The sequence below is a fragment of the Mobula birostris genome, chromosome 6, assembly GCF_030028105.1.
Source record: "Mobula birostris isolate sMobBir1 chromosome 6, sMobBir1.hap1, whole genome shotgun sequence".
NCBI lineage: Eukaryota > Metazoa > Chordata > Chondrichthyes > Myliobatiformes > Myliobatidae > Mobula > Mobula birostris.
The window spans coordinates 142,430,900-142,502,988 of NC_092375.1; the positions used below are offsets into that span (position 1 = coordinate 142,430,900).

The window sequence follows — 72,089 nt, forward strand, 5'->3', positions numbered from 1 at the left end:
TCAGCACAGTCGAGAGATACCTCGTCGTGCTCAGTCACAAATATACTATTATTATTTCCTCTATGTCCTGTAATCACTTTCTTAATAATTGAATTTTTTTGCTTCATATCCATTTTGCTGTTTGTGAAGACAAATACAAAATGTTTGTTTACTTTCTCTTTCATTTTCTATTGTCCCAGACTGATTTGGCTTGTTTCAGTCTTTATGTGACAAACAATAGCTAATCTGTTTTTTCCAGACATTTCCCTCACCCCAGCTGCCCGCTGTTATAACACAGATAGCGCCTCCGCATCCCAGCAAATCATTCACTGCAACATCCACCATCTTTAATGGGATCCTACCACCAAACACATCTTTAACTCTTCCCACTCTCCATTTTCTGTGTGGTTTGTTCTCCATGATGTTCTTATCCACACGTCCCTCCTCATTGAGCTCCCTCCTAGCACTTTTCCTTCCTAGCGTGAGAAGTGATACACTTGCATCTGCAAGTCTTCCCTCATCACGATTCAGGGACCCAAACAATCCTTCCAGTTGAGGAAACACTTCACCTGCAAGTCTGTCGGGGTCATCTACTGTATCCAGTGCTCCTGGTGTGGCCTCCTCTGTATTGGTGAGAGGTGGAATAGACTGGGGGAAAGCTTCATTGAGCACCTTCATTGTGTCCACTACAACAGGCAGGACGTCCTGGTGGACAACTATTTTAATTCTACTCCCCATTCCCATTTTGATATGTCAGTCCATGGCCTCAGCTACTGCTGTGATGAGGCCATTCTCAGGTTGGAGGAGCAACACCTCCTATTCCATCTGGATAGCCTCCAACCTGATGGCATGAATATAGATTTATCTAACTTCCAGTAATTTCTCCCTCCTCTCTATTTCTCTCTATTTTCATTCCCCATTCTGATTCCCCTCTCACCTCTTCTCTTCTCCTCACCTGCCCATCACCTCCCTATGATTCCACCCCCCTTCCAATTTTCCAAGGTCCACTGTCCTTGGTAAATTAGAACCTCGCCCATCTTTTCCAGCCCAAAGCTCATGTCCTTTCCTTTATCCTTAAGTATCTTTCTTATTTCCCTTCTTGAATTCTTGCTGAGCTCTTTACATTCCTATTTAATTCCCATTTCCTAAAATATACATACTTCCTTTTCACCAACAACTTACTGTAAAAATCATGCCCCACACATCTTCTCTAAACATTCTCTCTTGTAACTCCATGCATGTCCTCTGCAGCTTAACATTTCTACCTTGGGACAAAGAATCTCCATCCACTTAGAATTAAAAAATGTCTAATATTCATATTGATATTCTTGTGGTTGTGATAAAATCACACAGGTAATGTCCAGGATATTAAACGGCAAGTGTTCTTTGGGAATGAGCCACTGCTTTGAAGTAGTGAGTGAGAGAGTGATGTCTTGCAGGGCAGGAGCCATTTGAAAGCACTAGTCTCATTGGGAGTGAGTTTTATTTGAGCCAATAAGGTGAAGGGAGGTGTCAGTGGAGTGGCCATTATTGGAGTGGGGCTGCAGGTTCCAGGTAAGTTTCCAGTAAGTTTTTTTTTACTGTTAGTACATAGTGGAAGAAAGTGGTCACCGAGGCTCTGGCAGAGTATGGCACATGATGATGACAGAGCTAGTGCACTGAGCATGGGTCCAGAGTTAGTGATATATACCTTCTGTGAAATGTAGGAACTTTCGGAGACCGCCAATCTTCTTGATAACTACATCTGTATGAAGTGCAACAAGCTGCAACACCTTGGAGACAATTTTTTTTTTAACAAAATATATTTTATTCACAATAAAATTATTTACAATAAACCATTCAATAACTCTGACTACTTTACAGATATTACCATTACATTCTGTACAGTTCAACAATTTCAGCCACTCACGTGGCACTCTGATGGTTCATATTGTACAATCATCATTGAGGGGTATATGCCCCACCACCCAACCCCTCCCATTCCCTCGGGAGAAGAACCCTAAACCGTGATCCTTCCCCACCAGACCCTTGCAGTGGCTGCACCAAGTTTCAGTGCGTCCCTCAGCACGTACTCCTGCAGCTGAGAATGTGACAGTTGGCAGCACTCTGCCACGGACATCTTGATGTGCTGATAGACCATCAAGTTTCGGGCCGACCAAAGAGCGTCTTTCACCGAATTGATGATCATTAGCAGCACCGCATGTTTGTCTCCGTGTGTGTTCCCGGGAACAGCCCGTAAAGCAGAGAGTCCTCTGTTATGCAGCTGCTGGGGATGAAGCGTGACACTAGCCCACCCATCCTCCTCCATACCTTCTCTGCAAACCCACTGTGTGCAAAGAGGTGGGTCACTGATTCCGTCCCACTGCAGTCCTCCCGTGGAGGTGGACAGGTGGCATGACTAATTAGGAAAAACGTCACAGCAGTGTTCAGTCAGGACAGGCTGGAGAGCTCGTCTAGTGAGGTTTTATGGGTATAACTGAGCAATAAGATGGTATGAGCAAGTTAATGGAATTATATTATAGACCCCCCAACAGTCCATGGGATTTAGCGGAGCAAATTCGTAGAGAGATCGCAGACTATTGCAAGAACCACAAGGTTGTAATAGCAGGCGGTTTTAACTTTCCACAAATTGACTGAGACTCCCACAATGTAAAAGGACTGGATGGGAAAGAGTTTGTCAAATGTGTTCGGGAAAGTTTCCTTCATCAGTACATTGAAGTCCCAACTAGAGAGAGAGGGATACTAGATCTCCGATCAGGGGATGAGACAGGGCAGGTGACAGAAGTTTGTGTAGGGGAACACTTTGCATCTAGCGATCATTATGCATTAGCTTCAAGGCAATTATAGAAATGATAGGTTTGGTCCTTGGGTTGAGCTTCTAAATTGGAGACAGGCAAATTTTGATGATATCGTAAATAATCTGGCAAGTGTGGATTGGGATAGGTTGTTTTCCTGCAAAGGTGTAATTGGCAAATGGGAAGCCTTCAAAAGAGAAATTTTGAGAGAACAGTTTGTACAGTGTGTTCCTGTCAGAATAAAAGGCAAGGTCACTAGGTTTATGGAAACATAGTTTCCAAGAGATATTGAAGTCCTGTCTAAGTAAAGGTAAAAAGTGCATAGCAAGTATGGGCAGGACGGAACAAATGAGGAACTAGAAGAGTATAAGAAATGCAAGAGGATACTAAAGCACTAAAGAAGGAAATCAAGAAGGCTAAGAGAACACATGCGGTTGTTCTAGCAGACAAGGTGAAGGAAAATCCTAAGGGCTCTACAGATATATTAAAAGCAACAAGACAACAAGGGGAAGGGGAGGGGAAGATGGTGGCATGACGCAGCGCGCGCTGCTGCTCCTAAATGATATTGGCATTTGTTAAGTAGGTACCGTGCACAATCCTGATTTGATAGAGACGGACATGAGAAGCACGGAGGAACATCTGGAGAAACTTCTGAAATCCCCACTTCGCTGCCGCTGCTACTGCGCGATCGAGAATCTCCAGAGAGGAAGGCACCAAATCCTTGGCTTTGCATATTGCCTGTTGCCGGGGCCAGGGTTGAAGCGCTCGGCAGAGATGGTGCTCGGTGTCGGAGGCTGGTTGGATGCTTGAAGTTTTCGGACAGACTCAAGAATCGGCTGTGGTCGGGTGCTTCCAGGATGCTGCATCGGCAAGTTTGCGGCGCTGGAGGTGCATGGCAGGGAGAGGTTTTCTTCCTTCTACCGTCTGCGTGAGATGATGGGACTTTCGAGAAACCTTGAGACGTTTTTTACCGTGCCCATTGTCTGTTCTTTATCAAATTACGATATTGCTTTACACTGTTGTAACTATATGTTATAATTATGTGGTTTTTCAGTCTTAATTTGTCTTGTGTTTCTGTGATATCATTCTGGAGGAACATTGTATCATTTCTTAATGCATGCATTACTAAATGACAATAAAAGTGGACTGTGTGTCCTCATAATCTAATCTAATAGCAAAGGAGAAATTTGGTCCTCTGGAAGTTCAGAGTGGTGATCCGCAGGGAGCCAAAAATATGGGGGAGATCTTAAGTGGATTTTTTGCATTTGTTTTTATTTGGTAGATGGACAAAGAATCTATAGATGAGAGGAAATGCAGCATGGAGTCCATGGACCCGATACAGGATACAGAGGAGGAGGTGTTTGCCATCTTGCATCAAATTTGGGTGCATAAATCCCTAGGGCTTGACAAGGTGTTCCCTTGGATCCTGAGGGAAGCTAGTGCAGAAATTGCAGGCATCCTAGCAGAGATATTTAAGTCTTCCTTAGCCATGGTTGATGAGCTACAGGATAGCCAGACTTGTTCCGTTGTTTAAGAAAGGCTCAAAAAAAAAGCCAGAAAATTACGTATAGGTGAGTGAGGCTGACATCAGTAGTGGAAAACTTATTGGAAAATATTCTTAGGGACTGGATGTACAAGTATTTTTAGACACAGGGACTGATTATGGATAGTCAGCATGGCTGATTATAGATAGTCAAGTGAAAGCAGGGCCTCACGATCTTTAGGCCTGTGACTAATGCTGTGCCACAGCGATTGGTGTTAGTCCATTATCTTTTATCTACATCAATCATCTGGATGATAATGTGGCAAATCTCCAGGAGAAGAGTGTTGATGGCATGAGTTCTTTGCAGCTATTCAAGTAGAGACCACCCAAACCCTATTTAGATCAATTAAATCAACTGCGAGACATGATTATTCTGACAATTTGCCTGTGAATATTAGTTGAATTAAGTTCCCCAGATGGTGCCCTTGCCCACACAATAACTACTAATAGCCACATAGGACAGTTTCAATTTCAGGGATTGAATGGATGAAGATTAGGATGTGAGGTATACTGCAATGGGCCAGCAGGGAAGGAGGCCACAAGCAAATTATCATGAATAACAAAGCTGTATTTTAAGGACTAGTTGAAATTGAGAAGACAAATGTATACAAGAAAAGGATGTGATCAAATGCCTGAAAATTTTATTGCTGTTTCTGCTAGTGTCTTGCAGATAGTGAATTAGGATTGATAGCGTAGATATAGGACCACACAGGGACATGGTAACTGAATGATTGGGGAGGGGATCTGATCCGATTTTGCTGCCCTAATTAATTAAATTCTTCTTATAGTTTGGCCTTCCTGGGATAGGTATCTGTCCAGGGACAAAGAGGTGGTTATGTTAGGGATTATTCTGGAGTTATGAAATTATAGATAACATAAATATGGATTAATTGAAATGAGAGCCTGTCATCAGGAGATAAAATCTGTTCATACTTTAACTTCCGATGATACAATGTGGTTACCCAAACCTTTCATTGGGTGTGGAATAATTGGTGCTCATTACATACCCCCACCAAACCATTGCACTGGCAATGTAAATTGGCTCTCCATTTGTGGGAAAGGGTGGACCAGTTAGAGTCATAGAAAAGTACAGCACAGAAACAGGCCCTACAGCCCATCTTGCCTGTGAGACAAGTGCCATCAACCAGCACCCAATCCATAGCCCTACATATTCCCAGCTATCCATGTAAATGTCCAAACTTCTCTAAAATGTTGAAAGTGAACTTGCATGCACCACTTGCACTGGCCACTCGTTCCACACTTTCACGACCCACTGAGTGAAAAAGTTTCTCTTCATGTTCCCTTAAACTTTTTACCTTTCACTCTTAACCCATGACCTCTACTTGTAGACTCATCCAACCTCAGTGGAAAGAAAGCCTGCTTGCATTTATCCTATTTATACCCCTCGTTATTATGTATACATCTATCACATCTCACCTCAATCTTCTATGTTACAAGGAAAAAAGTCCTAACCTATGTTGTAGCATGGATGAAATCACTGGAGAGACAGAGTCACTGGTAGATACAAAGCAGCTTCTTTATTCGACACAACAAGGTACAGCAGGTATCATATGGAGACGCTTTCAGTGGAAAGGTCTGCTAGCCCAATGTGGGCTCGATATTTATTTGCTAACACAAAGGACAATTCGTATTTACAAGTATAGACAATGTTTCCTTTTGAAGCTACGTACAAAACATCACACCTCCTGACCTTCATCCATTCCTCCTGACACCAACATGTCTGGGTTGGTACTCACAGCCTTTAGGAGTGCAAGTTAAATCCACAATACATATATTTGGTATTTTACGTGCTAACATAGTGGACAATTCGTATTTACAAAGTATAGATAAGGCTGTCTTTGAAACTACCTGTAAACTTCACACTTCCATCCACAGTGTCTGGGCTAGTATTCCGGTATTCACAGCTTTTAGGAACAGCATTGTTGTGAAGTCAATCCACAGTACTTTGTCAAACAGAAGACTGGTGGCCAAAGTCATTTAAGTGTAACTGAATCATCTACCCAAAAACTCACTCTAACAACTTATTCAATCTTTCCAGATAACTCAGTTCCTCTAGTTCAGGCAACATTCTCTAACTTCTGTTAATGCCCCCCCTCCCCTTCACACCCCATCCCACATATATTTATTTAATATATTTCCCCCCCTTTTTTATTTCTCTCTCTCTTTTTTCTCCCTCTGTCCCTCTCACTGTATCTCCTTGCCTGCTCTCCATCCTCTGGGCTCCCCTCCCCCCTTCTCTCTCTCCCCAAGCTTCCCGTCCCACGATCCTCTCCCTTCTCCAGTCTGGTATCCCTTTTGTCAATCAACTTTCCAGCTCTTAGATCCACCCCTCCCTCTCCTGTCTTCTCCTATCATTTCAGATCTCCCCCTCCCCCTCTCACTTTCAAATCTCTTACTATCTCTTCTTTCAGTTAGTCCCGACGAAGGGTCCTGGCCTGAAACGTCGACTGTACCTCTTCCTAGAGATGCTGCCTGGCCTGCTGCATTCACCAGCATTTTTTGTGTGTGTTGCTTGAATTTCCAGCATTTGCAGATTTCCTGGTGTCAATGTATTGATAATGTTTTCTTTGAAACTACATACAACCTTCACACCTCCCAATTCACTTGCACACCACAGGCATCACAATGAATTTTAAATAGCATTGTCTGGTCTTTGATTCATGGCTTTTAGGAACCTATTGTTCATTAAAATTAAATCTACAATTTATATTCAGATTTGAAGATTAGTGGCTGAGAAGTCATTTGCTAAATGTAAATGTGCTGAACCCACAAATCACTCAAATGTATTGTAGCTGTCTAGAGTTTGTGATCAGAAGCTTTTGGAATAAACACCAGTACTGAATGCTCAATGGGGTTCTGTTAGAATGTGTAACCATTTTAACTATGTAATTCTGCAAATTTACCAGACAATATTTGAAACGGTGAAGTAGGTGATTAGAGTCATTTAAGTTGTAATTAATCACTTATTCTTATCATTGCATTTAAAAGGTATAAAGCATTGTGTCAGGAGAGTTATATTTCTTGGACTTCCTTGTTTGAAGGTTTGCTGCATTGATTACCCAGTTACAGCTTTGCTGTGCCTCAGATTAGTTAGACCATAAGGCCACGAGACAGAGGAGCAGAATTAGGCCATTCAGACCATTGAGTCTGCTTAGCTATTCCATCATGACTGATACCAGGTAACACTCAACCCCGTACACCAGCCTTCTCGCCATATTCTTTGATGTCCTGACTGATCAGGAAATGATTAACTTCTGCCTTAAATATAGCCACGGACCTGGCCTCCACCGCAGTCACGCTTCAAGAAAGGAGTCAATAATTCTGCAGTGATGAACTTAGAGCACTCTGTATTACTCAGGACACTGTAACGTGTTCTGAGACCAAGAGCTGATGCATGACTAGGCTTATGAACTGGAGCTGCTATTTGGGGCAGCATCTGTTTAGTACCCCAAAGCCAAAGTAACAAGTCCCCAAAATGGTTCAGCACCCCATTAATGAGACATCTGCCTGAAACCAACATTTCCCTCTGTGTCTATTTTACAACATCATTGACCTTTCAGCCCCGTGCTTGCTCCACCATTCAGTAAGATTATGGCTGACCTTTTACCTCATTGTCTCTTTCCTGCATTAACGCTGATTAACCCTGCATTCGTGTTGACATTAATAGGTATCTTCATTTAATCTTTTCACAATTTAATGCCTTTGCTGGGAAGCGAGTGGCTTAATATCTGATTATTGCAGCTAGCATCGCTTTGCCCAACCATTCATGACCTGACAAAAGGTGAGAAACTTGTTCCACCTTGTGACACAAAGAAGATGATCAGTGGATTAAACACCCATTAGATATCGTACTTGAGCCTTATTGCAATTGATGGCAATGGCAGAATTCATGATTTGATGAGAAGCGGTGTTTACTTATTTTTGGAGCACCAATCTTCAGAAATGAATTGAGCTTCAAGACTTATTTCTTCCCATTAATAAAAGGTCATAAGACATTCAGAAGGTTCTGATAATTAGATTTTTATTCAAACAAGAATTAAGACAACTATTAGCATTAAGATAGCTAAAAATCTTACCATTTAAGGAAATAGATAAATATCTGAATTGACTGTCACCTTTATTTGCTGAACCCAGGGATCAGATATTTAATCTCTCAACAAACAATGGATTATACCTCTATTTTTGGCATTTCAAACATTCTTGCATTAATCATCAACACCAAATTATATTCTATGCAAGCAAACTGGAAAATATTTTGATTTCAAGCAGCTATAGGGTAGTTTCCATCCAGAAAGATGCAGATGCATGATATGAACTGTTCCTGATTGGACTTCATCCAATTTTACACATCCCTACATCTTACTGTGCATCATTCAGAGAAGACACTTCAATGGCCGATGGACAGAAACAATAAATTCTTTATTAAAAGGAAATGACAAGGCTGCAGAGGAGTGAGAGATGACTATCCCAGCAGAAATGCGAGTGAATATCCCAGCAGAAAAATGCACTCTAAAGTTCTAACTGTGGGAATTTTATATAAAGAGCAGAAAAACTAATAACCTAGAGTGATGTGTTCCTAGTTCTTCTGAGCCTGTTCCATGACCGTAATACAAAACATCCTACAGTTGATGGCAACGTGGATGGAAATGAATGTTATACTGTACCATTAATGAGAGGAAGATGTCAGTAATGTTTACATGAATCTCTCATGAATGGAAGGGAAGAGGAAGGGAATGTCGACTCAGACCATGAGAGGCCTGCGTCAGGCGTTTTCATGCCTTACAAAGAGCAGATTGGAAATCTGTGTGAGGCGCCTTATGTGGTTAAGTTCCTTGCTCAAGGACAGAAACACGCTGTCACAGCTGAGGCTCGAACTAGCGACCTTCAGATCACTAGATGAATGCCTTAACCACTTGGCCACGTGCCCAACACATGAAGGAGTCTGATCCAATTTCACAAATTACATGCTTTCATTAAGGAATGCTCACCACCAGGCAGCTATGCCCTGAAGACAGACATAGCTAAACCCAATAATATGATTCTACTTCTTATTCAAGGACATTAGGAATAGAAAATAGCTCAAACTAATTAGTTTGTACATCAATGAACAGCAAGAACTTTGTAAATTCCATTGAAAGCTATTGCATAAAATACTAATGATTTAATAGCACACTACTTGTAATTAAAAATATGTGTAAAGTTACGTTTTTATGACCAATAATTTTATTCATATGGACTAATTCTATCTGTCTTCATATCTTCATCCATTGGTTTTACCATAAAATCTGAAATTCAAATTGAAAAGTTTATTTATTTCAAGCTTTCATCAGAGGTATAAACCTTCCCATTATTTAGGGCATCTTCAAGAGTTGGTGCATCAAGAAGACAGCATCCATCACAAGGAGTCGTCATCTAATGGGACATGCTCTTCCCACCCCCCACTCCCCCATTACTACTCTTGGGGAGGAGTTACAGGAACCTAAAAACTCTCACTCATTGATTCAGAAACAGCCTCTTCCCCTCTGCCATCGGATCTCTGAATGATACATGAACCCATAAACCCTACTACATTATTTCTTATATTTATTTTGTAATTTATTGTAACTTTTATGCCTTTATACTGCACTGCTGACATGGAACAGCAAATTTCACTTCATTGAAGTTATTAGTAATGAAAGTGGTTCTGAATGATTCTCATAGCTTCAACTGAACATTAATGTATCATTTTTCAAAATTCTTTTTGGTAATCATTTTCCTTAAGTAACAATAAATGAAATTGTCTTCCCCTTGGACATATGTGTGTAGAAATTGACTGCTTTTGTGTGTTTGTCATGTAATATTAGTTGTGTGAACATGAAATAAATTATTTAATTTGAAATGCTTTTACTGCAAAAAAATCAAGAACAAATACTCAGAAATTTCAATTCCGTTCATGGGCAGTTGGATGAGTAAAGGATATTAAAGCAAATGATGATTATGTATTTCATTTCCATATAAGCATATTTACAAGATCTCAATAGGAAAAATGGATTAGTGAATGAAAATCAAGAAAACTACGGAGGCTGGAAATTTGAAAATAAAAAAAAGAAAAATGTTGGAAATACTCAGCAGATCAGGCCATATTTGTGAAAAAGAAGTTTTCAATAATGCTTCAGGTCAAAGAACTTTCATTAGAACTGGAATTAGGATTTGTGCTCATTTGAAGGATAAATATCAGGAAAACTCAACTGGGTGAGATGGCCTATTTTATTCAATAAAGTAATTACACAAATAAAACAAAATGAGAATTTCCTTTTCAGAAGTTGACAAATAACTGAGTTGATACTTACCAAGCCTTCATTTTACTCTCCATTTTCCTCTGCCTTGTAGGATGTACTTGTAGCATAAGTACTCCTATATGGACTGATCAGTTGTCTTCTATCTTGCCATCTTCTGTAGCGAGGTCTCCATCTCCTCCTATTGCCTCTTCTCAAACTTTGTCTCCTCCTGCAGATCCAATATCTTCTCCAGCCAAACTTTGAGGATAAAATGTTTTATTTATACAGTTACTCAAAAGAAAATAATGCCCTTTTTCTGCTGATGTTTATGATAGCATCTTTGAATCTGCCTCTGCTCAAAATAACCACATCTTATATGCAAACAGACCTGTCCATTTTAAGCACCTGATTGTCAGAATGTATTGATCAGATTGGACCTCCATTAGTTAGCTTATGGAAGTTTTCATGATGTGGCTCTGTGACTGCATGTGAATTAATATATTTTAAGCACTTAACAGGAGAACATAAGCATTATGTTCTCAGTAATGTGTGGCCTGATTTTCATAAACTCCTTGATTCAGGCTATTCTATAATATTGGGACAGTTATACCATTACCCCAAATCACAGGACATTCTGGGACACGTTCTTCTTCCGACGTGACATCTAGTGCAGGTTTCTGTTAGAGACCTGGCCATCTGCTCATTGTTGCAGCCGAGTATATATTAGGGTAGTGACACTCGTAGAACAGCTTTGGTGTGGCCCCCATTCTCAGACTCACCAGCTGTTATAGCTGTCAGCAAGATTGGATTGATACAAATGTGTTTCATAGTCTCTAACATTAGAGAACAGCCTGTACCTACTCAAATAACTGTAAAGTTAAAACCTGTTTTTATATTTTCATGCAAATTGTGATCTAACTTAAATGAACTAAAAACTAAAACCTAGCAACCAATTCTTCTCAACAATTGCAAAGAGCTTGTTATAGTTGCACTAATTTTATCATAATGCATAAGTTTAAAAAATAATAAAAACACAATGTGGCTTCTGTGCAGGTATGTTGAGAATTTCCTGAATTTTCTTAACTTTATTTTGGATTTGTAGTTTTAGTTTTTTTTACTTGGTATATCCTCAGCTGATAGATTTCCTGGTCTGAGAGATGGGAAGCCATCGCTGTTGGATTCCATGATTAATACACTTCAGCTATTTAAGCCCACAGTGGCATTGGACAGCTACTGAGAAATGGGACCTAGTCCTGGTGCATGTGCTGGTGCTGGGGTGGCAGATTTGCCTACTGTAAGCCACAATACCATATTCAGGTCACTGTCACTGATCATGGCTCATAGGTATTTCTGTCCAGGTTTGCTTTAAGTTGGTCCAAAGCTCCCAGCATCAGTAAAACTCATAGGCTGAAATCTGTTTTGATGTCAGTACCATGCTAGAATTCTCAAAGGAATTCATTCCAAAGGTTATTTAAAATAATGCTGGTTAAATCTGATACCAACAAAATTTGATGATAGGAAAGCTTTGTGCGCCACAGTTTTCCCCTTAGACTGTGGGGCAGGGATGGGATGAGATGCTGATGAGTGCTGCAGAGCAGTGAGTCTAACTAACCTACAATAATGTGGTAAAAGCAAGTTAATAATTGTGAACAGATGTATCAATGAATTTAAGGAGCTTGAATGATGGATACATAGCAGGTCACCTTGTTCTCATTAAATGTACAGTATATCCTTTGCCATGTGAGAAAATATGGAACACTTCTCACACTCCTGGGCTGTGTTGTAGCTGGGTGAGCTCAACTCTTGGTTCTGAGTATGAGTCAGATATGTTATTACTCAAACGCACCCACTGGGAGTAGGATGTGAAATTAGAAATGATTGAGAGGGTGAAGCAGCACTGGAGGAAGAAATAATACATGTGAAGAGAAGGAGAGACAATACAACAAATCCAAGAGAGCTATCTGTTTATATACGCCATAAAAGTACAATTGTATCAACCCCAGCCTCCTCTACACTGAGCTACAGATTATCAAACATTGTATGTATAAAATAGATCTTCTCAAATCCCCTTTGAAATTCCTTCCTCTATCTTAAACATATGCTCTCTTGATTTCCATAAGTAATCTAATATCAACGAAAGTGCATCAGCTCAAAGATCTAAGTCCACCAACATTTGTAGAAGCAAAGTAGGTTGTGAAAGTTGCTGTGAAAAGTACACAGAGACCTGAGCTTCAAACATAGATGCATAGAGCACATTGGTGGAGAATTTATGAAGAGCCTTTATTAAAGATCAACCTGGCTATAACATCTATTCCAAGTCACTACATTTAAGATTTTTGTGAAGGCCTTATGTAGGGTGCCAAAAATGTTCAAAAGGAATGGTTGAAGATGATGGGATTATTCTCCTTTGAGCAGAAAAGGAAAAGAGTGGAGATGATAGAGGTGTTTAAGATAATGAGTCATCTAGAAGGCAGAGTGAAATTTTCCATTGAAGATAGACAAAAAAAAATTAAGATGAACAATGAAAATGCCAAGGATATCATGACTGTAAAGTCTGTTACTTCTAAAATGCACAAGAGGTTCAGTCGTTAATGGATTTCATAAAGAAAAGAAAATTGAAGGCCTAATGGAAAATGATGAAGGGCTGAGATAACATATTGTCCTTACAAAATCCAGTGCTATTTTTTGAAGGGATCCCTGTGCTCTGACCGTGCAGTTAATGTTAGAGTCATAGAGAAGTACAGCACGAGTAAAGGCCCTTTGTCTCATACATGATCATGCCGACAAGCTGTGTGTTCAAACAAACCCCACTTTTCCAGAACTTGGACCAGAACAGGTCATGCATATACCTGCCCACACCCTTCTTAAAAGCATCTGTTATACATGTCTCGACCACTTTCTCTGGCAGCTAGTTCCATATATCTACCGCAAGCTGTGTAAAAATGTTTCTCCTCGGATTATGATGAAATGTTTTAGCTATCCCCTTAAACTATGTCTTTTAGTTTTCTTTTCCCAATCTTGGAGACAAAACAAACTGTTCACCCTTTCTATCCCCCATGTGACTTCACTTATATCTATGAACCCACCCCTCAGTCTCCTCCACTCCAAAGATGAAAGGCTCTCCCTATATCTCAGTGCCTCAATTTACGTCCAAGTCCATGTAAATCTTTTTTTGCATTCTTTCCATTTTAATCACATCCTTCTATAACAGCATGATCAAAACTGAACACAATACTCCAAGAATGATCCAAAAAAATCTCTGTTTTGTACAATAGTCTTGTACAATAGCAACGTAACCTCATAACTTCTATATTCAGCACTCTGATGAATGCTACCATGCCAAAAGCATTTTTCACCTGTGCTTTCACTGTAAGGGAACCATGCATCTGTACCGCATGGTTCCTCTGTTCTACAACAGTACCCATTTAATGTTAAACTCTTGCTGATTTATCTTTACAAAATGTAACATATTTCACTTACCTAGAATAAATTGTATCTACCATTCCTCATCCTACTCAACCAATCAAGATCCCAGAGCAATCCTTAATACTCTTCTTCTCTGCCTATGACACCACCTATTTTAGTGTCATCTGCAAACTTACAAACTATTTCTTAAGTGTTCTTCATATAGCCTCATCCATATCATTAATTTAGTTGACAAATTACAATGGGCTCAGCTCTGACTGCTGGGGCATACCATGAGTCACAGACCTCCAGTCTGAAAATCATTCATCTACCTGTTTCCTACCATCCATACAATCTTGTATGTAGTTTTCTAGCTCTCCTTGGATGCCATGCTATCTCACCTCCTGGAGCAGCTCACCATGTGAAACCTGATCAAAAGCCCTAGGAAAATCCATATACACCACATCTATCACCACCCTTCAATAACCTTCCTCATCACTTGATTAAAACCATTAAATCAAGTGCTTAAAATATACTCTCCTACACACAAAACTATCCTGGCTACACCTAATCAAGTCCTGCCTTTCCAAATGTAAATATTTCTTATCCCTCAGAATGCTTTCCTGCAATCTACCTATGATGAGGTTTTGTCCATCCCTTCTTAAATAATTTGCTATCCTTCTGTCTTCTGGAACCTTGTGTAAGTTCTCTCACATTTTCTTCTCCCATATTGTTGTGAATGCACCTTGTCTGGATTCAGAAATTTGTCTGCCTTCTTGCATTTTAACACATTCAACACTTCTTCTACTGTAATCTGGACATTCCAGGATTCATTTAAGCTTCCAAGACGTGAACTTTTGCAATCAGCAGCAGAGGGTTGTCAGTGGAGTATATCTCCAAACTTAAGATCTGGGACTCGACACATACCTTTGCAACTGGATTCCTGGCCTCCTGACCAACAGACCACAATCTGTAAGGATCGGCATTGAAACTTATGCCACAACTACTGTGAACACACTTGTGCCCCACAAAGCTGTATCATCAATCCCTACCCTACTCCTGCAACACACATGACATGTCCAGATTCTACTCTAACTCCATCTATACATTTTCAGATGATCCCACTGGTGTGGGCCATATTACAAATGAGATGAGTTGGAGTACGGGAGAGCTTAGTGACCAAGTGTCATGACCAGAACCCTTCTGTCAAAGACAGCAATACAAAATATCTGGACATTGACCCCAGGAAAGGTGTGGTGCACAAGTTCCTGCCCACACCAATGCTATTGGGTTGAGAGGGTGAGAACTTCAAGTTCCTATGGGTGAACATCATCATTAGTCTGACTTGGTCCAGCCACATAAATGCCACAGCCTAGAAAACTCACCAGTGTCATTATCTTCTCAGAAGGCTAAAGGAATTTGGCATGAGCCCTTTGACCCTCTCTAATTTACATCAAAGAACTGTAGACAACAGAAAAACATATGCCTGGCTGTTATTTATCAAAGACACCTCAATTTTCAATACCATCATACCCTCAAAATTAATAATCACGTTTCTAAACCTGGGACTCTGTATATCCCTCTGCAATTAGATCCTTAGCTTCATCATCATGAGACTCTATCATTACTAATTGGTGATAATATCGCCTCCTTGCTAACAATCAACACAAGTGCAACTCAAGGAATTGTACTTAGCGACGTGCTCTACTCTCTCTACATTCATGACTATGTGGTTGAGCACATCTCACCGCCATTTACACATTCGCAGATGATACAACTGTTAGTAAATCTGAAATGGCAACAAGAAAATATGCAGGAATGAGACAGATTGGTTGGTTGAGTGATGTTGCAATAATATTCTTGCACTGTGTCAGCAAGACGAAGTAACTGATTGTGGACTATATTTCTCACTGCTTCAATACAACAGCAGCAAAATTAAAGACCACATCCACCCCAACAATTTTCCCTTCTCCCCTCTCCCATGCTCAGAAAACACAAAATCCTGAAAGCATCAAAGGCCTGTCCCAATGCAGGCAAATAGGATTGGTGTAAGTGGGCATAAAGGTCAGCGTGGACTTGTTGAGTCAAGAGCCCATTTCCCTGCTGTACAGCTCCCTGACTCTGCATTATGTTGCCTACCTGACAGGTCATTTATACAGACACATAAGCAGGCAGGGAATGGAGGGATATTGACCAGGTGTAGGCAGATGGGATTAGTTTGGTTTGCCATCACGGTCAGCACATTGTGTGGAGGAGAGCCTGTTCCCGTGCTGTGCTGAAATAACTTTTAAGTCCTATGACTCTATAAAACAGTGTTCAAATCAGTTCCTCTATTTTTACATTGGAAGTTAAAAATGTTAAATATTTATGCTACTGTTTTTGCACGCATTCTCACAATAAATTCAATGAAAATCCATGAATTACCCTTCTTGAACATCTTTCTGATGATTCACTACTTTCAGAGGATGATGACGATGATGATCGATTTCTTGTTGTTGTTGTTGTTGTCATCTTCGTTGTTGATGTCATATTCACTGCTGAGGTTTGTCTAGTTGCTGGTGTGGTAGCTGATGTATTTGTTGAGGTACTGGATGGGTTTAGTGTAGAGCCTGTTGTTGTTGGTGTGGCAGTTGATGTATCAAGTGGGTCTGCTGCTGTGGTATTTGTGCAATTAATAATGACACTACGAACTCTGTCCTCTTCGATTAGGACTCGGCCTGTACAATTAGCAGTCTCCTGTAAACAAAATGTAATTCCATAAAACTTTCAAAGCAGCAGATTTGTAATTACCCTCAGAATATTGACCTATTGCTCATAGGCATCAGTTTTAAGTGGGTTATTCCTATAGGCATTGTTTTATCATCAAAGTAAGGTCCCTTAATGGAGAATGCCTATGTGTGACTTTGTTGAACTTGGGGAGGCTAATGGATGGGCGGCCTCGACAGATCAATGTCAGTGTCCAGTAGCATGGAGTGAAAGATGACTGAAAACCCTTCACTGCTGCAGTCTTTCTCCACTCACACTGCTATTGTGATATGACATCATCTTCCACCAGATCCACCGTTAACATTGTGGATGAATTGCTCTTTGTCTAGAAACTCTTCCTTGACTTCATCATCATGGGTGACCCTACCACGAGCTAAACTCCAGGCAGCATCTCTCTTGGGATTTCGGGAACCCACTTGTCTCTCCACCATGACAAGGTGACGGTTCTCGAAGAGGTCAGGGTGAGTAGCATATGACACACTCTAGAGACACTTGTATTTGTTTACCCGTTGAAAGTTTCTCTAAAAAAAAGCAATACTCTTAGCTTTGCAGTGGGCTCAAAATATTCATGCGCAATCACATATTTAGAACAGTGAGCATGAGCTATAAAAAGTTTTGTAACTTTTCGGAGGGCTTGAGATATCATGGATTATTAGGCTCTTGGCAAAGGCCTATAATAAGAAATGAGGTTTAAGCAGAGTGACCATTGTGGGAGTGTCCGTTGTATGAGTGGATGGTGTTAGAGTAGACAGCTTGCGGCTTTGGCTCAAGGTGCTCCGGTGAGAAGAAGCAAAGGCTATGGTAAATTTCTGGTAAGTTTCTTTCCTTGTTTCTTTCTTTGTCTATTGGTGTCTACCCAGAATAGAAAGAATGGATCCAAGGTTATTTGTGTGTTCCTCATGTCAACTGTGGGCGTTTTGAGTGACCACCAATCTCCCTGATAACTACATTCGTGTGAAGAGTATCCAGCTGCAGTATTAGGGAACTGGAGCTACAGTTAGGTGCCTTATAGATCATACAGAACAATCAGGAGGTGATATATAAAGGTTACAAGGAGGTGGTCACCCATAAGCTGCAGGAGGCAGGTATCTGGCAGACTGTCAGCAAAGGGAAAGGGAATGGGCAGCCAGTGCAGAGTACCCCTATGGTACTACCAGAGTAAACCCTCAGTGACTTAGGTCTATGGCATTGAGATTGGCTTTGAGGCTCTGAAGGGAAGTGGGGAGACGAGGAGTGCAGTGTCCCAAGGAAAGGGATGGCTGCTGGATGTTCAGGAATTTAGATGTTTCGAAAGGACAATGGAAGCAGTAAAAGAGGTGAGGGAGTGTCATTTCTATTGAGGGATAGGATCACAGCTGCAAAAAGGGAGAACGTTCTGGAGGGATTTTCAACTGAGTCAGTGTGGGTGGAAGTCAGAAACAGGAAGGAAGCAATCATTCTATAGAGAGTATTCTATAGACTCTCTCACACAGAGGAACAGATCGGGAGACAGATTTTGAAAGGTTGCGAAAACAAGACAGTGAGAGTGACATGAAGGAGCTGAAGAATGGACTTAGGAGAGCTAGAAGCTGGCATGGCAAGGACGGAGAGTAGAAATAAGGAAACCCTCAAGGTATTACACACGTATGTGAAGTACAGGAGGATGTAGGATCGATTAGGAATAAAAGAAGAAACATTTATCTGAAGTTGGAGGAGGTAGGGGAGGTCCTTAATGAATGCTTTGCTTCAGTATTCAGCAGTGAGAGGGATATTAATGTGTTTGAGGACTGTATAAAACAGGCTGATATGCTAGAACGTGTCATTGTTAAGAAGGAAGATATGCTGGAACATTTGAAAAATATTATGATAGATGAATCCCACAGGTTGGGTGGAATACATGACAGGTTACGATGGGAAGTGAGGGAAGAAATTGCTGCACCATTAACAATGATCTGTTCACCCTCACTGTTCACAGGAATGGTACCAGATGATTGGAGGGTGACAAATTTTATTCCTTTGTTCCAGAATGGGAGCAGGGATAATCCTGGGAATTATAGTCCAATAAATCTTACTATATTGGTGGGCAAATTACTGGAGAAGATTCTTAGATACAGGATTTATAAACATTTGGAGAAGCATAGTCACATTAGGGATAGTCAGCATGGCTTTGTGAAGGGTAGGTCATACTCACGAGCCTGACTAAATTCTTTGAGGATGTGACAAAGCACAATGATGAAGGTAGAACAGTGGGTTTGGTGTATACGGATTTTAGTAAGACATTTGTTAAGTTTCCCATGATAGCCTCATTCAAAAAGTCGTAGGCATGGGATCCAGGGAAACCTGGCTATATGGATGCAGAACTAACTTGCTCATAGAAGACAGAGCATATTTTGCCTGGAGATTGTTGTCCATTGTTGTTCTGAACTGTTCTAGACCCCTGCTCTTTGTGACTTGGACAAAAAAGTTGAAGGGTGGGTTAGTAAATTTGCAATTTACATGAAAGCTGATGGAGTTGTGGATAACGTAAAAGTTTGTCACATGTTACAGAAGGATATTGACAGAATACAGAGCTGAGCTGACAAGTGAAAGATGGGGATCCACCTGGAAAAGTGTGAAGTGATTCACTTTAGAAGGCTGAATTTAAAGGCAGAATACATGGTTAATGGCAGGAATCTTTGCAGTGTGGAGGAACAGAAGGATCTTGAGGTCTATGTTCATAGATCCCTCAAAATTGCCACACAATTTGATAGGGTGGTTAAGAAAGTGCGTGGTGTTTTGGCAGAGGATTGAGTTCAAGAACCGTGAAATCGTATTGCAACTTCATAAACCTTGGTTGGACTACACTTAGAATATTGTGTTCAGTTTTGGTCACCTCATTATTGGAAGGATGTGGAAGCTTTAGAGAGGTTGCTGTGGAGATTTACCAGGATGCTGCTCGGATTAGAGAGCATGTTTTATGAGGATAGGTTGAGCGAGCGAGGGCTTTTTTCTCAGGAGTGAAAGGGGATGAGAGCTGACTTAATAGAGGTATACAAGTTGATAAGAGGCATTGATTGAGCGGACAGCCAGAGACATTTTCCAATGGTGGAAATGGCCAGTACAAGGGGATCATAATTTTAAGGTGATTGGGGGAAATTATAGAGTGGGGTGGATATCAGAGGTAAGTATTTTACACAGAGAATGGTGGGTTCATGGTAAGCCCTGCCTTGGGTGGTGATAGAGACAGATACCATAGGGGCATTTAAGAAACTCTTAAGTAACAGCAAAATGGAATGGCGTGTAAGAGGGAAGGGTTAGATTAATCTTAAAGTAAATTAAAAGGTCGGCACAACATCCTGGGACAAGTGGCTTGTATTGTTCTGTAATGTTTTATGTTCTATGTTCCATTAATCTCCTTTTTGTGAGCTCATTGACTTTCTTGGTCAAAGGAATTGAGAATCAATGGTGGCATTGGAGTCATACATCTGCTAACTGTGAACAAGATTTTTTAAACGATAATTTAGTACTTTCATGGTTACATTACTAGTGTTAGCTTTTAAGTGCCAGATTTAGTTCAATAGTTGAACTTAAGAGAAGAGGGCGGGATCAGATCAGTTGCTGAGGGTGATAGTCGGACAGGGGATAGAGAATCAAGATCAGGAAGCCTCTAGCTAGAGTGATCTCAGAGTTGACTGCAGCTCTATGGCAGATCCCACTGGGAATCTGAGAGAAGGTGTGACATGAGGAAGTGACACTTTGAGAAAGGTAAATTATTTACAAATTAGTGATGGATACAACAGAGCACCTCCAAACCAGTAACTGACGCATTTACAGATCCAGGCTAAAATGGGCAGCAGATGAACTACTGATCCCAGGTGGGTGGTGCAGGGTTGGAACCATTTGTTGCCACCGGCTGCTCCGCATTCATCGCAGGCCCTTAGCAATAGCCCCCAATATATCAAAAATCAAAATGATCAAAAATATATATCTGGAAAACACTATCATTTTGAAGGTGGCTTTGTGTTTCTGCTCTTCAATCACTGAGGTCAATCCAATTCCAAGGCTGCAGATAATTAAAATATTCTGTTGCATAACTCTGGTATATATTTATTCTCATATTCCTTAATAAGAAAAGGAATCCCATGAGGTTAACAAACCAGTTGTTATGGGGCAAGAATGGGTGACTAACGGTCTGGTCACCAAACGTTGTATGAGAACTAGGGGCATGAGATTGCATTGGGATTCATCATTGGGAGATACTGACACACACCATCTGGAATTTGAAAATCAGAAAGCTACAGATGCTGAAAATTTAATGAAGGTAGTAGATACTGGGAGAATATGTACCTGTTTCCAGATGGAAGAAGCTATCTTCTGACTCTTTTGAGTCAGTATAGGTGGAAGTCAGGAACAGGAAGGGAGCAGTTACTCTATTGGGAGTATTCTATAGGCCCCCTGGTAGCAGCAGAGATATAGAGGAGAAGATTGGGAGGCAGATTTTGGAAAGGTGCAAAAATGACAGGGTTGTTATCATGGGTGACTTTAACTTCCGTAATATTGATTAGCATCTGATTAGTTCCAAGGGTTTGGACAGGGCAGAGTTTGTTAAGTGTGTCCAGGACGGATTCTTGTCACAGTATGTTGACAGGCCGACTCGAGGGAATGCCATACTAGATCTAGTATTAGGTAACGAACCGGGTCAGGTCACAGATCTCTCAGTGGGTGAGCATCTGGGAGACAGTGACCACTGCTCTCTGGCCTTCAGAGAGGCCAGGAAATTATTTAATTGGGGAAGGGCAAATTATGAGGCTATAAGGCTAGAACTTGCGGGTGTGAATTGGGATGATGTTTTTGTAGGGAAATGTACTATGGACATGTGGTCAATGCTAAGAGATCTCTTGCAGGATGTTAGGGATAAATTTGTCCCAGTAAGGAAGATAAGGAATGGTAGAGTGAAGGAACCATGGGTGACAAGTAAGGTGGAAAATCTAGTCAGGTGGAAGAAGGCAGCATACATGAAGTTTAGGAAGCAAGGATCAGATGGGTCTATTGAGGAACATAGGGTAGCAAGAAAGGAGCTTAAGAAGGGGCTGAGAAGAGCAAGAAGGGTGCATGAGAACGCCTTGGTGAGTAGGGTAAAGGAAAACCCCAAGGCATGCTTCAATTATGTGAAGAAAAAAAGGATGACAGGAGTGAAGGTAGGACCGATTAGAGATAAAGGTGGGAAGATGTGCCTGGAGGCTGTGGAAATGAGCAAGGTCCTCAATGAATACTTCTCTTCGGTATTCACCAATGAGAGGGAACTTGATGATGGTGAGGGCAATATGAGTGAGGTTGATGTTCTGGAGCATGTTGATATTAAGGGAGAGGTGGTGTTGGAGTTGTTAAAATGCATTAGGATGGATAAGTCCCCGGGGACTGATGTAATATTCCCCAGGCTGCTCTACGAGGCGAGGGAAGAGATTGCTGAGCCTCTGGCTATGATCTTTATGTCCTCGTTGTCTACGGGAATGGTACCGGAGGATTGGAGGGAGGCGAATGTTGTCCCCTTGTTGAAAAAAGGTAGTAGGGATAGTCCGGGTAATTATAGACCAGTGAGCCTTACGTCTGTGGTGGGAAAGCTGTTGGAAAAGATTCTTAGAGATAGGATCTATAGGCATTTAGAGAATCATGGTCTGATCAGGGATAGTCAGCATGGCTTTGTGAAAGGCAGATCGTGTCAAACAAGCCTGATAGAGTTCTTTGAGGAGGTGACCAGGCATATAAATGAGGGTAGTGCAGTGGATGTGATCTATATGGATTTTAGTAAGGCATTTGACAAGGTTCCACATGGTAGGATTATTCAGAAAGTCAGAAGGCATGGGATCCAGGGAAGTTTGGCCCAGTGGATTCAGAGTTGGCTTGCTTGCAGAAGGCAGAGGGTCGTGGTGGAAGGAGTACATTTGGATTGGAGGGTTGTGACTAGTGGTGTCCCACAAAGATCGGTTCTGGGACCTCTACTTTTCGTGATTTTTATTAACGATTTAGATGTGGGTGTAGAAGGGTGGGTTGGCAAGTTTGCAGACGACACAAAGGTTGGTGGTGTTGTAGATAGTGTAGAGGATTGTCGAAGATTGCAGAGAGACATTGATAGGTTGCAGAAGTGGGCTGAAAAGTGGCAGATGGAGTTCAATCTGGAGAAGTGTGAGCTGGTACACTTTGGAAGGCCAAACTCCATGGCAGAGTACAAAATAAATGGCAGGATACTTGGTAGTGTGGAGGAGCAGAGGGATCTGAGGGTGCATATCCACAGATCCCTGAAAGTTGCCTCACAGGTAGATAAGGTAGTTAAGAAAGCTTATGGAGTGTTAGCTTTCATAAGTCGAAGTATAGAGTTTAAGAGTTACGAGGTAATGATGCAGCTCTATAAAACTCTGATTAGGCCACACTTGGAGTATTGTGTCCAGTTCTGGTCGCCTCACTATAGGAAGGATGCAGAAGCATTGGAAAGGGTACAGAGGAGATTTACCAGGATGCTGCCTGGTTTAGAGAGTATACAGTATGATCAGAGATTAAGGGAGCTAGGGCTTTACTCTTTGCAGAGAAGGAGGATGAGAGGAGACATGATAGAGGTATACAAGATATTAAGAGGAATAGATAGAGTGGATAGCCAGCGCCTCTTCCCCAGGGCACCACTGCTCAATACAAGAGGACATGGCTTTAAGGTAAGGGGTAGGAAGTTCAAGGGGGATATTAGAGGAAGGTTTTTTACTCAGAGAGTGGTTGGTGCGTGGAATACCCTGCCTGAGTCAGTGGTGGAGGCAGATTAGTGAAATCTAAGGGACTACTAGACAGGTATATGGAGGAGTTTAAGGTGGGGGGTTATATGGGAAGCAGGGTTTGAGGGTCGGCACAACAATGTGGGCCGTAGGGCATGCACTGTGCTGCACTATTCTATGTTCTAAAAAATAAAGAATATTTATACAAATCAATAGTTAGCACAGGTGCTGAACAGTGTGTTGGTACATTCATCCAATCCAATTTCCACATGACTGTGAATCTCAGTTCACACTGCCAAGCAATTTCCCTCCCCACTCACTGTTTACACAACATTATAACCCTGCAAAGTTGCCCCTATAATGCAAGGTAACAGACAGTCGCTTTAATAGTTTCTGCTGTATGGGAGTCCACAGGAGATGTTAACCAGGTGAGGACTAATCTTCACACGTTCCCTGTGAGATCACAGCACTATGGAACCACGGGACCAATAGCCCCAGATGACAACAGAAAAGAGATTGGCAAACTTTGTAATACTTACAGCATCTGAGATGGGTTTCAGAGGACACTGTTCCAGGTCCAAAGTAGTATTCTTAGCACATTCAGTTTCCTGGACACTAATAGCTATGTCCAGCAGGGAAAAGCCATTTGTTAGAGGAATGGTCTAAAAAGAAGAACAATTTTATACTCAATGAATAGTATTTAAAAGTACTTGCACATTGTTTTCCATCCAACTGTGTCATTTGAGATCCCTGTGCATTACCACAATGAAGTGAAATGACTTGATATGTCTAAGGATGGAATCCAGTGTAAGGTACAGCAGTGGCCAGTATCAGGAGGATCTACAATATAATTCCTTTCAATAACTCTTGTCCTAGTGATGTTAGACTCACAAGTTTATAGTCAGTAGGCATTTCCAGCTGTCCTTCTTGATAAGAGGTACCACATTTACCATTATTTCCTTGCTTCAAGTTCAAAATTCATTTTATTTGTTGATACTTATGAAAAAAAACTCCTTTAGGCTCTTACCTGTGTCTTACTGCCTCAAAGATCCTACTTTTTCCATGCTTATCCTTTTGTTCTTAATATACTTACACAACTCCTTCAGATTTACATTAATCCAGTCCACCAATGATATTTTGTGCCACTCTTTCCCTTGTTAATTTCTTTAATATTATTGACAGTCCTGTACCACCTGTACCTGCCATATGCAAGCTCTACCCTCTTATTCAACCTTTGCTATCCTTCAACATTCAGGGTTCCTTCTACTCCTTACCCTTGGCTTTAGTACATACCGGGAGATGTTACCCTAAGTGCTCTCTCTTTCTCCTTTGAGTGCTTCCTCTAGATCAGCAGTAGATCAATGGAAAATCTATTTCACATTTACAAAGATGTTAGAACAGGGAAGTCCTATTATTGTGTTAATAACCTAAATTTCATGGTAAGAATTTCTCAAAAACATGAGAAAATATATGACAACATAAAATCACTTACTTGGACACAATTTACAGTCAAGTATTGTGAAAGTTATAGATATTAAAATATCAACAATAATAAACCTTTGTCCTAATATAAGCAGCCTTTACAAAAGTGTCATTTAATGTTTCTTAACATCAAAATAAAGATAACAGGAGCAAAAGGGTTACATGATTTGTTGAATTTTATCCATCATTACAAGAAAACATGGTTGATCCTTTATCCCATCCACTTTTCTGCACAATTGCCTTTTTCTTTAAGTCCCTATCAACTCCTGCATTCAGTGGAGAGCCAGATGGAGATATCCACTAGATAGGAAAGTCCCTTTTCTTTACAGCCCTCGTTCAAAGACCAAGAGCCTTGTAATTTATTGTCATTCAGATGAGATGTACACTTGCAGTTTTGCATTTTGTTCTGCTTCTGATATTCAGCTGCTCCTATAACTTCTGCACAGATAATCTGTTTTCAAATATTATTCAGCAACCTCAATTTTTTATTCTAATAATTCTTCTTAATATATGATAAGCTTCAATAACACTGACTCTTATTCTTTTAAGCTGCAATAAGTATTTTGTTGTATTCAATTTCATCTGATTTACAAGAATGCTGACTGCACTTGAGGGCTGGAGTTATAAGCAGAGATTGGGCAGGCTTGGCCTTTATGCCTTGGAGCATGCAACACTTTGGAATGACCTTACTGAAATGTACAAAATAATGAGTGGCAAAGTTAGAGTGAGTACAACTGGAGAGGTCCTATACAAATACACCAAGGTATTTTTACTCCACTCACCCACCCAGGTCAGCATTTCATTTGCTTTTCTAATTGTTTGCTTCACCTGCAGGTTATCTGACACTGTTGTTTGTTAAAAAAATAAGTCTAAATTGCTCTGAACTTTGACATTGTTTATTTTAAATTTAAAAAATATTAAATTTCTCTATGTTTATTTCTAAAATGAATAAACTCACTTTGTCACTTTTAGTACTTTCCAGGTAAATCATGACATCTGTCCACATATCTTTGCAGTTCCCACTCCCTCCCCACCACAATCTTTTTGCTTTACATTGTTTTGCCAATTTGAAATTATTTACCCACAGGCATTAATACAGGATAAGCGTACATATAACCCCATAAGCAACATTTTGGTATGCTGTATTAACAGCCAGCCAAGCTGAAAATGGTCCTTTCCTTCCTATGCTCTATATTCTGTAAGCTGAACAATCTTCCGTTCTCTTAATATTCACCCAGCAGTTGGTGAAAACCGACCAGCGGATTATCGGCACCCAATTGCCCGCCAATGAGAACATCTACCATTAACGCTGCCTGCCTGTAAAAAGCATTATCAAGGATGCATCTCATCCTAACCATGGACTTTTTATTCTTCTCCCACCCGGTAGGCACTACAGGAACCTTCGTTCTCGCACCAGCAGGCTCAGGAAGAGTTTCTTCCCTGAGGCTATGACCCTGCTGACCCTCACATCACAGCACTAAGCAGTACTGCACCCATATTGGACTGTCTCAGTACTCTTATATTTGTATGCTGTAGCACTTACTTTTTATTCACAGTTATTTGTAAATAACTCTATTCTTTTGCACTTCTGGTCAGATGCTAATTGTATTTCATTGGCTTTATCTGTACTTGGCACAATGATAATAAAGTTGAATCTAATCTAATCTAATATGCTATGTCCAACCTTAATAGCCCTTATTTTTGACTGGTGAGATCTAATTTCCCAAAAGATGATCACTACAAGTTCATAAGAATGAACTCTTGTTGATGTTATTTAATACTAGGCAAGTGATAAAAATGAATCAGTAAAATTTAATAGCACTTACCTGTACAACCTCACACAATTGGACAGCAAAGATGTTACTGATTGCATATTCTTCATTCACCGCTGTGATTGTAGCATTTAGTGCCAGGTCTGCCTCTGGAGAGGCTGTCTCTCCACATGTTTGTGCTGTGACAAAATAAAAACAGATTTAAAGAACAAAATATGTTTGATAGCTAAATGTTTCTGCCTCAACCTCCCCTCCTTACTATATTTCTTTAAAATCTACCTCTTTAGTCAAGTGTTTTTATCAACTGCTCTAATCACAATTTTATGCAGCCCTGTAAGTAACATTAGAATATTTTAGAATGTAAAATTATGCTTGCTGAGTTTTTGTTAGATTAATATTACACAGATTATCAGAACAACAAACCATAGTCCAATGCACACAAAACTCTGGAGGAATTTCACAGGTCAGGCATCATCTACAGAGGAAAATGAATGATTAATATTTCAGGCCGAGTCAAGTCTGGGTGAAGATCTTGGCTTGAAACATCCACTGTTCACTTTCCTCCATAAATGCTGCCTGACCTTCTAAGTTCTTGCAGCATTTTGAGCGTGTTGACACAGATTTCTAGCATCTGCAGTATCCAGTTATTCAACAGCAGTTTTCAATACTTACCAGAGCAGTAGAAAATCTGGACTGCAGCGAAAATAAAGATGACACTTTTCATCATGTTTGCATATGGTGTTGTAAGGTGCACCAATCTCATTCCTCTCTGCTTGCTGGTTCCACATTTATACACCGTGACCCTTCAAATGTATTGCATAAATTATGCTACAATGATGCAAGTCAATACCAGAGCAATTACTCATCTCTTTCATTTCCTGGAAACTCTTACTAATAAACAAAATTTTTAAAGAGCAATCTATTTTGCACAGGCTATGGTGTCAAATTTCTGTTTGGCAGTCAATGCAATCCAGGGTGCTAACTGCAACAGTCTGAAGATGTGAGAACTTTGAAGTACAAGAACTCCGGGATGCGGAAGCCATGTGGTTCAGTAACGTTTACCCATGAAGGGAACTGGCCAAGGTTGACTGGAAAGGGACACTAGCAGGAAGGATAGCAGACCAGAAATGGCTGGAGTTTCTGTGAAAAATGAGGGAAATGCAACACAGATATATTCCAAATAAGAAGAAATTTTTGGATGGAAGGAGGACACGAAAGTGGCTGATAAGTGAGATCAGAACCAAAGTAAAAGCAAAAGAGAGGGCATGTAATGAAGCCAAAGCTAGTGGCAACATAGAAAATTGGAAAGCTTTTAAAAACTTGCAGAAGGAAACCAAGAAGGTCATTAGGAAGGAAAAGGAAGGAAGGATAATGAAAGGAAGCTGGCGACTAATATCAAAGAAGATACTAAGAGCTTTTTTAAGTATATAAAGGGTAAAAGAGAGTTGAGGGTAGATATAAGACCAATAGAGAATGACACTGAAGATATTGCAATGAGAGAGTCAGAGATGGCAGAGGAACTGAATGCGTATTTTGCATCAGTCTTCACATTGGAAGACATCTGCAGTATACCAGACATTCAAGAGTGTCAGGGAAGTGAAGTATGTGCAGTGAAAATTACAACTGAGAAGGTATACTGGAAGCTTAATGGTCTGAGGGTGGATAAATCTCCTGGACCAGATGGAATGCACCCTTCGGTTCTGAAGTAAGTAGCTAGAGAGATTGCGGAGGCACTAACAATGATTTTTCAGGAATCGATAGATTCTGGCATTGTACCAGATGAGTGGAAAATTGCAAGTGTTACACCGCTATTTAAGAAGGGTGAGAGGCAGCAGAAAGGAAACTATAGACTAGGGGTAGGCAACCTATGGCCCGTGAGCAAATATTGGGATACTATGCTTATCCAGCCCGCGAGTGACTTTTCCTTATTCTGAGTGTTTCACACTACCACACTGATGGACATGCATGGCGTCTTGTTACACTGGCCCCAGGTTCCGTTTTGTTCCAAACCAAACACTGGTATATACGAATGACAGGAAGGCAGACTACCTTATTAATATGTATTAGATCAGTAGTCCCCAGCCACCAGGCCACTGACTGGTACCGGGCCGCAAAGCATGTGCTACTGGGCCGCAAGGAAACAATATGATTTAGCGGTATGATGAGTAAAAAATAATCGTCGCTTGGGAGCTTCTTTAGAAGAGGTGGTAGGGGACATAAAAGGTCTAACGCTGATGATAACACAGAGACAGCTGAGGCCGAGACTACAAAAAAAAAAAAGAAAGCTTCCTTCAACAGAAAATACGACAAGTCGTACATAAAATATGTCTTTACTGCGACTGGTGACTGGCACGCTCCAAGCCCCCTGTGTGTGATATCTGGAGACAAGCTGTCTAGTGAGGCAATGAAGCCCTCAACACTGCTTCGGCACCTTGAGTCCAAGCACCCTGCACTTAAAGACAAACCCTTTGAATTTTTTGAGCAGAAAAAAATGTGAGCAAGCGGGACAGAAGCACGTGCTGAGAACCACCACCTCCATAAATGCTGCTGCTCTGAGAGCATCGCACTTAGTGGCTAGCCATATTACTAAGGCTAAGAAACGTCTGTTTGAGCAGCTTTGCGCGAAAATGGATGCAGAGCACAATGCTTCAAGTCAGGTGGCTATCAAGGGGGAGAGCCCTGGCCAGGATTTTTGACTTAAGAGAGCAACTACAGAGATTTCTTTCAGGAAAAAAGTCATCACTGGCAGCACACTTCAGTGACAAGGAGTGGATAGCAAAACTTGCTTATCTGTGTGACATCTTCAACCTGCTCAATGAACTCAATTTGTCACTTCAGGGGAGAATGACAACTGTCTTCAAGTTGGCAGATCAAGTGTCTGCTTTCAGTGTCAAACTGGAACTGTGGGGACGGCGAGTGGACAGGGGCATATTTGACATGTTCCCTACATTAGCTGGGATTTTGGGAGAGACTGAGGCTGCGCCATCTTTCTCACACCTGGTGCGCGATCACCTATCTTCGCTGTCGACCGAATTCGAGCGTTACTTCCCAACCACAAATGACCCAAGACGTGCAAAGGAATGGGTCCGTGACCCATTTGTGAGTGTCCCTGGTGAATTATTCATGTCAGCGCAGGAAGATCAACTCCTCGAGCTTGCAAATGACGGTGGGTTGCCGACCCCTGCTATAGACCTATCAGCCTGATATCAGTGGTGGAAAGTTATTCAAATCAATAGTTAGGGATGAGGTTACAGAGTACCTGGAGGCACATGACAAGATAGGTCAAAGCCAGCATGATTTCCTGAAAGGAAAATCCTGCCTGACTAACCTACTGCAAGTTTTTGAGGAAATTACAAGCACGTTAGACAAAGGAGATGCAGTGGATGTGGTGTACTTGGATTTCAGAAGGCCTTTGACAAGGTGCTGCACAGGAGGCTGTTTAGCAAGATAAGACATATAGAATTACAGTTAAGTTACTAGCATGGGTGGAGCATTGAGAAAGCAGAAAGTGGGAATAAAGAGGTCCTATTTTGGCTGGCTGCTGGCTACCAGTGGAGTTCCACAGGAGTCGGTGTTAGGACTGCTGCTTTTTACGATATATGTCAATGATTTGGACTATGGAATTAATGGATCTGTGGCTAAATTTGCCGATGATACAAAGATAGGCAGAGGAGCGGGTAGTGTTGAGGAAACAGAGAGCCTGCAGAGAGACTTAGATAGTTTAAGGGAATGGGCAAAAAAGTGGCAAATGAAATACAATGTTGGAAAGTGTGTGGTCATGCATTTTGGCAGAACAAATACATGGGTAGACTATTATTTAGATGGAGAGAGAATTCAAAATATAGAGATGCAAAGGGAGTTGGGAGTCTTTGTGCTGGATACCCTAAAGGTTAACCTCCAGGTCGAGTCGGTGGTGAAGAAGACAAATGCAATTTTGGCATTCATTTCTAGAGGTATAGAATATAACAGCAGGGATGTGATGTTGTGGCTCTATAAGGTAGTTGTGAGACCACACTTTGTGTATTGTGTGCAGATCTGGGCTCCTTATTTTGGAAAGGATATACTGACATTGGAAAGGGTTCAGAGAATGTTCACAAGAATGAAAGGGTTACCGTAAGAGGAACGTCTGGCAGCTCTTGGGTTGTGTTCCCTGGAGCTCAGGAGAATGAAGGGGGATCTCATAGAAACATTCTAAATGTTAAAAGGCCTGAACAGATTAGATATGGCAAAGTTGTTTCCCATGGTAGGAGAGTCTAGGACAAGAGGGCATGACTTCAGGATTGAAGGACATCCATTTAGAACAGAGATGTGGAGAAATTACTTTCATCAGAGGGTGGTAAATCTGTGGAATTTGTTGCCACAAGTGGTTGTGGAGGCTAAGTCATTGGGTGTATTTACGGCAGGGATAGATAGGTTCTTGATTAGCCGGGGCATCAAAGAGCATGGTGAGAAGGCAGGGGAGTTGGGATGACTGGAAGAATTGGATCAGCTATGATTGAATGGCGGGGCAGACCCGATGGGCTGAATGGCCTACTTCTGCTCCTATATCTTATGTTCTTATGTCATCTGGGCATCAGTGACCTCCATTCTCCATTTCTCAAGATAAGATAAGGATGAGTGATCTTATTGAATCTCTTTATTTTGGCTCTTCCAGGTGTTTTACTCACCGAGAATGGTGGTATCAGCACTCTGTGTATGTCAGAACTTTAATTCCCATCCCCAGTATCGAGAACAACAATGATTTGAGAACCTGCTTCTCCATTGTACACTACAATTGTCCTCTTCCCTCCTCCCCCCCCACAAGTAGTTTTGCTGAATTATTTAGCAGCAGAAGCAACAACAGTTCATTTCAGTGTCTCAAGACTATGTTCTCAACGTACTATTGCACACAGCATTAATAGAAAATGTCACTGTTTTCCCAGTGCCCTCTCTCTTCTTCTCCTTGCACCCGTACCTTAGCTTATGAGCTCAATGCTGGTGGCAGTTACTTGTCACATGTTGGGAAAATTGTGCAATGTGCAGTGAACCATCAAATCCTGTGAGCCTTTCAACTACGTTCTGCAGAGTGGTTCAGGTAGCAGAAGCATTGTCCCAGCACAGTAGTGTTCTGCTCTTGCAGCAGCTTTCGTGTCAACTGTGCATGCATGCATGGTTTGTACATGGAGATGTCAGGATGTCAGTGGCATATTCCAATTAGCACCAACGGTCATGATTTGACTTGCCGTAGAGTTAACGAGCAGCTCACATAATCTGTGCCTGTCATCCTTATGAGGACAAGTATCCTTGTTGATTCTGGTGTATGACTTCAAAGTAAAGTGTAACTTCCTTGCTCTAAGTAAAGATCCTCAGTATCTTCCCTTTATGGACTGGTAACAGTGAGATGTTGCGATTACATACAGATGCTGCTTGACCTGAGTACCTATGCATTTTCTCTTTAAATTTCAACTTTACAGCATTGGCAAGTTTTTATTGTCGCATTATTTTCCCATTGTGCTTACATTATGTTCTATTTTAATTTTAATAATGGGTAATGCACTGGATCTTATGTTCCTTAACTGAAATTGTGTGTAAATGTGTGGAAGTCAATCCTTGGCGAGGTGAAAGATAATGAACACTTTTCAGCTGATAACTTGATAAGCAGAAACTGACACTTTCTGGTTTTATTTTTGACTTAATGTGAATGAAGAGAATGGAGCCTCTGCTTAAGTCAAATTTGTCAATTGGTGGGGGAGTGAAGTAAATTTTGTGAATGGTTTCTAAATAATTAATGAGGGACATCTGGGGAATAAAAGACAGGATTATTGCAACTAGTTTGTTACTTAAGATCATAAGACCACAAGACATAGGAGCAGAATTAGGCTAGCCCATTGAATCTGCTTTCCCATCTCATCATGGCTGATCCATTTCCCTCTTAACCCCATTCTCCTGCTTTCTCCCCACTGTTCATGCCCTGACTAATCAAGAACCTATCAATATCTACCTTAAATGTATCTAGTGACCTGGCCTCCACAGTCAATGGTGCAACAAATTTCACAGATTTACCACCCTCTGGCTAAAGAAACTCCTCTTCATCTCTGTTCTAAGTGGACATAGTTTTTGGGTAGATTAGGAGAATTGGCAAAACCTGGCAGATGCAATGCAGTTTGCCCTCAGAATAGATGGACGCCCCTTCAGAGCAGAGATGAGGAGGGATATCTTTAGCCAGCGGGTAGAATTCATTGCTGGAAAAGGCTGGGGAAGCCAAGCTGGGTAGCGAATTCAGAAGGAATTAAAGTGCTGACTAGTTTCTAAACTGGGAGCTAGTTCAGAAAATGGAGGTGCAAAAGGATAACTTGTAGATTGAGTAGGTAGGAAGGAAGGCAAATGCAATACTAAGTGCAAGAGATTCTGCAGACACTGGTAATTCAGACCAACACACAAAATGCTGATGGAACTCAGTAGGTCAGGTAGCAGCTATGAAAATGAATAAACAATCGATATTTCAAGCCAAGACCCTTCTTTCGGACTGGAAAGGAAAGAGGACGATGCCAGAATAAGAAAGTGGGTGGGGGGGGGAGGGGAAGGAGAACTAGCTGGAAGATGAGCTAGATGGGCAGGAAAGGTAAAGGGCTGGAGAAGAAGGAGTCTGATAGGAGATCAGAGAGAACCATGGGAGAAGGGGGGCACCAGAGGGAGGTAATGTCATGGTTCTGTTTGGTTGTTCCCCTTTAACGCTCCTTTCTCCTTGATTATGCCCTAATTTCAGCCATTAGATTTCCAATTGCTGATAGTTTACTTAATTACGGTACACCTGGTTTTCATCAGAGACTGTGAAATAAGTACGATGGTGTCACTATCACAGATTGCCAGTATGTTGGTCTATTCTCATGGGATATTTCATTCTCTCGTCTGCTTAGAACTGTTAGTTCTAAGTTTAGTTTCAAATCCTGCTCTAGTTTCAAGGTAGTCCCTGTAAATCCCATCTCCTTGTCAAGATCCCTCCGGTTTGCTGTTTGACGTTCACGTCTATGCCAGCATCCCCAACTCAGTAGATGTGCCGGTGTCCTGCACTTGGGTTCTCCTCAGTCGCCCCGTGCAACGGGTAATGGGCAGTAGAGTAGAAGAGGTAAGAGTCCAGACTGGGGAACAGAAAAGGAGAGAAGTGGGAGGGAAAAAATTACCTGAAGGAAAAATTAAAGTTTACACCATTAGCTTGGAGGCTCACCAGACAGAATATGAGATGTTGCTCCTCCTCCCTGAGAGTGGCCTCATTGTGGCAAAGGATGAGGCCATGGACTGACATGCCAAAATGGGAATTGATATAGAAATTAAGATGGATGGCTAGTGGGAAATTCTATTCTTGGTGATGGAACAGTCCCTCAATTTACATTGGGTTTCACCAGTGAAGAGAAGGCTGCATCAGGAGCACCAGATACAGTAGACAACCCCAAAAGATTTGCAGGTGAAGAGTTACCTCACCTGGAAGGACTGTTTGGGGCCCTAAATCGAGATAAGGTGGAGGTAAATGGACAGGTTAGCATTTAAGTCACTTGCAGGAGTATGTGCCAGGAGGGAGATTAAAGGGGAGGGATGAACGCACAAGGGAATCATGGGGGGAGTAATCCCTGTGGAAAGTGGAGAGTTAGTGGGGGGGGAGGAGAAGATGTGTTTGGAGGTAGGATCCTGTTGAAGATGGCGGAAGTTGCGGTGGATAATATGTTGAATACAGAGGTTCATGGAGTGGTAGGTGAGGACAGGAGTAACTCTATCACTGTTAAGGTGGTGGGAAGGTGGGGTGAGCACAGATATCCATGAAATGGAGGAGATGTGGGTGAGGGCAACATCAATGGTGGGGGAAAGAAAACCCCATTCTTTAAAAAAGGAGGATGCCTGTGATATCCTGGGCACAGATGTTGTGGAGGAGAAGGAACTAAGAAAAGGAAATAGCATTTTCACAGGAAACAGTGTGGGAAGAGGTATAGTCAAGATAACTGTGAGAATCGGTAGGTCTATAAAATATGTCAGAATGGACAAAGTGAAGTTAAGGGCAGAATGGAAGTTGAAGGCAAAGGATGAAATTGATGTGCTCAGCATGGGTGCATGAAACAACACCAATGCAGTCGTCAGTGTAGCTTAGGAAGAATTGGGAGCATTACCATGGAAAGCTTGTAGCATGGACTGTTATACGGAGCCAACAAAAAAGCAGGCATACATGGGGACCCAGTGGGTGCTCATGGCTATCACTTGAGTCTGGAGAAAGTGGGAGGAGCTGAAAGAGAAATTGTTGAGGGTGAGGCCCTGGTCTGCTAGATGGAGGAGGTCAACTGCTTCGGTCTTTTGTTGAGAAAGAAGCAGAGAGTTTTGAGGCCTTCTTAATGGGGGATTAGGGACTGGACATCCATGGTGAAAATGAGGAGGTCAGGTTCAGGGAATTGAAAGTTGTTGAGGACATCGGGAGCCTGTGAAGTATTATGGATGTAGGTGAGAAGGGTCTGAACCAAGGGGAATGGAATGAATATGAAATACGCAGACATGAGTTCAGTGGGGCAGGAGCAGGCAGTGACAATGGGCCTATCCAGACAGTCAGGATCGTGGACCTTGGGTAGGCGATAGAAATGAGCAATGCAGGGTGAGGGAACTCTGAGCCTGGTGGCAGTGGATGGGAATTCTCCAGAGTTGATGAGGTCAGCGAAGGTAGTGGAGACAATTTTCTGATGGTCTAGACTTGGTTCCTTTTCAAGGGGAAGTTAAGAGGTGGTATTTTAGAGTTGCTTTCTAGCCTCGGCGATTTAAAGCTCAGCCTGCCATACTACAATAGCACTCCTTTTGTTTGCGGGTTTGATGGTAAGCTTGGGATTGGTGAGGGGAGAGTGGAGGGCAATGTGTTCAGAGGCCTTAAGGTTTGAGGAGGAAAGAGGAATGCTGAAGCTGAGCTAGGCGATATCTCATCAGCAATTAGAGATAAAAAGATCTCGAGAAATCAGAGAACCAGAGCGGGGAGGATTGGAGATGATAAAAGTTATCATAGGTGGTGAATTCTTGCCAAACAACTGTGCTCGGACACGGGGGCGATGGAAAGCGTGCGTCATGGTGGACATGAAGCTCACTAAGGTGTGAGGAAGAAGAAAACAAATGTAATTTTACTATTTATTTAGAGAGGACTGGAACAGAAACCCAAGGATGCAATGGTAGGGCTTTATAAAGCATAGGTCAGTCAGATTGCATTCAGAGTAGTTTTTGGCCCCTTGTCTAAGAAAGAATGTGTTGGCATTGGAGAGGCTCCAGAGGTAGTTGACAAGAGGGATCTCAGGAATGACAGGGTTAACATATGAGGAAGTGGAGAGTAGGTATAAATGCATCTTATCCATTGTTTCAGAGAGTGACTAGTGAGATACACGAAGGTTTATTGTTTAAATCCCAGCTATTCAAAACTTGTGTCAATTATTGGGTGTGGGACATTCACATTCTATCCTGTTAAGGCTACTCAGGGAAGGACAATAGATGATTGTTCATGTTAATTGGTAGCCATTGCAAACTTCTATCCAGCAGCATCTTTGTCTAATCTGATTGACGAGCAGATCGTAGAGCTGGTGAGGAAAGTGTCCAGGTCATACAAATGATTGACAGCTGCCTCCATTGCCAGACTGCCAGTACTGATAACCTACTGATGTATACAATAGGTTTATTAGCGGACCAGCTATATGATACAGGGTCATCAGTATTGATATCCGACCTACCCTTGCCTATGACTGGAGAGTGATTTACATCACCAGAGCACAGGGGAGTGGGGGGGGGGGGTGGTGATGTGGAATAATGAGATCAGAGTGGAATGAGGTACAGGTACTTGAGATAGAGGGAGTACAGCATCCTGTGGAATTTTTCGGTGTGCTCACACAATGAATGTACTGTCCTATGGATAGACACCCTACGTAGGGCTGGTGCTATCATGCTCAGAAGAGGGAGAGATTCTGTATGAGTCAGGATCAGCAAACACTGATTATCCATAGAACAGACAACATGGCCACAGAAACCCTGAGAAGCGTAGACAGAAGACAGGATACTTTATGTGAACCATATCAGGAGGTCCCAAAGGAAGGTCCAAACACAGAACACAGTAGCAAGGAATGGCTGCAGGATAGCATAGTAGTCAGCACAACACATTACCAAGAGAGCTGTAAGATTGGGGTTCAATTCCTCCTGCTGTCTGTTTCCTCTCTAAATGTACTGCCCTCACCTCGCTCCACACTAATCCCAATCTTACTACCAAACTTGCAGACAAAGCTGTTACAATGTGGCAGACTGACCTCTACCATGTGGCAACACTCAGACATCTCCTTATACCTACCCCTTTTCTTTTTAAATCTTTTTATTATTTTTCAAAATGATAAACAAAATAACAATGTTATATAGAAACATAGAAAATAGGTGCAGGAGTAGGCCATTCGGCCCTTTGAGTCTGCACCGCCATTTATTATGATCATGGCTGATCATCCAACTCAGAACCCCACCCCAGCCTTCCCTTCATACCCCCTGATCCCCGTAGCCACAAGGGCCATATCTAACTCCCTCTTAAATACAGCCAATGTACTGGCCTCAACTGCTTCTTGTGGCAGAGAATTCCACAGATTCACCACTCTCTGTGTGAAGAAGTTTTTCCTAATCTCGGTCCTAAAAGGCTTCCCCTTTATCCTCAAACTGTGATTGGAATAATCTTATTATTAATAAACATATACAAAAAGATTTCAAATAACATAGGTATAATAGACTTCCAAACTCATGATGAAATTAATCATAAAGAAGAAAAAGAAATAAAAAGAGAAAAAATACATATATAAAGAAAAATCCCCCAAAGAGAAAAAAAGGAGCTAAATACTAAACCCAAAAAAAGCAAACAGAACAAAACAGGGCTAGACCAATATCTTAAATCGAACACGTTCAGTAGTGTCGTCAACTCCCCTCCTCTATTCATATACTTTAAGTTAATAAAGATTTGGAAAGGTCAGATTACATCATAGGAAAATGTTACGTAAAAGGTTTCGAAGTTTTTTCAAATTTAACCGAAGGATCAAAAATATCACTTCTAATTTTTTCTAAATTTAAACTTAATATAGTTTGGGAAAACCATTGAAATGTAGTAGGAGGATTGGTCTCCTTCCAGTTCAATAAAATAGATCTTCTGGCCATTAAAATAACAAATGCTATCATCTAACAGGCTGAAGAAGACAAAGATCTATGTTCTACCATTGGTAATCCAAAAATTGCCGTAATAGGTTGGGGTACCTACCCCTTAAAGAGGATCCCACGCTGGATCATCAGAAACTGTTTCTGACATCAACTCTGGAGACTCACTTCCACTGCCACCAAACTAATAGTTCCCTTACCCTGCACTGCTTGCTTCTATCTCCTGCCCAAGATCCACAATCCTGACTGTCCAGGTAGGCCTATTGTCTCTGCTTGTTCCTGTCCCAATGAACTCACGTCCGTTCTGACCCCCTTGTTTCAATCTATGCCCACCTACATTTGTGACACTTCTCATGCTCTTGATTTCCTCAGTACGTTTCAATTCCCTGGCCTTGACCACCTCATTTTCACCATGGATGTCCAGTCCATATGCATTTCTATCCCCATCAAGAAGGCCTCAAAGCTCTAGGTATCATTCTTAATAAAAGAACCAACCAGTTTCCCTCTTCCAACACCCTTCCCCATCTAGCAGAACTCTCCTTACCATCAACAATTTTTCCTTTGGCTCTTCCTACTTTCTCCAGACTCGAGGGGTTGCCATGGGCACGTGCCTGGGCCCAAGCTACTCCAGCCTCTCTGTTGATGTTGTAGACTAGCCCATGTTCCAAGACTTCCCCGGTAATGTCCCCCAGCTATTCCTCCACTACATTTATGACTGCATTGGTGCTGTTTATGCACCCATGCTGAGCACGTTAATTCCATCAACTTTGCCACTGACTTCCACCATACTCTTAAACTCACTTGGTCTATTTCTGACAGCTCTATGTTCTTTCTCTATCTCTCTGTCTCCATCTCTGGCGATAAACTGTTGACCAATATCTTTGATCAACCTACTGATTCTCACAGTTATCTTGACTTTTCTTCTTCCTACCCTGTCTCGTGGAAAAATGCTATTTCCTTTTCTCAGTTCCTTCGTCTCCATTGTATCTGTTCCTAGGATGCAGCTTTCTTTTCTAGAACATGCCCTCTTTCAAAGACCGGTGTTTCCCTTCCTCCACCATAGATGCTGCTGTCATCTGCATCTCCTCCATTTCCCAGACTTCTACGCTCACCCCATCTTCCCACGACCTCAACAGTGATAGAACTCCTCTTGTCCTTACCAATCACCCCATGAGCCTTTGCATCCAACACATCATCTGCCCCAACTTCCACCATTGGCAAAGTGATGCTACCACTAAACATATCTTTACCTCTGCCCCACCCTCCTTGATTCCCTTGTCCAAATGTTGATCCCCACTAATCTCCCTCCTGGCGCTTTTCCCTGCCAGCAGCCTAAGTGCCAGTACACCTCTTCCCTCACCTCTATTCAAGGCCCCAAACAGTCCTTCCATGTGAGACAGGCACTTTACTTGTGAAGGTGCTAGGGTAGTCTGTTGTGTCCAGTGCTCCCGAGGTGGCCTCCTCTACATTGGTGAAAACCATCATAAACTGCTTTGTTGAACACCTCTGCCCCATCCTCCAAAAAGGAGAACTCCCCAGTGGCCAAACATTTTAATTGTGATTCCCATTCCTGTTCTGACATGTCGGTCCATGGCCTCCTCTTGTGCCAAGATGAGGCCACCCTCAGGGTGGAGGAGCAAGACCTTGTATTCCATTTGGGCAGCCTCCAACCTGACAGCATGAATATCAATTTCTCCCTCGTTAAAATAAAAATTTCCTTCTCCTCCCCTCTTTTTCTATTCTGCACTCTGGTCTCTTCTCTCTTTTTACCTGCTTGTCCTCTCTTCCTTCTCTTTCTCCTGTGGTCTAATATATTCTCCTATCCCTGGGGTGAGCAACCTTTTTGCCTCTGTGGGCTGGATTGCGTATTAATGAATGGACGGTGGGCCAGATAAGTGTCATTAAAAACTTGAAATATGGGAATTATCCATTTAAATACATCTAGTTATGTTTTGCCTCATTTGTGCTTAAGGTTGCCGACCCCTGTCCTATCATATTCCTTCCTCTCCAGCCCTTCGCATTTTCTACTCACCTGGCTTCACCAATGACCTTCTAGCTAGCTTCCTTCCCCTCCCCCTACCTTTTTAATCCTCGTGTCTTCCCTTTCCGTTTCCAGTCCTGAAGAAGGGTCTCAGCCTGAAACACTTCCATAGAATCTGTTTAACTTCTTGAGTTCCTCCAGCATTTTGTGTGTGTTGTGTGTGTTGCTTTGGATTTCCAGCATCTGCAGATTGTCTTTATGATTAGCTGCTCCACTGGGAAGTCTCTTTGAGGGATGCCTAACCTGAAGAAGTTTAATATCTTCCCTTTGACGAGAGATCAGTGAGACTTCCTGTGATCTCGACTGCCCTCCGACTCTTTGACCATATCAGAATCAGGTTCAGGCTTAGTAGCACTGGCATATGTTGTGAACTCTGGTGGCTTTGCTGCAGCAGTACAATTCAATTCATAATGATAGAAAAAACCTGCAAGTTACAGGAAGTAAACTGCTGAAGGATGGACTGAAAATTGGTGCAGCTGGCTTTAAGGGTCAGTGGGAATGGGCCACAGTCTAAGGTCCTCCTTTTACCACACACAGAAGGTCAGAGTCAGGTGGGGGAAGTTCCTCATATAATGGAAAGGTATATCAACCCAGTGGGCCATGTAAAGGATAATGCTAGGTTTGTGGCCAAGATCGACAAACGGTTGTGTCACAGATGTAGGTGAGAAGGGACTGAACCACGAGGGATAGATTGGAGTCGAGGTATGCAGACATGAGCTTGATGGGGCAGGAGCAGGCAGAAAGAATGGACCTACTCGGACAAATAAGTTTGTGGATATTAGATAGGACAGGGAAAGGAACGGTGCAGCATTCAGGAACGATGAGATTGGTGGCAGAGGCTGGGAGATCTCCAGAGATGATGAGGAAACAATTATCAAGGGGGAGTTGAGAAGAGATGATCGAGAATTGCCACCTGCCCCCAGCAACACAGAGGTCAGTCCGCCACACTACAACAGAATCCTCTTTATCTGCGAGGTTGATGGTAAGGTTGGGATTGGTGAGGAGAGACTGGAGGGCAGTGCATTCAGAGGGCTTAAAGTTCAAGGAGGAGAGAGTAGTGACATAGTTGAACCCACTGGTGTCTCATCGGCAATTAGAACTGGAAAGATACAGAGCAGGCAGAGAATTGGAACAGGTGACTAAGAAGAGACTGAGGGTTGGAGACAGGAGAAGGGTCTCTCAGTGTTGAGTAGGAAATTCTTGTTGATGAAGTGGGCTCGGAGACAGAGATGAGAGAAGAAGAATTCGGCATTGAGGTGGCACGGAAATCACTGAGATGTGAGCGAAGGGAGAAAAATGTTATGACAGCGTTCATTTCGAGAGGACTAGAACACAAAAGCAAGGGTGTAATGCTGAGGCTTTACAGGGCATTGGTCAGATCGCATTTGGAGTATTGTGAGTAATTCTGGGCCCCTTATCTGAGAAAGAATGTGCTGGAATTGGACAGGGTCCAGAGGAGGTTCATGAGAAGGATCCCGGGAATGACAGGGTTAACGTGTGAAGAAGTGAGCAGTCAGTATAAATGTATCGTATCCAGGGTTGCAGACAGTGACTAGTGAGATAGTTTAAATCCCATCTGTCAAAACTTACGCCAATGATTTTATTGATGGATATGTTCTGTTTCTCAGCCTGCTATCAACATGAGATGGCGTGGATTCTGCATTGAGAGGAAGTTTCAAAGGGATTTAGATAACAGGAGTGAATGGCTAGAATCATGGCAAGTGCACTGGTTGTGCAAGTGAGTGTGAAGTATCCATTGTATCAGAAAATACAGAAAGGCAGAGTCTACAGATGCTGGAAATCCAAAGCAACACCCACAAAATGATGGAGGAACTCAGCAGGTTAGACAGCATCTATGGAAAGGATTAAACAGTCAACATTGACATTTATTCTTTTCCATAGATGCTGCTCGACATTCTGAAATCCTCCAGCATTTTGTGTGTATCATTTACTGGTGATTGCTTTGGAAGCATTTATGTAAAGGTTTTACGCAACAGTCACAATAAATAAATGTGCAGGTGCTACAGCAAAGTGTATAAAACTGTGAGGTGTATAAATAGGGTTGATGCACAGTCTTTTTCCGAGGGGTCAGGAATCAGGAACGAGGGGACATAGGTTAAAGGTGAGAGTGGAGAGATTTATTAGGAACCTGGGGGGGGCAAGTTTTTCACACAGATGGTGGTCAATATCACGGATTATTCTGGAGTTACGAAATTACAGATAGCATAGTTATTGGTTAATTAAAATGAGAACTAGTCTTCAGGAAATAAAATCTGTTCATACTTTAACTTCCAATGATACTTTGTGGTTACTGAAACTAATTATTGGGTGTGGGACATTCACATTCTATCCCATTGAAACTACTCAGGGGACCACAATAGATGATTGTTTGTGTTAATTGGTAGCCATTGCAAACTTCATAGCAACGGCACTTCTCTAACCTGACTGCCGACCGGATCATAGAGCTGGCGAGGACAGTATTCAGGTCAATAAACAGCTGACAGCTGCCTACTTTGCTAGTACTGATCACCCATCATGTATATTAGGGGACCAGCAATGCGATAAATGAACATAGTGTCATCAATATTGATAACTGATCTACGCTTGCCCTGAACTGGAGAGTGATTTACATTACTGGAGCAATGGAGGGAGATAATGAGGGTACAGAGGAGTGAGCCTCAGGTGCGTGAGATAGAGGGAGTACAGCATCCTATGGAATTCATTGTCAGAGATGGCTTTGAAAGCCAAGTCATTAGGTGGATTTATAATGGGTAACAAATTCAGAAGGAATGAAGGTACAGATTATTTTCTAAATTGGGAGCAAACTCAGAAAATGGAGGTGTAATAGGATTCCTTGAAGGTTAACGTGCAGTTGAGTTGGTTGGTAGTAACTGAGTTGGTAATAATGAAGGCAAATGTAATGTTGAATGCAAGAGGTTCTACAGATGCCAGAAATCCAGACCAACACACACAAAATGCTGGAGGAACTCAGCAGGTCAGGCAGCATCTATGGAAATGAGTAAACAGTCAACGTTTTGGGCCAAGACCTTTTTCAGAACTGGAATGGAAGGAGGAAGATGCCAGAGTGAAAAAAGTTGGGGAAGGGGATGTAAGACAAGCTAGAAGTTGATAGATGAACCAGGAGAGTGGAAAAAGTAAAGTGCGGAAGATGAAGGAGTCTGATAGGACAGGAGAGTGGACTATGGGTTAAAATGAAGAAGGAGGGGGACTATGCTGTGGTGGTGGGCAGGTGAGGAGAAGAAGTAAAAGGCCAGACTGGGGAACAGAAGAAGAGGGAAGGGGGAGGGAATTTTTTTTAGCAGAATAAGAAATCAAAGTTCATGCCATTATGTTGGAGGCTATCCAGATGGAGTTTGAGGTGTTGCTCCTCCATGCTAAGAGTGACCTCAATGTGGTAAAAGAGGACGGCTTGGGCTGATATGTCGGACTGGGAATAGGAAATAAAATGGTTCTTGGTGGATGAAACAGAGTTGCTCGACAAAGCAGATCCTAATTTATGTCAGATTTCACCAATGTTGAGGAGGCTTCATTGGGAGCTACAGGTACAGTAGATAACTCCACCAGATTCTTAGGTGAAGTGTTGCCTCACTTGGAAGAACTGTTTGGGGCCCTGAATGGAGGCAAGGGAGGAGGTAAATGGGCAGGTGTAGCATTTCTGACCCTTGCAGGGATAAGAGCCAGGAAGAAGATCAGTGGGGAGTGATGAATAGGCAAGGGAATCACAGATGGAGTGACCCCTGAGGAAAGCAGGAGTGGGAGGGAGGTAAGGATGTGTTTGGTGGTATGATTCTGTTGAAGATGATGGATGTCATGGAGAATGATGTGTTGAATATAGAGGCTCATGGGGTAGGTGAGGATAAGAGGAACTCTACTTTTGTTAAGGCAGTGGGAAGATGGGGTGAGTGCGATGTCGGTGAAATGGAGGAGATGTGAGTGAGAACAGTATCAATGGTGGAGGAAGGGAAACCTTGTGCTTTGAAGAAAGAGGACATCTCTGATGTGCTGGAAAGGAAAGCTTCATCCTGGGAATAGATAACATGGAGGTAAAAGAACTGAGATTAAGGAGATAGCATTTTCACAGGAGATAGGACTTGAAGATGCATAGTCAAGACAGATGTGGCAATCTGTAGTTTTTTTTAAAAGATATTGGTAGATAATTTGTCTCCAGAGATGGAGACTGAGAGATTATGAAAGGAGAGGGAGGTGCCAAAAATGGACTAAGTAAATTTAAGGGCAGAATGGAAGTTGGAGGCAAAGTTGATAAAATTTACAAACTCAGTATGGGTGCATGAAACAGTACCAATGTTGTCATTAATGTAGAGTAGAAAGAGTTGAGGAGCATTACCACAGAAGGCTTGGAACATGGTCTGCTCTACATAGCCATTGAAAAGGCTGATACAGCTGTGGCCCATCCGGAGCAGGCAGGGGACCAGAGTAGTGTCATAAGGCGGTGGCTGGGAACGGACCCAAATGCAAGACACAGACACTGCAGTACTAGGAACAGGACTAGGATACAGGGTGAGGGCAAGGACGTGGACACGAAAACCAGGAACCCGGAACAGGACTGGACAAGAGAGCTAGGAGCCTGAGCTTGGACTCCGAGCCAGAAACTGGACAAGGACCCAGTACCTGGGTCTTGCCTATGGCTCGGACCCCAGAACTAGGCAAGGACAAGGCTTGGCACGCAGGCAGGATGAGGCTGGGGTCTTCAGGCTTGAGGCTAGAGATGAGGATTGGCAGGAGGCAGGAGGCTGTGGTCTTCAGGCTCGAGGCTAGAGGCCAGAGACAAGGCTTGGCAGGAGGCAGGAGGCTGGAGTCTTCAGGCTTGAGGCTAGAGGCTAGAGGCTAGAGACGAGGCTTGGCAGGAGGCAGGAGGCTGGAGTCTTCAGGCTTGAGGCTAGAGGCTAGAAATGAGGCTTAGCAGGAGGCAGGAGGCTGAGGTCTTCAGGCTAGAGACGAGGCTTGGCAAGAGGCAGGAAGCTGGGGTCTTCAGCCTAGAGGCTAGAGATGAGGCTTGGCAGGAGGCTGGGGTCTTAGGCTAGAGGCTAGAGACGAGGCTTGGCAAGGGGCAGGAGGCTGGGGTCTTCAGGCTTGAGGCTAGTTGCTAGAGACAAGGCTTGGTAGTAGGCCGGAGGCTGGGGTTTTCAGGCTTGAGGCTAGGCAGGCTCCTCCTGGGCAGGGTGTGGTACTCCTGGGCAGGGAGCGGATTACCACCCGACAGAGGCATGGAACAGGAAGGGACAGAACCAACCGCAAGTAACGGCAAGACAGCCTGGCTTACCCGACAGAGGCAAGGGACAGGAGGGGACAGAACCAACCACATGTAACAGCAAGACCTCCTGGCTTACCTGGGCGGAGGCAAGGGACAGGAAGGGAAGCTAGGTACAGGGTGGCTTCAGGACAAGACAGCAGGCAAGACGAGGTGAGAGTTACCAGCAAGACAAGGCAAGGCTTCAGGCAAAGCAAGGTGAGATGAGAACTTCAGGCGAGGCAAGAGTTACCGGCAAGACAAGGCAGGGCTTCAGGCAAGGAAACAGAAGGCAGAGGAAGGGATACAAGGAGTAAGGACAAGAACAATCCAGCAGCCACACCCTGGTCTCTGAAGGTATTTATGCAGCCAGCTCCAACTAGCATCAGCTGCCTCAATTAGAGCTCAACAAGAACAGAAACAGGGTAGACAGGAAAACCTAGAGCAAGGGTTGATGGACTGGACCGTGAACCGGAATACGGACTTCACGGACCGGACCATGACAAGTAGGGTGTTGAAGAAGAGATGGAGGTTTGGAGACGGAAGAAAGGGTCACCAGTGCAGGATAGGAAATTCTTGCTGAAGAAGTGGGCTCGGAGGAAGAGGTGATGGAAGAGGAGCTTGGCTTCATGGCAGGCATGGAACTCACTGAGGTGAAGGCAAAAGGAGTTTAATGAAATAAAGTATTCATTTTGGGAAGACCAGAACATTAAATCAAGGATGTAATGCTGAGTTTTTATGAGGCATTGGTCGGATAGCATTTGGGGTATTGTGAGAAGTTTTAAGCCCCTTACCTAAGAAAGGATATGTTGGTATTGGAGCGGATCCAGAGGAGGTTCATGAGCGGGATCTCAGGAATGATAGGCTTAATGTATGAGAATGTGAAGAATAGGTATCAATGCATCTTACCCAGTGCTGCAGACAGTGAATAGTGAGATACAACAAGGTTCATTGTTAAAACCCCAGTTATTCAAAACTTATGTCAGGGATCTGTTTGACAGACCTGTACTGCTCACCATCAACATAGGATGGAGTGGGATTCTGTGTTGAGAGGACGTTTTAAAGGGATTTCCAGCAACTTAGATAAAAGGAGAGTGGCTAGAATCATGGCAGGTGCAATGTTTGTGCATGTAAGTGTGAAGTTATCCATTGTGTGAGGAAATACATAAAGGTGGAATATTATTTAATGATGATTGATTTGGAAGCATTTATGTAAAGGTTCTCATTCAGCAGTCACAATAAATAAGTGTGAAGTTGCAACAGCAAAGTGTATAAGTGAAGGACACAAGTAGGGTAAATGCAGTCTTTTTCCAGGGGTTCAGGAATCTAGGACTGGAGGAATTCAGTTAAAGGTGAGAGTGGGGAGATTTATTAGGAACCTGAGGGGGAAATCTTTCGCACAGATGGTGGTCAATTATCAGGAGTTATTCTGGAGTTATGAAATTATAGATTGCATAATTATGGGTTAATTAAAATGAGAACTAGTCTTCAGGAAATAAACTCAGCTCATAATTTAGCTTCCAATGATACTTTGTGGCTACTGAAATCAATCATTGGGTGTGGGACATTCACATTCTATCCCATTGAAACTTCTCAGGGGACGACAATAGATGATTGTTTGTGTTAATTGGTAGCTGTTGCAAACTTCACAACAGTGGCACCTCTGTCTAATCTGATTGCCAAACAGATCATAGAGCTGGTGAGGACAGTATCCAGGTCAGAAAGCTGCCTCCATTGCCCGTACTGATCACCCACTATGTATGCAAGAGTGTTATTAGCAGACCTTCAAATCGAAACGTAAGTGGACACAGAGTCATTGGTATTGATACCTGATCTACCCTTGCCCACAACAGGAGAGTGATTTACATTACCAGACCACTGGGTGGGGGGGGGGGGAGGGGGTAGATAATGTGGTCAGAGTGGAATAAGCCTCAGGTACTTCAGATAGAGGGAGTGCAGTATCCTGTGGAATATTTGGGTGTGCCCAAATATTCCGGGGACTCTTCTAGGGATAGACACACTAAATAGGGCTGGTGCTATCATAAATTTATGAAAGGGAGAGATTTCATGCTTGGATCAGTGTTAGCAAAAGCTAATGATCCACAGGACACGAGGAAATCTGCAGATGCTGGAATTTCAAGCAACACACTTAAAAATTGCTGGTGAATGCAGCAGACCAAGCAGCATCTATATATAGGAAGAGGTACAGTCGACGTTTTGGGCCGAGACCAGGTAGCATAGCCACAGCAACCCTGAGAAGCAGGGACATGTGGCAGGATAGGAATATGCATGAACCATGTCAGGAGGTCCCAAAGGAAAACAAGTATTAGAATTAGTGCAGCAGCTGGCAGAGGCAGTAGCAAGGAAAGGCTGCAGGGTAGTATAGTCGTTAGTATAACACATTGCAGGGACAGCTGTAAGATCGGGGTTCAAATCCTCCCTCTGTAAGGAGGTTGTAAGTTCTCCCTGCGAATGTGTTGGTTTCCTCTGGTGCTCTGGTTTCCTCACACATTCCAAAAAGTAAGTAATTGCAAATGTGGGTGCACTACGTTAGTGCCAGAAGCGCAGTCATACTTGTGGGATGCCCCAGCACGTATTTGGACTGTGTTGGTCAATTGCATAAAAGAGCACATTTCACTGTATGTTTTGGTGTGACAAGGTACATGTGACAAATAACGATAATTTTTAATCTACTAAAGTAAAGGCACCTCGGAAAGGGGAAAGTAAAAAGTAAAACAGAATAAAGTGGGCAGATCACAGTGCAAAAAGAAAAACAGAAGAACATGAGATGACAGAAATTGAAATTTAAGATACAAGAAAAGACAATTTAGTGAAATTATGTAGAGAAATAAATGACTATTGTGACTTGGTTAACATGTTGAGGGCCAGAGTAAAACAGCAGTGACACATTGCTGGCCAGTGACAGCCAAATGAAGAGAAGATAATCCTTCCACTGCCAGGTGATCAATTCATGGTAAGGGATCTGCCTGAAGAGCAGGGTTTGCTCCTAGGTGAATTGGACTCAACAGGTAGTGCTACTGACAAATGATATGTTTGAGTGCAGGCCTGCCAAGGCAGCCAGTGGAAACAATGGACTCAATAATAAAAAAGAAGATTTCTTGCTTAAAATATTAAAGAAATGTGTCATCTTTAACTTTATGCCTTTTGGAAATCAGTTCATCTTTTACTCACTTAGCTATTCACAGTAACAAAATTTTGACCGGGGTGCCCAAACTTTTGCATACCACTGTAAGTGCTCCATGGAGGGTGCAGATGCTTTTATGCTGGAGGGGGATGGGGGTCATTGCTTTGCTGCTGCTTGTGTATGGGAGAGGAAGCTGAGGGGGGGTTTAGAATTTTAACATTTAACTGTCATTCATTCTTTGGGGCACTCCTCTGTTTTCGTGGATGTTTGCGAAGAAAAAGAATTTTAGGATGTATATTGGAGGTGAAGGAGGAGTTGCATGGGCAGGTGTAACACTTGGGCCACTTGCTGGGTTAAGAACCAGGAGGAAGATTAGTGAAGAGAGATGAATGGACAAGGGAATTGTGGAAGGAGCGATTCTTGTGGAAAGCTGGGGAATTGTGGAAGGAGCGATTCTTGTGGAAAGCTGGGGTGGGGGTGAGTTTTTGGGATGAAGGTAAAGATATGTTTAGTGGTGGGATCCCTTTGGAGATGGTAGAAGTTGCAGAGGATGAAGTTCTAGATGCGGAGCACAATGCGGTGGTAGGTAAGGACAAGAGGCACCCTTCACAGTTAAACACGCAAAATGCTGGAGGAACTCAGCAGGCCAGGCAGCATCTGTGGAAAAAATTCGAGGTTTCGGGCCGAGATCCTTCATCAGAACTTGTACCATCACTGTTAATGTGGTGAGAAGGTGGGGTGTGTGCAGATGTTCGGGAAAGTGGGTAGATACAGGTGAGGGCAGCATCAATAGTGGAGGGAGGGAAGCGCCGTTCTTTGAAGGAGGACATCTCTGATGTCTTGGAACAGAAGGTTGTGTCCTGGGAACAGATGTAACAGAGGCAAAGGAACTGAGAAAAGACGGTGGCATTTTACAGGAGATCGGATAGGAAGAGGTATAGTTAAGATAACCATGGGAATCAGTAGGTTTATAAAAGGTGTCAGTTGGCAGTTTGCCTCCAGAGATGGACACAGAGAGGTCAAGAAAGGGGAGTTAAGAAAAGATCTTAATTAGAGTTTTTACATCTGTATTTAGCCGGGAGACAGAGACAGTCTACAGAATTGCGATAAAACAACAGTGAGGTCATGGAATGATTCCACATTACAGAAGAGAAGGTGCTTGCTATCTTGAGGCAAATTAGGGTGGATAAATCCCTTGGGCTGATCAGATTCCCTCGGACTGTGTGGAAGTCTTGTGCCGAAATTGCAGGGGCTCTAGCAGAGATATTTAAAACAGCCTTAGGTACAGATAAGGAGCTGGAGGATTGGCTATTTGTTTAAGAAACTCTCTATGAATAAGCCAGGAAATTATAGGCCAGTGAGCCTGACATAGTGGGAAAATTATTGGAAGGTATTCCAAGGACCTGATATATAAGTATTTTGTTTGGATAGATAAGGACCGATTTGGGATAGTCAATGTCGCTTTGAAGGTGGAAGGTCATGTCTAATCAATCTTATAGAGAGTTTTGAGGAGGTTTCCAGTAAAGTGGATTAAGAACAGGCAGTGGATGTTGTCTACACAGACGTTAACAAGGGCTTTGACATGGTCCTGCATGGGAGATTGATCTGAAAGGTTCAGTTGCTTGGCAATCAGGATGAGGTAGTGAATTGGATTGATCATTGGCCATATTTAAGTTTGCTGAATTCACCACTATTGTTGGCTGAATCAAAGGTGTTGATGAATCAGCATATGGGAGGGAGATTGGAAATCGACTGAATAGTGCCACAACAACAACCTCTCACTCAATGTCAACGAAACCAAAGAACTGATTATTGTCTACAGGAGGAGCAAACCAGAGGTCCCTTAGCAGGGGACCAGAGGTGGAGAGGGTTAGTAACTTCAAATTACTTGGCATTATAATTTCAGAGGATCTGTCTTGGGTCCAGCACCTCTACTTTTTTAGAAATTTGTGAAGAGTTGGCATGTCGTCTAAAACTTTGACAAACTTCTATACAAGCATGGTGGAGTGTATACTGTCCAGTGGCATCACAGCCTGGTATGAAAACACCAAAGTCCTTTAACAGAAAAGCTTTCCAAAAAATGAATAGATACAGACCAGACCATCACAGGTAAAACCCTCCACACATTGAACACAGTTACAAGGAGCGCTATTGCAGGAAAGCAGCATCCATCATCAAAGACCCCCACCATTCAAGCCATGCTCTCTTATCCCTGCTGCCATCAGGAAGGAGGAACAGGAGGATTAGATCCCAGAACTCCAAGTTTAGGAACAGTTATTACCCCTCAACCATCAGGCTCCCAAATCAGAGTGAATCAGAAATCAGAGGTACAAAAGAGAATCCTAGTGCAGGGAACCTTAAAGGTTAACTTGTAGATCAAGTCGACAGTAAGGAATGCAATTATAATGTTAGCATTCATCTTAAGAGGACTAGAACATAAAAGCAAGGATGTAATAGTAAGGCTTTATAAAGCATCTGCAAGATTGCATTTGGCGTATTGTGAGCAGCTTTGGGCGTTGTTATCTAAGAAAGAATGTGCTGGCATTGGAAAGGATACAGAAGTTTGTGGGAATGATCCTGGGAATGAAGAGTTAATAGGAACATTTGATTGGTTCTGGACCTGTACTCACTGGAGTCTAGGAGAATTAGGTGAGATCTCTTCGAAACCTCTCGTATAGAATTTTTTAATGTTTAATGTCTTTTCCAGTACACAAGTGTAAATGAGAACAAAATAGTTATTACTCCAGATCCAATGCAGCACACTGGAAGCATAATAAGATAAAAACACAATAATAAAAAACACACACAATAAATATAATACATTTACATAGTTTATATACATAGTTGATTGCATGTCCATTAAGTGATTTGAGGCACAGAAGTGTCTGTACATAAGGTGACTGATAGGAAACGATAAAGTAGTGGTGGGGAGGAGTGTGGAGAGGTGGGTTAGTGAGTGGAGTTGTTGATCTGCCTTACTGCTTGGGGAAAGTAACTGCTTTTGAGTCTAGATGGAGTGGATGTGCACAGAACGTTTCCATTTGTAGGAGAGTCTATGACCCGAGGGTGCATCCTCAGTATAATAGGATAACCCTTTATAACAGAGATGATGAAGAATTCTTTAGTCAGAGAGTAGTTACATTGCCACAGATAGCTGTGGAGGTCAAGTCATGGGGTGCACTTAAAGCGGAGATTGATACATTCTTGATTAACAAGGGTCTCAAAGCTTATGGGGAGAAGCCAGGAGAACGGGGTTGAGAAGGACTCTAAATCAGCCATGGTCGAATAGCAGCAGACTTGATGGGCAAACGTCCTAATTCTGCTCCTGTGTCTTATGGTCTAATGGTCTAATAGGGAAATGTTTCAAAGAATGCAAAAAACAGTTCACTGAAAAAAATATCAGTGGGATTAAATAAATATAACATTGATTTATGCAAGGGAAATCAACTCTAGATTTTTTTAATGAGGCAAATGGTAGAATACATAAGGAAGTTGTAAATATGGCTTACTTTGATCTTCAGAAAGCCTAAGTTAAAGATCCAGATAAATGGTAGTGCCCAAAATATGAAAAAAAATTGAATTGGGGCTTAGCACTGACATGGATTGAAAATTAGTTGGTTACTAGGAAGTATAGAGTAGGAATAAATGCCTCTGTCCCAGAGTTACAGAAAGTGACACAAAGTTTATTGCTTAAACCACAGCTATTCACCATTTATGCAGTGACTTGAGTGAGGAACTGTATTATTTCAAACTCACGAACAACATGAGATAAAGTGTGATTATGAGTTGTTGGGACGAAATAAGGGACTTCAAGGCAATTGAGATTAAATGTTAATCTATTATCTATTAGATAACAGATAGTAGGTAATGGGTAGAATCACGACAGGTGTAGTATTTGTGCAAGTAAGTGCAAGTTAAGTTTGAAGTTATCCGCTTTGTTAGGAAATACAGAAAGACAGAGTATCATTTACGCAAGTGGTGATTGATTTGGAAAAGCTTATGTGAAGGTTTTCGCACAACAGTGACAATAAATAATTTTGTAGATGCAGCAACAAGATTTATAAAATCATGAGGCATGTAAATATAGTTAATGCAGTCTTTTTCCATGGATTCAGGCATCAAGAGCTAGAGGGCGTAGGATTAAGGTGAGAGGGGAGGTATTTAATAGAACCCTGAGGGGCAACATTTTTGCACATATAGTGGTCAGTACTCAGGTTATTCTGGAGTTGTGAAATTACAGATAGCATAATTATAGATTAATTAAAATGAACACTAGTCTTCAGGAAGTAATATCTGTTCATACTTTAACTTCCAATAATACTTTGTGGCCTCTGGAACCAATTATTGTGTGTGGGATATTCACATTCTATCACATTGAAACTACTCAGGAGCATGTTCATGTTAATTGGTAGTTAGTGCAAATTTCAGAGCAGCACCCTCTGTCTGTTCCGACAGACAGATTATCAAGTCATGGTAAGGGAGCTGCCTGAAAAGGCAGGGTTGCCTCCAGTTGGCTGGGCGGTGCTCTCGACAAATGACACCTGTGTTTGTGTGAAGACCTGGATTCTGGTTAAAGAGCATGACTCACCTTTGACTATCACCTAACTCACCATCAGTCTCACATTGTAATACTTCCAGATAAGACTCTACTGCTAAAAGCCATGTCTCCATCTGATTAAACCTGTGGTGTCTCCTGCAGATGGTCATCAAAAATGAAAGTTCACCCAACTACATCTTTACCCTCAACAACAAGCAAGGTGAAGAGGGAGATGACATCTTGTAGCGGTGTGCTACACACAGCGCTAGAATAACCATACTGAGTCAGTGAGTTGGAGTTGCGATGAAAGAGATTTATTCAAACTTCGCGGCCTGCTTTAAAGCCTTCCTGTTCCCGCCCTCCCTGAGCAGGACTCCTGTGGGGAATGCATAATCGCAGATCCTTTCTGCGCGCGGGATTTTCCCCCTGCTGGTGAAGATGGCCTGGCGCCCTTTTTGGGGCCGGCCTCTCTGCCTGCGCGCGCTGTTTTGTGAGCCTGTTTGTGTGTGCTAGAAAGTGGGTCGCCACATAACCACCCCCCCAGAACCGGTGATACCTCCCCCAATGTCCCAGTCTGGATCGGCCTCTGTTTGGGAGGTTTGCCCCTGCGCTGCGGTGCCTGAGCCCGGACCGGCTGCGCCAAGTCCACATGGGCCGGTTTGAGTCGGTCCACCATGAAAACCTCCTCCCTCCCCCCAGTGTCCAGCACGAACGTGGACCCGTTGTTTCTGATCACCTTAAACGGCCCCTCGTAGGGCCGCTGTAGCGGTGCCCGGTGTCCGCCCCGTCGTACAAAAAGAAACTTACAGTTCTGCAGGTCTTTGGGTACGCAGGTCGGGCTCTGTCCGTGCTGTGAAGTGGGGATGGGGGCCAGGTTACCGAGCCTCTCCTGTGGTCTGTCCAGGACTGCTGTGGGTTCTTCCTCTTGCCCCATTGGGGCTGGTATGAACTCTCCTGGGACGACCAGGGGTGCACCGTACACCAACTCAGCCGATGAGATGTGCAGATCCTCCTTGGGCGCTGTGCGGATTCCGAGCAGGACCCAGGGAAGTTTGTCCACCCAGTTAGGCCCTTCCAGGTGGGCCATGAGAGCCGACTTCAGGTGACGGTGGAAACGCTCCACTAGTCCGTTCGACTGTGGGTGGTAGGCAGTTGTGTGGTGTAGCTGTGATCCTAAAAGGTTGGCCATAGCCGACCACAGGCTGGAGGTGAACTGGGCGCACCTGTCGGAGGTAATGTGGGCCGGTACCCCAAAGCGTGCTACCCAGGTTGCGATCAGTGCTCGGGCGCAGGATTCAGAGGTGGTGTTGGTGAGCGGGACTGCCTCTGGCCATCTGGTGAACCGGTCTACGATAGTTAGGAGGTACCGCGCTCCTCGTGACACTGGCAGGGGCCCCACGATATCCACATGGATGTGGTCAAACCTCCGGCGGGTGGGTTCGAACTGCTGTGGCGGAGCCTTGGTGTGCCGCTGCACCTTGGCCGTTTGGCACTGCATGCATGTTTTGGCCCATTCCTTGACCTGTTTACGAAGCCCATGCCACACGAACCTGTTGGAGACCAGCCGGACGGTTGTCCTGATGGAGGGGTGCTCTAAGTTGTGAATGGATTCGAAAACCCGCTGGTGCCAGGCTGCTGGGACGACGGGGTGGGGTTGGCTGGTAGCTGCGTCACATAGTAGAGTCCTCTCACCTGGGCCTACAGGGAGGTCTTGGAGCTGTAAACCGGAGACTGCAGTCCTGTAACTAGGGATCTCATCGTCTGCCTCCTGTGCCTCTGCCAGCGCTGCATAGTCCACCCCCCTGGCACAGGGCCTGTATGGTAGGTCTGGATAGTGCGTCCGCCACGACGTTGTCCTTTCCCGAGACATGCCAGATGTCCGTCGTGTACTCGGAGATGTAGGACAGATGTCGCTGCTGGCGGGACGACCAGGGGTCGGACACCTTCGTGAACGCAAAGGTAAGCGGTTTGTGGTCTGTGAATGCGGTGAAGGGCCTACTTTCTAAGAAGTACCTGAAATGCCGGATTGCCAGGTATAGTGCCAATAGCTCCCGGTCGAAAGCACTGTATTTGAGTTTGGGTGGTCGTAGGTGTTTGCTGAAGAACGCCAGGGGTTGCCAGCGACCCTCGATGAGTTGTTCCAGCACTCCGCCGACCGCTGTGTTGGATGCGTCCACCGTGAGGGCAGTAGGAACGTCCGTTCTGGGGTGCACTAGCATCGTGGCATTTGCCAAGGCTTCTTTGGTTTTAATGAAAACGGCTGAGGCCTCTTCGTCCCAGGTAATGTCCTTGCCCTTACCCGACATCAGGGTGAACAGGGGGCGCATGATTCGGGCTGCTGAGGAAATGGTGGTAGAAATTCACCATACCCACGAATTCCTGCAGGCCTTTGATTGTGTTGGGTCGGGGTAAGTGGCGGACCGCGTCTACCTTGGTGGGCAGAGGGGCTGCCCCGTCTTTAGTAATCCTGTGGCCCAGGAAGTCGATGGTTTCGAGTCCAAACTGGCATTTGGCCGGGTTGATTGTAAGGCCGAATTCACTCAGGCGGGAGTAGAGTTGACGGAGATGGGACAGATGCTCTTGACGACTACTGCTGGCTATGACAATGTTGTCCAAATAGATGAATGCAAACTCCAGGTCGCGTCCCACCGCGTCCATTAGCTGCTGGAATGTCTGTGCGGCATTCTTTAGGCCGAACGGCATTTGGAGGAATTCGAAAAGGCCGAGCGGGGTGATGAGTGCTGTTTTGGGGATGTCGTCCAGATGTACCGGGATTTGATAGTAACCCTGGACGAGGTCTACCTTGGAAAAGATCCTTGCGCTGTGTAGGCTTGCTGCAAAGTCTTGAATGTGTGGCACAGGGTAGCGGTCTGGCGTTGTAGCCTCGTTCAGTCTGCGGTCGTCACCACATGGTCTCTAGCCCCCCATTGCCTTGGGCACCATATGCAGGGGGAGGCCCATGGGCTGTCGGACCGTCGTATGATCCCCAGTTCCTCCATCTTCTTGAACTCCTCATTCGCCGGTTGGAGCTTGCCCGGGGGAAGCCTTCGAGCAGGGGCGTGGAGGGGTGATCCCTGGGTCAGGATGTGGTGCTCTACTCCCTGTCTGGGCATGGCTGCCGTGAACTGCGGTGTCAGTACTGATGGGAAATCCGCCAGGACCCTGGTGAATTCATCGGCGGACAGCGTGATGGAGTCCAGCTGTGAGGCTGGCAACTTGGCTTCACCCAGGGAGAACATTTGAAAAGTCTTGGCGTGGACTAATCGCTTCCCTTGCAGGTCGACCAGCAGGCTGTGGGCTCGTAGAAAATCCGTTCCCAGGAGTGGTTGGGCGACGGTGGCCGGTGTGAAGTCCCACGTGAACCGGCTGGAGCTCAACTGTAGCCGCACCGTGTAGGTCCGAATTGTGCTGCCATTTGCGGCCCTCAGGGTGGGTCCCGGTTCTCTGTTGCGGGTGTCGTAACTCGTTGGAGGTAAAACGCTGATCTCCGCTCCGGTGTCGACCAAAAAACGACGTCCTGACTGCTTGTCTCAGATGTACAGGAGGCTGTCCTGATGGCCAGCCGCCGTAGCGATCAGTGGCGGCTGGGCCATGGTGTTTCCCGGGAATTTGCAGGGTGGTCTACAGCGGCGGGCCTCTGTGCCCCACCGCTGGTGGTAGAAACACCATTGTTCGTTGGGCTCTGCTGCCGGGCCTGGTCTGGACTGTCGTTGGGCACGCAGCTTGGTGATCTGTGCGACGGACACCCCCTCTCCTTCTTGGCATTCCACAGCACATCTGCCCGGGCCGCCACCTCACGGGGGTTGCTGAGATCTGCGTCGGACAGCAGCAGGCATATGTCCTTGGGCAGTTGCTCTAGGAACGCCTGCTCAAACATGAGGCAGGGTTTGTGTCCTTCAGCCAGGGCCAGCATTTCGTTCAATAATACCGACGGTGGCCTGTCTCCCAAACCATCCAGATGCAGTAAGTGGACAGCTCGTTTGCACCGTGAGAGTCTGAATGTCATTATGAGCAGGGCTTTGAATGCTGTGTATTTGCCGTCCTCTGGGGGCGACTGTATAAACTCCTCAACTTGTGCAACTGTCTCCTGGTCGAGGGAGCTCAGCACGTAGTAGTAGCAAGTGGACTCCGAGGCTATCTGCTGAATGTGGAATTGTGCTTCTGCTTGTTCCAACCACAGACAGGGTCGCAGCGTCCAGAAGCTTGGCAGTTGTAACGAAACTGCATGAACAGATGCGGCGTCAGTCATCTCTGGCCCAAATATCGTTTGGGCCGTCGGGGTCACCAAATGTAGCGGTGTGCTACACATAGCGCTAGAATAACGACACATAGTCGGTGAGTTGGAGTTGCGATAAAAGAGATTTATTCAAACTTCGCTGCCTGCTTTAAATCCTTCCCGTCCCCGCCCTCCCTGGGTGGGACTCCTGTGGGGAATGCATAATTGCGGACCCTTTCCGTGTGCGGGATTTTCCCCCTGCTGGTGAAGATGGCCTGGCGTCCTTTTTGGGGCCGGCCTCTCTGCCCGCGCGCGCTTTTTTGTGAGCCGGTTCGGGTGCGCTAGAAAGTGGGTCGCCACAATCTCATCAATTTCACTGCTGAGTAGTCGAAGTACAGACTGACCAACGTCTTATAAAACTCAGCATCACATCCTTGCTCTTATATTTTAGTCCTCTCAAAATAAATGTTAATATTGCATTTGCTGTACTAACCACACTCAAACTTCAAGTTGATCTTTAGAGAATCCCGATCCCAAACCACTTTGAACCTCCAAATTCTGAATTTTCTCCATTTCAAAAATAGTCTGTGCCTTTATTCCTTATACCACGTGCATGACCTTAAACTTTCCTCCACCATATTCCATTTGCTACATTGCCCATTCTCCCAATCTGTTCAAAGTCCTTTTAAAGACTCCATGCTTCCTCAATACTACCTGCCCATCCACTTATTTTTGTATCATCTGCAAACCTGGCCACAAAATCATCGATTCTGTCAACCATATCATTAATATAATTTGGAAAAAAGCCATCACAACACTGACCTCTGAGGAACACTACTATTCACTGATAGTCAACCAGATTAGGTCCTTTTTATTCTGACTCTTTGCCTCCTGCCAATCAGCCAATAGTCTATTCACGCTAGTATCTTTCCTGGAATATCGTGGGCTTTTATCTTGTTAAGAAGCCCCATATCTGGCACCTTGTCAAAGGCCTTCTGAAAATCCAAATAAACAACATCCAATGACTCTCCTTTGTTTATCCTGTCTGTTATTTCTTCAAAGAATTCCAACAGATTAGTCAAGGCAATGTTTCTCCTGAAGGAAACCATGCTGACTTTGGCCTATTTTATCCTGCCCCTCCAAGTACTCATCCATAATAATGGACTTCAACATCTTCCCAATCACTGATGTCAGACAAACTGCCCTATAATTTCCTTTCTTCTGCCTCCCTCCCTTCTTGAAGAGTGGAGTGACAGTTGTTATTTTACAGTCCTCTGGAAACATTCCAGATTCTAGTGATTCTTGAAAGGTCATTACTAATGCCCCCATAATCTCTTCAGCTACTTCTTACAGAACCCGGGGTATAGTCCATCTAGTCCAGGTGATATATCCAGCTTCAGCACTTTCAGCTTGCTCTCCAGTATTATTTTCCAATGGTTCAATATTCACTCCCACCTCTCTTCAACTCTTTATATATCTGTAAAACATTTGGTATCCTCTTCGCTATTATTGGCTAGCTTACCTTCATATTTCATCTTTTCTCTCCTTATGGCTTTTTCAATTACCTACAGTTGGTTTTTAAAAGCTTTCCAATTCCTACCTTCCCACAATTTTTTGCTGTTATGTGCTCTCTTTTTTGCTGTTATGCTGTCTTTGACTTGTTAGCCATGGTTGCCTTACCCTCCCTGTAGAATACTTCTTCATCTTCGGGATGTACCTATCCTGTGCCTTTCGAATTATCACCAGAAACTCCAGCCATTGCTTTTCTGTTGTGATTCCTGTAAGTATCTTCTTGCAATCAACCATGGCCAGGCCTCTCTCATGCCTCTGTAATTCCATTGACTCCACTGTCAGACTGATACATCTGACTTCATCTTCTCCCTTTCAAATACTATCAGATTGTGATCACTGTCACATAAGGGTTTCTTTACCTTTGGGGTTTCTTAATTTTATACACACTGATTCTACATCTTCTGATCCTATGCCACCTCTTTCTCAGGATTTGATTTCATTTTTTACTAATAGAGCTACGCCACCTCCTCTGCTTAATTGACTGATGTTTCTATACAATGTGTATTCTTGGATGTTAAGCTCCCAACATCCTCCTTCAGCCAAGATTCAGTGATGTGCACAACATCATGCCTGCCAATCTCTACCTATGCTACAAGATCATCTACCTTATTCTGTATACTGCATGCATACGAATATAACGCGGTCAGTCCTGTATTCATCACCCTTTTTGATTTTGCCCTTATGTTACACTTCAACTCATCTTACTAACTGCAATTTTGCCCTATCATCTGCTTGTCCTACCTCATAGTCTCATTATACACTGCATCGACTTGTATACCAACTGCCCCATCCTCAGCCCGATCACTCTGATTACCACCCCCCTGCCAATTTAGTTTAAACCTTTCCTAACAGCTCTAGCAAACCTGCTGCAATGATATTAGTCTCCCTCGGGCTCAGGTGTAATCCATCCTTTTTTTACTGGTCATACCTTCCCCAGAAGAGATCCCAATGACTGAGAAATATGAAATCATGACCCCTGCATCAGTTCCTCAGCCAATCATTCATCTGTGCTACCATTCTGTTGCTGACCAGCACGAGGTACTGGGAGTAATCCAGAGATTATTAACTTGGATGTGCTACTCTTCAGCCTCTTTCCTACCTCCTTAAACTCACTGTACTGGATCTCTTCCCCCTTTCTACCCCTGTTATTGGTGCCAATGTACACCACGATCTCTGGCTGCTCACCCTCCCTCTTGAGAATCTTATGCAGCCACTCTAAGACATCCTCGAACCGAGCACCTGGTGGTAACACATCATCCTGGCTTCTCTCTTGCAGCCGCAGAATGTGCTGTCTGGGCCCTAATTATTGAGTCTGGCTTTACCCTTCCTACTGAGCCTCAGAGCTGGCCACCGGCCTGGATGCTGTTGCTGTGCACTGATAGGTCATCCCACCCAGCAATATTCAAAAGGGTATACTTTTTTCCCCCTTACTTCTGGTGATTACACATCTACTATCTGAAGCCTGCACTCTGGATGTGACCACCTATTTAAAGACACATCTTTAAAATAATTAGTCAGAAGATCTTAAGTGAGGGGCATTTTTACTGCCATAATTAAGTAGATCCTCCTTATAGTCTGGCCTTGCTGGGACAGATTTCTGTCCAACATCCAAGCGGGAGTATTCCGAAGTTACAAAATTATAGAGAGCATAATTATGGATTAATTAAAGAGGCAACCTGTCATTAGGAGATAAAATCTGTTTATACTTTAACTTCCAATGATACTTTGTGGCTGCCAAAACTATTCATTGGATGTAGAACATCCTTTTTCTATCTCATTGAAACTACTCAGGGGACAAAAATAGATGAATGTTCATGTTAATTGGTGGCCGTTGAAATATACAGAATATCACAGAAAGCATTGTGACCATCTCTGGTGCTAACACAACGTTAAAGGTGCATCCCTATCACTTTACTGCACAGTTTAACATGGGTCTGCATTCTGGCTAGTTGTATATCCAAGGGATGATCCATCAATGCCAGCTGGAACGACTGCAGCGAGAGTATATCGGCAGGAGGACATGGGACAAAACACTGTCAGGGTGACAGTGAGGAGAACCCCTTCAATAATGATTGCTTCATTGTGAAGGTCCCGTTGGACTGCTGCAAGTTCAAGGAGGATGGACATTTTCTGCGTCCATCCAAGACTTTGCCGGTAATAGCTTCTTCAATGACACCTGGGATGTGGAAGCTGTGTGGATGTCAAAGACATGGTCTTGATGTGGACAACTGAGTGCCAGGTGAAGGTCCCAAGTTGAGGGTGGATGCAAATGGCGGAATCGTCCACCCTCCCTCAGGTTTCGCTATGGGAGGGAACTGTGGTGGCATGGTGTGTGCAGGTCAACCCAGGGTGTGCCGTAACTGCAACTAATCTGGACATGCGCTGGCCCAATGCAGTGCAGTGATCTGCTGGGACCGCAAGCTGGAAGGCCACCAGACAGAGGACTGCCAGGAAATCAAATACTACAACCTGTGTGGAGAGACAGTCCACCTCAACAAAGCCTGCCCATAGCGTGCTGGCATCTACGCTCAGAAGTAAGAGGGGGAACTGGCATCAATAATGCACAGACAAACGCCAACACAGAGACCGGGGCCAAGACCAAAATAGAGACTGTGACTGAGGAAAGGCTGATTGCTTTGAGCTCCCACTACCCCGCCCCCCAGCCAAAAAACCCCAGGCCCCTCCACAAGACGAGAAGGAGTCAATGGTGGAGGGGAGGGCAGAGGGAGAATGATGGGTGATGAAGAGGAAGGAGTCCCAGGGACTCAAGACACTCAAGAGACAGTGGACTGCTGAGAGCAAAAGAATGGGAATGAAAGGGCAGGGCAGCAGATAGATGCCAGCTACCTCTCTTTGTGAAGGAACACGGGAAACAGGTGATGCAAGCAGAGGAAGCACTAAGCTAGGGCAGACAAAGTGGAAGAAAGCTTACAGGAGCAAGATTTTGACAAGATATCACACACATACGTGATGAATGTATTCTCCAAAACGGGCTTTGGGGAGGAAATCAGGAATTGGATTGATGGTGGCGCGTTAATTCACAGCAGCTTCTACAGGGTCAACCAAAGGTGTTATTGTCCTCTTTAAATGTATTTTTTTACAATTGCAGGACTCTGCTTGACAGTAAGAAATTAAATACTGCAGGTCTGCCTCAGCAGCTGGTTGCACATTGTTGGAGAAACTGGAGGAGCTGGACTTGCTTTGGATCAAAGAGATGTCAGGAAGTCAATGCACGAAGGGTTGTGCAGTCTGACAGTGAGTGATCGTATTAGTCACTTTTCTTGTGATCACAAAGCCCTCTTGGATATTGTTAATGTGGAATGCTGCATATGCGGTTCACTGATTTATTGGTGGATGGCTGGGGCGGTCAGTGGGGAGCTGTGTGGCCTCCAGTCACGGTGTCGCCTGTTTACAGCCACTCAGGACAGAGGCGTCATAGTCAGTGTGCTCTGCTGGAGGCAGTGTGGTGAGGTGTCCAGGCTGGAGTCAGTGCTGCCCTCCAGTGTTCACTCGGCAGAAAACGAGCTGTATTGTGTTTGACTGCACACTGCTGGACTCAGGGTTTGGGCTATATTTTTTGTGTGACTATTTTTTTTGTGATAGCTTCCGGGGGCGGGGGGGGGCAGATACTTTTTATAGGCACTGTATGTGACGGAGAGTGTATTAACTGGTTGTATTACAGCCTGATATGGAAAAACCAATGCCCTTGAATGGAAAATCCTACAAAAAGTAGTGGATATGCTTCAGTCCAGTACAGGTAAAGCCCTCCTCACCATTAAGCATAAATACACGGAGTGCTGTTGCAGGCAAGCAACAAGGACCCAAACCATCTAGGCCATGCTCTCTTCTCGCTAAATGCCAACAGGAAGAAGGTACTGACACCATCAGGTTCTGAAATAGTTATTACCTCTCAACCATCAGGCTCTTGAACCAGAAGGGATATCTTCACTCTACTTCACTTGCCCCAGCACTGGACTGTTCCCACAAACTATGTCCTCACTTTCAAGGACTCTTCATCTCATGTTCTCAATAGTAATTTGCTATTAATATTTTTTCTTCTATACTTGCACAGTTTATTATCTTTAGCACATTGCTTGTTTGTCCATCTTGTTAGGTGTGGTCTTTCTTTGATTCTATTGTGCTTCTGGGGTTTACTGTGAATGCCCGCAAGAAAATGAATCTCAGGGTTGCATATGGTGATGTATGTGTACTTTGATAATAAATTTACTTTGAACTTTAAAGTAGTGTGCAGATGCGTGAAGGTCATTCCTCAGCTCTGTGAAAGTTAATGAGTATTTACCTACTGATATTTGATCACCAGAAGACTGATGATAATTTGTGTTCTTTCTTTAACTCATTGTGCATAAAGAGAATGGAACCTCTGCTTAGGTGAATAAATTGACAATTGGTGGAATGAAGCAAATTCTGTGACTGGTTGCTAAATGTTGAATGAGGGACACCTGGAGAAATAAAAGACAGAATTGTTGAAACTTGTTTCCTACTTAAACTTACATAGACAAGAATGAGTGGATAAATTAGTTTTATTTATGTTAAATGCAAAATAAAAAAGCTTGTGGGAACTGTTTACTGTAGGATATGTCAGATAAACATTCTGCGATTGTTTCACAATCAGAATATCATTTGCACTTATTTCTCAAACTTAAGCTGCTGCTGACACAAATCTTTCGTATTCTTAACTTCCAGGACTTTAATCTTGACTCTCATTGCACTTAAATCAGCTTTGAACAAAGAAAAAACATTCTGGAATGAGATTCACTCTGAAGCTTGTCTGACCATCTACCTTCCTGCCTTCTTCTGTCTGGTGACCCCTTTCCCTTCCTCACCGCAATTCATTAAGCTGCAGAGTGAACATGTCGAGAAACATGCTCATCACACAATTCTCTGTCAGCTTCACATTGTAATGCTTCCATCTGAGGCTCAACTGCTGAAACCCAGTGCTCCAGCTGGTGCCTCCTGCGGATGGTCATCCGAACTGCAAGGTCATCCAACTGAGGAAGACTATCTTCACCTGCAACAATAAGCAAAGTGGGGAGAGGAAGGATATCTCAACCATTTCCCTGTTGAATATGGATCATAAGATACTGCACAAGGTCATTACCAATTGGATCAAATCTGCTCTGGGAGCAATGATTCACTCAGACAAAACCTATGCACTGCTCAGGGGCTCCATGTCTTATGTGCAGGACAGAGCGGTAAATGACTGCCTGATCACTTGGATCAGGAGAAGTCCTTTGACAGGATATCACATACGTACATGATGGACTTGCTCTCCAAGATGAAACAAAGGCAGTAACATTTCGCTATCAGTCAAATGTATTTTGTTCTTTAACTCTGTTTTATTTCGTCACACCACAAACATGTGGAGAAACAGCCCCTCCACAGGCCGTGCTGGCACTAAATGCTACTATCACAAGTGTAAACGTAACATCCTTGCTGTCCTATTCTGTAAGGTTGTAGAGGTAAGTACTATTAAATTCTACTGGTTCATTTTTATCTCTTATCTAGCATTAAATGACATCAACAATAGTTTCTTCTTGTGAACTTGTAGTGATCACCTTTTGGGAAGTTACGTAAGGGCTATTACAGTTGGACATAGCATATTAGAAGAATGAATGATTGTCTAACTTACAGAATGTAGAGCATGGGCCATTTTCATCATGGCTGGCTGTTACTTCTGGCCTGCCACAATTGTTCACTACTGAGGCAATATTTGTTTATAACCTGTATCAATGCCTGATGGCAAATAAGTTGGAACTACAGAGATACATTGACAGGTGTAATGAAGGGCTAATGTGATTTTGTTCATTTTCTAAATGAACATAGAGAAAATGAATAATTTAATGTTACATACCTCAAGGAGATCTGTGATTTTTTTGTGAGAATGATGTACTGGTCTTTTGGAGGTCACCTGATGTAATTTTCCTGCCGATGTGAGGTCATGTGATGACATGTGCACCACGGGTATATAAGGGAAGACCTCAGATGACGCAGTTAGTTTTTAGCTTTTAGTTTTCCAGCTAGAACGTCAATGTGTCTCCGTTTCTGTTGCGTATTTGTTTTTATGACACAGTTTTATTTTTAAAACGGAGTGTTACATTCTGTTGCAAGGTACAATAGTGCTGGACTGGCAACTTTTGCTAGATGTGTTGATGCACCTTCTTCAGCAGTACTGGAGAGTGAAGACTTTATCGAAGTACAAGACCTGAAGGATTAAGGGAAGTTGGTATCGTTCGGCAGTTTAACAAATGATCGACCTTATTGAGTCTTCGTTGAAGAAGCAGCGACCTGCATCGAGATAACTCTTGCCAAAAGAGGAAGGAAGTTCATACGGGATTTGCTCTCTCTAAAAGAAATTAAGGTCAGATGTTTTAAACTGTTTATTTCCTGCATCGTGAATCATTTGGACAGAACCAACAGGAAAGTCGCATCTATGAAGAAATCCTTCTCCAGAAACGTCTCTCTCAATTGAACGTATAAATCTGTTGGACTTGCGAATTTACCATTTTAAGAACTATATCTGACTTTACCGCTTTAAGAACAGTTTTCGCATTTAATGCTTTAAGAACCAGTGCCGAGTGACGATTTGTTGAACGGCTGCATAGCGGTTAACTTCCAGTTAAGGTTTTCGTTTGTTTTTTATTGTTTATCCGTGTTTAATAAATGTTTGGTTGTTTTTATATAACCTGTCTCGATTGATATTCATTGTTGCCGGTTACGTAACATAATTTTTGGGGGCTCGTAGGACATGTTCCGATTTGGAGTTTAAGTGCTGGTAATTGCTATTCTGATTTGGAAAAGGGAAGTACACGATTTTTTTTTAGTTTGATTGGTGTGCGAGTGGCATTCAGTAACAATGAATATTGACAAGTTTATGGACACACCTGACCCGGTGTCTTTAGTGAATGTGAGAAAATCTGAGGTATTGGAGATTGCTAGGAGGTTGGATATTAAAGGAATTACGAAGAATACTACAAAGGCTTTAACACAAAAAAAAAATCGCTGAGCATTATATTACTTTGAAAATGTTCGAGGATGAGGTGTTGGATAGGTTTCCAGTGAGTAACCTGAAAATGCAGTTACATCTTGAACAATTAAAGTTTGAAAGATTCAAAGTGGAAATGGCCGAAAGAGAGGCTAATAAAAAAAAGGGAATTTGATGAAAGAGAAGCTAATAAAAAAAGGGAATTTGAAGAAAGAGAGGAAAGTAAACTAAGAAAATTTAAAGAAAGAGAAGCTGAAAACCAGAGGAAATTTGAGTTTGAGATGGAGAAATTAAGAAGGGGAAATCTGTCTTCTGGTTCTACGAAAGTTTATTGCTAGTTGTGAGGTTATTTTGGCTCCTCCATTTAATGAAGCTGAAGTGGACATATATTTCCAGCATTTCAAAATTGTTGCTCTGAGTTTAAAGTGGCCGAAGGAATAATGGTCAGTGATGTTACAAAGTGTAATTAAAGGCAAGACACAACAAGTTTATACAGCTTTAAATGCTGAGAAAGCACTGGATTATGACATTGTTAAACAGCATATATTAAAGGCATATGAGTTGGTTCCAGAAGCGTATAGAGAAAGATTCAGAAATTTGAAAAAATCTGTGGAAAAAACTTATGAGAAATCTGCGTGTTTTGAGAGATGGGTTTCATCTAAAAATCTGAATGGGTAGTATAATAAATTAAAAGAGTTGATTTTACTGGAGGAATTTAAAAGAAGCATTCCTGTTGAAGTGAGAACATACTTAAATGAAAGGGACACTGCTACATTGCAGGAGACTGCTAAATTAGCTGATGAATATGCTTTAATTCATAAGAATAAATTTTCTCCAGGTAGAATTTTTAAAAGGAAAAATAGCACAGAGAGTCAAGGTAAATCAGAAATTAAATCTGAAGTTAGTGAGACAAATAAGGATGAAGGGAGACATGTGAAGGAAAGACATTTTGGTATTATTTGTAATTATTGTAAGAAACCTGGACATGTAGTAGCTAATTGCTTTTGATTGAAAAAGAAAGAGAAAGAAGTAGTCCCAGATGCTTGTGTGAAGCACCTTGAAACACCTGTAAATTCACAGGGTTTAGGAAATACTAATGAAGATGTGTTAGAGTCTGACCAAGTTAAGAGGGGATATGAAAATTTTACAACAGGAGGATTTGTATCCTTGAAAGAAGGATCCAATTCAGTACCAATAAGAATGCTTAGAGATACCGGAGCTTCTCAATCACTAATATTAGACAGTGTGCTAAAGTTTAGTGATAAGTCTGACATTGGTGAGGTAAATTATATAAGAGGAGTTGGGACTGCCCTTATGCTAGTACATTTACATAGAGTAAATTTATGGTCAGGATTAGTTACAGGGGTTGTTAAAGTAGGACTACAATCCAGTTTACCTGTGACTGATGGTTTTCTTTTGTTAGGGAATGATTTGGCAAGTGGGCAAGTTTTTCCTGAAGTGCATTTGACAATAAATCCAAATTCTGAGGAACCACAGAGGTGTTCTAACACAGATTCTTCCTGAGTTGTAACAAGAGCTATGGCTAAAAAGACTGATGTAAAGGATGAGGTTGTTACCCATGATTGTTCAAATCAAGATTTGAATTTTGAGGATGTATCAGAAACTTTCTTACCTACATTATTTGATCAGGATTTTGGTGGTAAGTCTGACCAGGAAGATTTGTCTTTATCTCGGATGGAGATGATAGCAGAACAGGGTAGAGATCCTGAGATAGTTAAATTAAAGGAGTAAGCTCTTCCAGATAGTGAAATTGAAAAAGTACCAGTGGGGTATTATTTTGAAAAGGGAGTATTAATGAGAAAGTGGAGATCGCCCACAATTCCTGCTAGTGAGGAATGGGAAGTTAATCATCATGTGGTAGTTCCTAAAATTTATCAAAATGAGATTTTAACTATGGCTCATAGTATTCCTTTGGGTGGTCATTTAAGTGTAAATAAAACTATGAACAAAGTTTCTAAACATTTTTATTGGCTTAGTTTAAGAAAAGATGTGGCGACATTTTGTAGAACGTGTCATACATGTCAAATTGTGGGTAAACCTAATCAGGTTACTCCAGTGGCCCCACTGCAAACAATTCCAGTATTTGGTGAGCCGTTCTCAAAAATCATTGTAGACTGTGTAGGTCCTTTGCCAAAAACTAAAACTGGACATCAATATTTATTAACTATTATATGCACAGTGTCTAGGTTTCCAGAGGCAGTACCTCTTAGGAATATAACAGCCAAAACTGTGACAAAGGCTCTTATAAAATTCTTTACTTATTTTGCGTTGCCTGAGGAAATACAATCGGATCAAGGTAGTAATTTTATGTCAGGATTGTTTCAGCAGATAGTTTATAAACTGGGAGTAAAACAGATTATTTCATCAGCCTATCATCCATAATCATAAGGAGCCTTGGAGAGATTTCATTCTACATTAAAAACTATGATTAGGACATATTGTGTGGAAAACGAAAAGGACTGGGATGAAGGTATACATTTACTACTTTTTGCAGTACGAGAGGCAGTGCAGGAATCATTAGGTTTTAGTCCTTTTGAACTTGTGTTTGAGCATAGAGTTCGAGGACCTTTGGCCTTGTTGAAAGAACAATGGACTAATAAAGAGGTACACACTAATTTGCTAGATCATGTTTTAAAATTTAAAGAAAGATTATATAAAGCTTGTAGCTTGGCCAAGGAAAATTTTAAATTAGCTCAAGAGAAGGTGAAGACTTGGTATGGTAAGGAAGCTAGGATGAGGTCATTTAAGCCTGGAGATAAGGTGTTGGTTCTTTTCCCAGTGCAAACGAACCCATTACAAGCTAAATTTCATGGTCCTTATGAGATTAAATCTAAGGTAAATGATGTAGATTATGTGATTAAAAACCCCAGATCAAAAAAAGACAACACACACAGCTGTGTCATATAAATATGATAAAAACCGTATTATGAGAGAGAAGCTGCTACTATGACTGTTGTGATCAATAATGAGTCTGATCTTAATAAAATCTTAATGCAGGATTCATCTGAAACTCATTTTAAACCCAACATTATTTCAGCCAGGTTACCAAATTCAAAAATTCTAGAAAATATTGATGAAAAATTAGCTCATTTACAGCCAGAGCAGAGAGAGCAGATGAAACAGTTAATTTTTAAATATAGAGATTTATTTCCAGATGTTCCTAGAAGAACCACCATAGCTATACATGATGTAGATGTTGGAGATGCAAAACCCAGAAAACAACATCAGTATCGAATGAACAGGGAAAAATGTGAACTTGCTGGAGAAGAAATTAAGTATATGTTAGAGAATGATATTATTAGACATTCTATTTCCAATTGTATGTTCACTATATGTTATGGTGCCTAAGCCAGACAATAGTATTAGGTTTTGTACAGATTACAGGAAGGTGAATGCTGTGACAAAAACTGATGCATATCAAATCCCTAGGGTAGATGATTGTGTGGATGAAGTTGGACAAACTAAATTCCTTACAAAAATTGATTTGTTAAAAGGTTATTGGTGTGCTCCACTGACAGACAGAGGTAGAGAGATTTCAGCATTTGTAACCCCATCTGGGTTATATGAATATAATGTTCTTCCATTTGGGATGAAGAATGCACCAGGTACTTTTCAGAGGATGATTAATAGTGTGATTCAGGGATTAAAAGATACAGATGCCTATATTGATGATTTAGTTACAGGAAATAATACGTGGAAAGCACATATTACTGTGGTGGAGAAACTATTTGAGGGACTTTCAAAAGCTAACTTAACTATTAACTTAGCTAAAAGTGAATTTGGTCATGCCATTGTGACCATTAAAGAAAAGGGTTAAAGAAATTAAACTCCAATTTATTAATACAGTTTAATGTTACAGGAGTACAATATTTTGATCAGTCATATTAAGGGTAAAGATAATGTGATCGCTTATTGTCTATCTAGATGTTAAATGTACAATGAAAATTTGTTTTTATAGAGTGGTATTTTAATATTTGTAGCACTCCTACTGTACATCAGTTTGTAAAGTGCTGAAAGATAAGGCAGTATATATTGTGTATGTTGTAAATTTTATACCTTTGTGTTTTTTTTGTATAAATTGTTAACTGTTAAAATTTTGTTCTTTAAGAGACTAAATTTTTTTGGAGGGAGGTGTTACATACCTCAAGGAGATCCGTGATTTTTTTTGTGAGAATAATGTAATAGTCTTTTGGAGGTCACCTGATGTAATTTTCCTGCCGATGTGAGGTCACGTGATGACATGTGCACCACAGGTATATAAGGGAAGAACTCAGATGAAGCAGTTAGTTTTTAGTTTTTAGTTTTCCAGCTAGAACGTTAATGTGTCTCCGTTTCTGTTGCGTATTTGTTTTTATGACGTGGTTTTATTTTTAAGACGGAGTGTTACATTCTGTTGCAAGGTACAATAGTGCTGGACTGGCAACTTTTGCTCGATGTGTTGATGTAACTTTTTCAGCAGTACTGGAGAGTGAAGACTTTATCGAAGTACAGGACCTGAAGGATTAAGGGAAGTTGGTATCGTTCGGCAGTTTAACAAAGGATCGACCTTATTGAGTCTTCATTGAAGAAGTAGCGACCTGCATCGAAGATAACTCTTGCCAAAAGAGGAAGGAAGTTCATGCAGGATTTGCTCTCTCTAAAAGAAATTAAGGTCAGTTGTTTTAGACTGTTTATTTTCTGCATCATGAATCATTTGGACAGAACCAACAGGAAAGTCGCATCTATGAAGAAATCCTTCTCCAGAAAAGTCTCTCCCAATTGAACGTGTAAATCTATAGGACTTTCGAATTTACCACTTTAAGAACTATATCTGACTTTACTGCTTTAAGAACTGTTTTCGCATTTAACGCTTTAAGAACCAGTGCCGAGTGACGATTTGTTGAATGGCTGCATAGCGGTTAACTTCCGGTTAAGGTTTTCATTTGTTTTTTTATTGTTTATCCATGCTTAATAAATGTTTGGTTGTTTTTATATAACCTGTCCTGATTGATATTCATTGTTGCCGGTTACGTAAAATGAAATTTAAAACATCTAATCGACTACAATGTTTGGAGGAATCTGGGCATATTTGCATACAAAGCAATATCAGATAACGTGTAGGTAGAGCAAGCAATGAGAAAAGCAAATAATATGCTGACCTTATTACAGGATGGGTGGGAATGTTGAGAGAGGATACTTGCTGTATAAGTTGTATAGCACCACTCCAAATGTGCTCACCCTACCTTTGCCACTCATGATTTTAGACAGTTCAAGAAGATCACTCCAAAGAGTTACATGCTCCAAGGAATAAAGTCCTAGCCTGCTGAATCTCTCCATATAACACCAGCCCTTCTTGTAAATCAGACAAGATTCAGTACAACAAAAACATTACTCACTGCAGCTTAGAAGAATAAGAACCAATGTCATTGAAACTATCATATATTAAGAGGGATTTTTACATTAAAAAATTGGAGCATGTTGGGTTACAGGCTGTTGCAGCCTACTAATACATTGGCAAGTTTACACCGGGAAAGACTGTTCACTTGCTCTGAATGTAGGAAGATGATTGATTTGTCAGGGCTTGGAGGGATACAGGGAGACCACATGAGATTGAGGCTGAGAAGGGAATGGATCAGCCATGATAAAATTGCAGAGCAGACTCAATGGGCCAAATGGCCTAATTCTGCTCCTATATCAATGGTTTAATTTAATGTCCCAGAATGTATACAATATACAACCTAAAATCCTTACTCTTTGCAAACATCCAAGAAACAGACAGAAAACAAAACAACAAATGAATGACAGAAAAACATTAGAGCCACAAAGCTCCCCACCTCCTTCCGTACACAAGCAGCAGCAAACTCCTCTCTTCGATGGGAGTTCAGCGAGACCCTCTCTCACTGCTCCCCCTCTGTGATCTCCGCCTCTCTCCGACTCTCCTTTATTCTTCAGTCCTGACGAAGGGTTCTGGCCCGAAACGTCGACTCATCGTTTCCACTGATGCTGCCTGACCTGCTGAGTTCATCCAACGTACTGTAAGTGTTGTTTTGATCACAGCATCTGCAGATTATTTTGTGTTTAGCAAACTATCAACCCTCCCCCTCCCCTTCAGCCCACTTGTTCCAGCAAAAAGCATCAGCAGATGACTGTTTTGCGAATGAATACAAAGAAGTCACCCAGATCCATGAAAACCTCTGGTGCCATCTTTAGCTCCTCCTTATCTTATGGCCTTGTAATCTAAGTCCAGCTCCTTCAGCTTCTCCACCAACAAGCAACTTGCTGATGGGGTAGACTTGCAGTCCCTGAAGTCCTTAATGTCCGCCTTGTCCTGCGATTGTAAAAAAGATGTTTAAAAGACACAAAAGCACCTTCGGTTGGCCCCTGAAAGGTCACTGTGTCCGATTGCATCA

The 72,089-nt window shown here is 42.7% G+C and overlaps 1 protein-coding gene across 1 annotated transcript; it reads right to left on the bottom strand.

Annotated features, from left to right (window-relative positions):
• Nucleotides 1-8,349: 8,349 nt before the first annotated feature.
• LOC140198600 (uncharacterized) lies at nt 8,350-54,848 on the bottom strand. Its single transcript, XM_072259598.1, has 6 exons — nt 53,696-54,848; nt 26,791-26,915; nt 24,022-24,144; nt 16,425-16,736; nt 10,668-10,853; nt 8,350-9,623 (listed from the first exon to the last, which is right to left on the bottom strand). The coding sequence occupies exons 1-5, from the start codon at nt 54,756-54,758 to the stop codon at nt 10,680-10,682; spliced, it is 1,797 nt and encodes a 598-aa protein (XP_072115699.1). The 5' UTR covers nt 54,759-54,848; the 3' UTR covers nt 8,350-9,623; nt 10,668-10,679.
• Nucleotides 54,849-72,089: the final 17,241 nt, after the last annotated feature.

Bases quoted from the DNA above. Each gene is read 5' to 3' on its own strand.
- LOC140198600 (XM_072259598.1), bottom strand. From the start codon at position 54,758: ATGTCTCGGGAAAGGACAACGTCGTGGCGGACGCACTATCCAGACCTA. The intron at 26,916-53,695 runs GTAAGTTTCTTT...ATTTTGTCACAG, and splicing joins ACCCAAAGACCTGCAGAACT to CACAAACATGTGGAGAGACA. The intron at 16,737-24,021 runs GTAAGTATTACA...TTTTGTTTACAG, and splicing joins TGAAACCCATCTCAGATGCT to GAGACTGCTAATTGTACAGG.